This window comes from Dipodomys spectabilis, unplaced genomic scaffold (assembly GCF_019054845.1).
Source record: "Dipodomys spectabilis isolate Male_0828 unplaced genomic scaffold, ASM1905484v1 ptg000265l, whole genome shotgun sequence".
In the NCBI taxonomy this organism is placed as follows: Eukaryota; Metazoa; Chordata; class Mammalia; order Rodentia; family Heteromyidae; genus Dipodomys; species Dipodomys spectabilis.
In genome coordinates this window covers 615675-687763 of record NW_024870942.1, presented here as the reverse complement: position 1 = coordinate 687763, position 72089 = coordinate 615675, and the positions used below count along the sequence as shown (strand labels likewise).

The 72089-nt window shown below is 38.6% G+C and overlaps 1 pseudogene and 5 gene segments (V, D, J or C); all 6 read right to left on the bottom strand.

Moving 5' to 3' along the window:
- Positions 1-11961: 11961 nt before the first annotated feature.
- On the bottom strand, positions 11962-20550 carry LOC122125450. The segment is given in 2 exon segments: positions 11962-12320; positions 20499-20550. Coding segments are annotated over 2 exon segments (411 nt in total).
- Positions 20551-25842: 5292 nt separating this feature from the next.
- LOC122125449 lies at positions 25843-26432 on the bottom strand. The segment is given in 2 exon segments: positions 25843-26183; positions 26340-26432. Coding segments are annotated over 2 exon segments (390 nt in total).
- A 16925-nt stretch (positions 26433-43357) lies between these two features.
- On the bottom strand, positions 43358-44249 carry LOC122125447. The segment is given in 2 exon segments: positions 43358-43941; positions 44086-44249. Coding segments are annotated over 2 exon segments (636 nt in total).
- Positions 44250-47649: 3400 nt separating this feature from the next.
- LOC122125446 lies at positions 47650-48080 on the bottom strand (annotated as a pseudogene).
- Positions 48081-56199: 8119 nt separating this feature from the next.
- On the bottom strand, positions 56200-56868 carry LOC122125445. The segment is given in 2 exon segments: positions 56200-56546; positions 56761-56868. Coding segments are annotated over 2 exon segments (396 nt in total).
- A 492-nt stretch (positions 56869-57360) lies between these two features.
- LOC122125444 lies at positions 57361-69337 on the bottom strand. The segment is given in 3 exon segments: positions 57361-57380; positions 68627-69076; positions 69239-69337. Coding segments are annotated over 3 exon segments (522 nt in total).
- Between the last annotated feature and the right edge of the window lie 2752 nt (positions 69338-72089).

The following is a 72089-nucleotide window of genomic DNA, read 5'->3' as shown; positions in this document are numbered from 1 at the left end:
TAGAAGGAAAAGAAATAAAAAACAAAGTAAAAAGAATTGACAGTAGGTTAGACCATGGAGAAAATCGAATCTTGGGGATTGAAGACAGTCTAGATAATATAGAAAAAGAGCATCCAAGTGTCCAAGACAAATCCAAGAAATATGATAGATCTGTTCAACATTTGGAAGACACCACCAGAAGGACTAATCTGAGGATAATGGGTGTAGAGGAGCACCTAGAGACAGAAGTTAATGGTCTAGGAAATTTGTTTAACAGGATCCTAGCAGAGAACTGCCAAACATACAAAAAGATAGGCCTATTCAGATACAAGAAGATTTCAGAACCCCAAATAGACCAGACCGTAACAGGACATCCCACTGTTACATTATAATTATAATTAATTCAGACCAAGGAAAGGATCCTTAAAGCTGTCTTCACATAATTCAAATTTACCAATACTAGGACATTCCTGATCCAAATGAAGCTGTCAGAAATAAGGTAAATGATGAAAGTTGTATGCTGGTGGTAGAGCCAGAGAGATGGAAATGCTACAGTAATATTTGATGAAATAGAGTTTAAATGAACAATGAAAAATAAGAAGGGCTATTTTTAATGATAAAAAGCTAATCAATTATAAAAATATAATGCTTATAAATGTATAAGTTTGTAACAACGGACCTACAAAACCAAGTAAAAACTGAGAATTGTAGGGAGAAACAGACATTTCAACAATAGTTTGGAATATAGTATTTTGCTTTCCATAAACAGTAGAGAAATTGGACAGATTAACAACAAGACTATATAGAAAGTAGTGCTGAGACACCTCCATGTAATATTACAATACACATCCATTTCATGCAAGCAGGGAACTCTATAGGCTATAGAGTTCAAAACCACAAATGGGAATTAGATGAGTGGAACAAACATTTGGACCTTTTCCTCACCATGTACTCACCATGCATGAGCATATTTCTATTTCTGCTTCACTGGAATTGTGGGCACATGGTAAGAGGCCAGAATGTGTTTGACATGCCTCATTAAACTGTATCAATGTCAACAGTTTCTTTATCTAAATGACTATTTCTTTTTTTATATTGCCTTTACTCTTTAGCTGTCTAGAATCCAGCACACAGTAGTTAATTTATTTTGATGTCATTTTCTATCAGCCACTGGGCTAGCTCCAAGTTACATATTTGTAGTGCTGGATGAGATATGGACTGAAAAGGGAAGACCAAGACCAAAGTTTCAAATCTATGAGGCCAAAACAATTGTGTGTGAAACTCTACCAATGTAGGAAAGAGATGTGAACAGAAATGCAATGATAAGAAAAATATGTTGGGCTCTCCACAGTGTAATATGTCTAAATTTCAGACCTTCTGATAGGCTAAGTGCAAGGCCAGTGGGAGGGGTATCTCAGTGTGCACAAAACACACAGTGGAATCAGCCTGTACTTACTGGGCTGTTCTGCATCTGCAGAGCCATGAACACCTGAAGAAAAGAATGTTTGTGGTCAAGATGAGGCTAAAGGCAGAAAACACCAAACATTACATATTACCAGACTTCTAAGAGGTACATTAGTCCCAAACAATAGGTCTTTCCTCTTTCATCTTCTTCACCTGTCAGGTTGTATGGCCTCCTGAATTCAATACAGCCCTGTAATAACTGTCCAATCACATCAAATTATTTGAGGCATACTATAGTTTACTGTGAGCATAACACAGCACATTCTGAAAAAAATTTCCTGATATATTCAAGAATAGATGGTCTGTATATCTCATTGTTGCAATAGGACCACCTATATCCCTATTTAAACAATTTGTTTTTTCTTCCCCTCCCCAAATTATACCAACATCCAATATAGTGAAAACAGGGGTTATACTGTGGGAGAGGGACATACAAAGTGACAAAACAATCACCTTATAAATATGTTAGAAACAATAGCAAGAAAGAAAAAAAAACCCACTTGTGTCCTTACCTTGGGGATCATTTCACCTAACATCATGTTATCTGACCTTTTCAGCTCATCCCAGACAAAATGCTATCTTGAAAAGCAAACTTTCCAACTTTGGCGGGTGGGAGGGCACAGAATGTAGTCGTGGAGAAGGGAGGGCAGGGGTGGTAGGGGAAAAAACAAAGGAGGAGGCAACAATGCTTGATAAGAAATGTAGTATCACCTTGCTCATGTAATTGTAACCCCTCTGAATGGTATTTTTACAATAAAAATTATTTTAAAAAGAACTAAGTAATACAAATCAGTTGTCAGTTGAAAAATTGCTCTTGATTTTGTATTTTAGGCTTACCTCACAGATGATAACTGTTAAGTTAAAGGGCATTTGAACTGCACATAATAAAATATGAATGCCAGAGTTAGAAAAAAAAGAATAGATGGTCTGGAACCAGGGGATAATCTCTCTGCTTAGATTCTCCATTCTCTGAGGTGACTTGTGCTTGGATAACTCCCAGTTACTAGTAGGCACCCACCTCCTGATAAGAGAACTTGGAGACCTCTTCTCTCAGTGTCACTTCTTCTCCAAATACACATGTGTGTGCATCTGTCCCCCTTCTTATAACATCCTGTAAGAATTTTGTGTGTTGTTTCTCAAGCTGTGATTGGTGTACCTGAATTCACGAACTTACTCTTTCTAGTATCAGCAGTCCATTGCCACAAATATTCAAGCCGCTATCATAAACATTGTTCAAAATACCTGACTAATGACACTAAAATAGTGACTGATGTGTCGAGTGAGTGAAATTGCTTTGTCACAAGGGACACTGAGGTGAGAGACATGCTCAGGCTCTAGGGTGACTGGTCACTGCCAGAAAAGCTACTGTTCACACTTAGGTAACAGGTGAATCATCACAACAAAAGTAACAAAGGTGTAGATCCTCCTGTAAGGAATCCTGAAATTGACCATTTTAAAAATTGTGTACTCTTCATTTTCAACGTGAAAGGCTGGAGCAAAATCTACCAAGCAAACGGCCCCCATAAACAGGCAGGAGTTGCAATCCTAATATCAGATAAAATAGACTTCAAATTAAAATTTGTGAGAAGAGATAAAGAAGGTCGCTACATACTAATTAAGGGATCTCTCCTTCAGGAGGATATTACAATTCTAAATACTCGCCAAACAATGGAGCACCCAAATTTATCCAAGAAACACTACTTTCCCTCAAATCCAATATAACTCCAAAGACATTAATTGTGGGGATTTTAACACACTACTCTCCCCACTAGATAGATCAACTCGGCAAAAACTCAACAGAAAAACTGCAGATCTAAACAGCTGCATAGATCAACTAGATTTAACAGATATCTAGCGAACATTTAACCCAGTAGCACCAGAATACACATTTTTCTCAGCAGCACATGGAACATTTTCTAAAATAGACCACATTTTAGGCCACAAAGCAAACTTGTCCAAATTCAGAAACATTGAAGTTATACATTGCATTCTCTCTGACCACAAGGGAATCAAATTAGAACTCAACACCAAAAGCCACCAAAGAAAGTCTGGTATCACATGGAGGCTGAACAACACACTGCCGAATCACGAGTGGGTCATGGAAGAGATTAGAAAGGAAATTCAAAATGTTCATGCTATTCAACAAAAATGAGCACACAAATTACCAGCTCCTCTGGGACACAGCAAAAGCAGTACTCAGAGGCAAGATTACAGCACTGAGCTCCTACATCAACAAATTGGAGAGATCTGAAACCAACAATTTAATGACACATCTAAACCTCCTTGAAAAAGAGCAGCAAGATAAACCCCAATCCCGTAGACAAGAAAGAAATAATTAAAATCAATTCAGAATTAAATGAATCAGAATCCAAAAAACTATAGAAAAATCAACAAAACAAAGAGTTGGTTCTTCGAAAAGATTAACAAAATTGACAGACCCTTAGCAAATCTTATCAGAAAAAGAAGAGAACACACCCAAATAAATAAACTCAGAGACCAGAATGGAAACATCACCACGGAAACAACCAAGATTCAAAACATTATAAGGGAATACTTCTCAAAACTTTATGCTAATAAGTTTGAGAACTTGACAGAAATGGACCTTTTCCCAGCAAATATTGACATGCCAAAACTAAACCAAAATGAGCTTATCAGGCCCATATCAAGAGGTGAAATAGAAACAGCAATAAGAGATATTCCAGCTAAGAAAAGTCCAGGGCCAGATGGTTTTACAGTGGAATTCTACAAGGCCTTCAAAGCAGAGCTCACACCAATACTCCTGCAACTCTTCAATGAAATTGAAAGAGAAAGTTCACTACCGAACACATTCAATGAAGCCACCATAACCCTCATCCCAAAACCAGGCAGGGACTCATCAAAGAAAGAGAAATATAGACCCATTTCTTTGATGAACATTGATGCAAAAATTCTCAACAAAATATTGGCCAACCGACTGCAACAATTCATCCAAAAAATCATACACTATGATCAAACAGGATTCATTTCAGGGATGCAAAGCTGGTTCAATATATGCAAGTCAATTAATATTATTCATCACATCAACAGGAGCAAGAATAAGAACCACATGGTTATCTCAATAGATGCAGAAAAAGCATTCAACAAGATCCAACACCCCTTTATGATCAAGGTTCTGGAAAAATTAGGAATCCATGGAACATTCCTCAATACAATAAAGGCTGTATATGACAAACCTACAGCCAGCATTATACCTAACGGTGAAAAATTACAGCCATTTCCTCTTAACTCAGGAACAAAACAAGGATGTCCACTCTCTCCACTTCTCTTCAATCTAGTATTAGAATGCCTAGCTACAGCAATAAGACAAGATGCAGACATAAAGGGGATCCAAATAGGGAAAGAAGAAATAAAACTCTCCCTCTTTGCAGATGACATGTTCTTGTATTTAAAGAATCCCATAGACTCCACTCCCAAATTACTCAAGCTGATTCAAAACTTTGGCAAAGTAGCAGGGTATAAAATTAACCCCCCAAAATCAATAGCTTTTCTGTATGCCAACAATGAGAAAAGTGTGCCTGAAATTAGGAAAGCAACTCCATTTGTAATAGCCCCACAAAAAATAAAATACCTAGGAGTTAACCAAAGAAGTGAAGGACCTCTATGATGAAAACTTTAAAATCTAGAAAGAGAAAAAAAAATAAATAAAATCTTGAAAGAGGAAATCAACACAGAAATTTTAAAATGGCAAAACCTCCCATGCTCCAGGATTGGAAAGATTAGCATCGTGAAAATGGCAATGCTTCCCATGGCTATCTACAAATTCAACGCGATACTTATCAAAATTCCAAGCTCATTCTTCAAGGAAATAGCAGAGGCAATCCAAAAATTCATATGAAACAATAAAAGACCCCAAATAGCAAAAACGCTCCTCAACGGAAAGAACACTGCTGGAGGAATATCAATACCAAATTTCAAACTCCACTATAAAGCCATAATAATCAAAACAGCTTGGCACTGGCATAAGAACAGACCTCAGGAAATGGAATAGAATTGAAAACCCAGAAATGAACCTACAGACCTATAGCCATCTAATCTTCGATAAGGGAGCTAAAACAATACAATGGAACAAAGACAGCCTCTTCAGTAAATGTTGCTAGCAGAATTGGTTAACTACTTGTAGAAAACTAAAGCTAGATCCTTATATATCACCCTGCACCAGAATCAACTCCAAATGGATCAAAGACCTCGAAGTCAAAGCAGACACTCTGAAAACATTACAGGATGGAATAGGAGAAACCCTAGGTCTCGTTGGCTCAGGCCAAAATTTTCTGAATAGAGACCCGGAAACACAGCAAATCAAAGAAGGGTTGGACAAATGGGATTGCATGAAGTTGCAGAGCTTCTGCATGGCAAAGGACATAGCTAGCAAGATCAATAGAAAGCCCACGGATTGGGAGAAAATCTTTACTAGCCATACAATGGACAAGGGTCTCATATCTAAAATATACTTGCAACTCAAAAAATTAAATCCCCCAACAACAAATCCTCAAAGAAACAACTGCCCAATACACAAGTGGGCGAAAGACTTAAAGAGAAACTTCTCTGAAGAAGAAAGGATAGCCAATAGACACATGAAGAAATGCTCAACATCCCTAGCCATAAAAGAAATGCAGATCAAAACAACATTGAGATACCACCTCACTCCAGTTAGAATGGCAAAAATCAAGAACTCCAACAAAAACAGATGCTGGTTGGGATGTGGACAGAAGGGAACCTTACTTCATTGTTGGTGGGAATGTAAACTTGTTCAACCACTTTGGAAAGCAGTATGTTGGTTCCTCAAAAGACTCCACATAGAACTCCCCTATGACCCAGCAATCCCACTTTTGGGCATTTACCCAAATGTTTACAAACAAGACCACACTTAAGCTACCAGCACAACTATGTTTATTGCAGCATTATTTACCATAGCTAAGATCTGGAACCAACCCAGATGCCCCTCAGTAGATGAATGGATCAAGAAAACGTGGTATATATACACAATGGAATTCTATGCCTCCATCAGAAAGAATGACATTGCCTCATTTGTTAGGAAATGGAAAGACTTGGAAAAAATTATATTAAGTGAAGTAAGCCAGGCCCAAAGAAACATAAGCCCCATGGTTTCCCTTAATTGCAATATCTAGTATATGTATGAGTCAAGCGGAAAAGGTCAGATAATGTGATGTTAGGAAAATGAACCCTTAGATATGTATTTTAACGTTTTTTTCTTTCATGCATGTGTTTCTAACGCATTTATAAGATTATTTCTTTGTTGCTTTGTATGTCCCTCCCCCACAGTATAACCCTTGCTTTCACTATATTTGATGTCAGTATAACTTGTGGAGGAGATGGGGAAAAACAAGTCGTTTAAGGATACAGGTGGACCTGTTGCAACAATGAGAAGTACAAGTTGTCATGTCCAAAACGAGCTTTACAACGTCGGTGCGGGGGGAGGGGGGTGGGGGGGGCGGGAAGGTTTGGGACTGGGGGGAGAGGGGGTTGACTGGGAAGGGATGTGAAGGGTAAACAAAGGAGGAGGAGGCTGCAATGCTTGGGAAGAAATGTACGCATTATCCTGCCCATGTAATTGTAACCCCTCTGTACAGTATGTTCACAAATAAAATAAAAGAAAAAAAAAAGAAAAACTACTCATAAAAAAAAAATTAAGCCTTAATTGAAGGAATGGGCAATGAATACTTAACATACCTATATGTATGCTATAAAGACTCTTACCATGGAGGAATATTCTGCATGCTGGGTAGAGTTAAAGGCAGGAAAATTGTGGGAGGACCATCACAGCTGCTTTAGGCAGAAGGATCACCACAATTGAAAGGATTTCTCCAAAGAAGAGATACTTCAGCTGAGACCTAAAGGGTAATTTCCCTTATTTGAAATAACTCGCATATGTCTGAGTAAGCAGAAAAGGTCAGATAAGTTGATGTTAGGAGAATGAACCCCTAGATAAGTACTCAAGTGTTTTTTTTTTCTTTCATGCAGTTGTTTCTAACATATTTATAAGATGATTTCTAAGTTGCTTTGTATATCCCTTCCCCATGATATAACCCTTGCTTTCATTGTATTTGATGTTGGTATAATTTGTGGAGGGGAAGGGCAAAAACAAATCCTTTAACTAGGGATACAGGTGGACCCATTGCATCAATGAGATGTACAAGTCATTATGTTGAAAATGAACTTTACAACTTTGGTGGGGGAGGGGGGAAGGAGAATTGGGTGGGGGGGAGAGGCGAAAGAGGACTGGGTGGCCAGGCGGGGGTAGGATGGGAAGAGATGGGAAGGAGAAACAAAGGAGGAGGCTACAATGCTTGATAAGAAATGTACTCATTATCTTGCCCATGTAATTGTAACCCCTCTGTACAGTATTTTCACAAATAAAAAAACTTCTATAAGCAAAAAAAAAGAAGAAAAAGAAAAATGAACTTCACAACTTTGGCATGGAGGGGAGTATGGGAAGAGAGGGGAAGGGGAAACAAAGAGGAGGCAACAATGCTTGATAAAAGTGTACTCATTATCTTGCCCATGCAATTGTAACTCCTCTGTATGGTATTCTCACAATAAAAGGAAATTAATTAATTTTTTAAAAATCTCAAAAAAAAAATGAGTCAGACTTGCCAAGACTGAGGAAGAACATTTCAGATAGATGAGAGAGTAAGACTAAATGTGGGATAGTCAGACCTAAAAGAAGTCCATGGATGTTGCTGCCCAGAGTGAAATTAGGATACTGGATCTAAGTAATATGCCTTGTCCTCATAGTCTTCCGGGAGCCTAGGTTGGTGATGGGGACTTTTTACCCAGTTTCAAGAGCCTAGAGATGAGACAAGCCATTCTTTGAATTGCAGATGCTTACCTCCAGGAAAGTTATTAGAACTCTGCTGGAGAGGATATGCAAATAGCATGCTGTTCAGCCATAGGGGAAGTTTTGCATGTCCTTGAGACATGCTTTGTTTAACACTTTTGGTCTCCACTACAACATGTGGTTTTTGTCTTTAAAAGCTTTGTGTATGGAGTGGGGGAGCTGGCTCAGTGGTAGAGTGATTCCCTTGCATGCATGAGGCCCTGGGTTCCATTCCTCAGCACTACATCAGCAGAAAAAAGCCTGAAAGTGGCACTATGGCTCAAGTGGTAGTGCACAAGCCTTGAGCTGAAGAGCTGAGGGACAGTGCCCAGGCCCAGAGTGCAGGCCCCATGACCGACAAAACAAACAAACAAAGCTGTGTGCTACCTCAATTCTGGGCTGCAGGTCATTGAGATTGGAGTCTACCAGGAGTCACTGGCTTTTGAATAAAGACCCCCAATCTCAAATTGTGGCTTCTCTGTTTCTCACAAATGAATTCCCATAAAACAAGAGAACCCATGAAGGAGAGATAATGAATTAAGACTGAGGATCACACCATGTTTAAAATATAGAATCTTATATATCACTGTCTGAAATCTGCCTTTCAGTTTTGGAGCAATAGAAAGCCATTGAAACTCTTGAGGAAAGCACAGGGAGCTCTCAATTTACACTTTATAAAGCCATTTAGATAAATCATATTGGTGGTTTTCCAACTATAATTGGTTTTTTGGGGGACTTGGTAACACACAACTCTAGCTCAGTGGCTCAGAGAGAACCTGAGATTTTTGTACAGGTTCCAATACTCACTATGAGGAGAAAAGACATGGACAGTAGATGTCTGGATGGATAAAGGGCCAGTGAGAAGGTAATTTAGCACAAAACAGTGCTTTGCAATTTTTATAAAAGCTATCTCAGTTTATTGTTTAAGTATGACTTAAGTATGTTCATGAAATCTCAGTCTATAATAATAGGTGAAGGATGGACTCCCACTTTGTTTTCCCAGGTACATACAGATACCAGGCAACCCACCAAAGATAAGTGCATACTGCCTAACTCCAGCAGGACAAATTATCTTAGCCTGGCTGTAAACATTCCATTAGGGCCAAACCAAAAAGCCCCACCCCCCCATCTCCCTTGACTTAGTGACTCTTTCATTAACCTCTGCCTCCTTACCTTATAAAAACCCAGCTTTTGTCCCAGCTCTTACACACTGTCTCCAAGCTCTTGGGAAGGCTGTGTCCCATGCTGCTCTATCTCAATAAACAGTCCTCACCTGTGGAAGATTGAGTCCAGCCTGTTTCCTTCTTACCACCTCCATTTTCATAACAATAGGTAATTAGAAACATTAAAAATGTGATTATTTAAAAATACATATCTATACAAATAAAAATACAATCATTGAAAATTTTGCTCTTAACATGTTTTGGCTTGTATGAATATATATTCAAAAATAATACATAATATATATGAATATGCATTCATATTATATATGATATTTATTATAGTCATATGAATATATATTCATATATTATATATACATAAGAGAAACAAGCATGTTCATATATACCAGATACTTGTAAGCTTTTGCCAGGGTATACTGGTGAAACTTGTATACTGGACTCAGAGGTCTCCCCATAGAGAGGAAGAGCAGTTGTTATCAGTAACAAGTCCAGGAGTAGAGCTATATGCACTATGAAATTAATTAGTTGCAAAAGGAAATTTAATGCAACTTAAATTTAAGTTCTTCACCTATCAAGATGATGTGTTATCTTGTAGGATTTTAATGTGTGATTATAAAGGAAATTTTCTTCATAAATACAAAAGACTTGTCACTTTTACCCAAAAGGACAGGATAAGAATGGCAGAGATGAGACTTAGCCTTGGGTGTGTTTGAGGAACACTGAAACACAATGCACAGAAGAAGCAGAATGAATCTGCATGTTAGGAGGCTGGGATGTCCAAGACTTTTCCAACTTATTTATTTATTTATGTATTTATTTATTTATTATTTATTTTGTGTGTGTGTGCTTGTGTGTGTGTGTGTGTGTGTGTGTGTGTGTGCGCGCCCGTGCGCATGCTGGGCTTGGGGCTTGAACTCAGGGCTTGGGCATTGTACCTGACCTTTTTTTGCTCAAGGCTAGTACTCTATCTCTGCAGGCACAGCTCCACTTCCAGCTTTTTTGTGCTTTATTGAAAATAAAGACAGACTTTCCTGCTTGAGCTGTTTGAACGGAAATCCTCAGACCTCATCTTCCTTAGTAACAAGTATTATGCGCATAAGCCACCGTCACCCAGATATATTTGCTTTTTGCCTTCTATTTGCTAGCCACAAACTAAGGCCAAAGGTAGAATTGTTTTCAAGGTGTTGCAGGAAATGATAGAAGTGTTTCTCTCTTGAGAAATGCTGTTGATAATGGTAGGTGTTCTCTACTGGATCCTCATGAATGAAGGCTCTCCTGCAGACAGCTGGCTCACGTCATTATAATGAAGACTATTACAGAGGAGATCCATTAGTATGCCTACTTTTATACATATGTAAATTTATATTTTTGAATGAATTAGTAATTATGCAAATCTGCTGAGGAAAGTAAAAATCAAAACCTGTAGATGCCAGCTTTCTAATAGAGTCTCAATATAATGTGTCAAGAGGAGGCTTCTCTGTTTTCTCACAACTGGATTTGCAACTGAGATTTACCTTACAACAATCTGTGCGTACAGTCAAAATGAATTAAATGATATCCTAGAATATGTAGCCACATTTAAGTTTATTTCTATTTCTATGACTTGCAGTTAGATGCAGTCCTTCAAATTTTTTTAAGATAATGGTTTTGTTTTTAAGTGACCTTTCTTTGGACTGAAATAGAATCTGTGAAATAAATGATAAGCTTAACAAATCACATTCCCACCACTTAGAGATGATCATTTTTAATGCATGTTTCATTTTTTTGTTAGGCTGTGTCTACCTTTCACCTAAACACCTGATTTTTGAATCATATTTAAATGTTGTAATTATTCCTAAAAAGAACCTTATAGCTAGTTTTTGCAAACCAGTATTACAATTGTGTGTTGGCTGCCTATCTCACAAGTGATTTTTTTAGACTGGTAGCTGAAGAGCTCAGGACAGCCTTGTGCTGCCTTTAGAAAGCTGCACCTACCAGTGTCACACTGCCAAGTTGTCTGAGCATAAAGATCTCCTCTGGAACAGTTACAGAATATGACAGAAGAGTGTTCAAGACCTTTACACGGACTAAATTGGTGGAACATGTCTCTCTTTCTACAATGTGCTTGCTGAGAATCTCAATAGCCAGGAGATAAAGCCCGAGTAAATAGTCAGAGGAAATATTCATCAAGACATTGCATTCAGCTGCCTGAACTTTCCACTTTCTGTTTGTAGTTGGAATTCAGACTGAGTTTTTTTCCCTCCCATCCTACCTAAATAACTGTCTATTTCAGCAGCAATAATGAAGCATGACAATCTTACAGGAACAGTCAGAATCACTGGTTAACTTTACATGCTGACTGAGGATATTTTAGACTAGGTAGACTTCCAGGTTCACCCTCAAACTCTATGAAAGAAGCTGCTATTACTTTCAGCCGTAATAAAAACAATAAACAGCATAAAATGCAATGCCCCTGCTCCAGCTCTAAGCCTCCTTGACAGCCTCCAAGGGCAGGTTTGGGTACTGGTTGCAGGTGTCTGGGGAGCATGGTGTGCCCACCACACAGATGTAAGAAGCAGTGTCGCTGAGCTGGGAGGCTGTGATGTGCAGGTAGCTGTGCTTGGACTCTGAATCCAAAGTTGCTGAGTACCTTCCATTTGACTTTTTACTCTCTGTATAATTCATTCTTATCAGGGAAACAGGGCCTTTCTCTGTGTCCTGTTTGTACCACCTTAAGTTGTTAAAAGGGCTCACAGTATAATTGCACTGAATAGTGCAGTTCTCTCCCTCCAGAACTTTCTGGAGCCATGGACTCTGTTCCACCTGGGTTCTGCCACTCACTCCTATTCAGAAAGCAACATGAGATTCAAGAGATAAGTTGTCTGATCATCTTAATATTTTCTAATTGACATACTTTCTTTACAGCCCACAGTGAATCCCTAGTAAATAATGTTGCTACTTCCTAGTAAGTAATGTTGCTTACTTCCACCACAGTGTACTATGCCTTTAATCTAGATCTTAAGAAATATTCATCCAACCTGGCAACCACTGCTCATTAACTTACCACAAAAACAAAGCCAGAAAACTACCAATGAGGTCTTCAGGTATTTCTCCATTCTGGTTCTGCTTCTCCTTTCTGTAAGGTCAAACAGAAGGATTTGCAAAGTGGCCAGCCACAGTCTAGACCCAATACGCATTAGCCCAGAAATCATAGAAACAGTGCCATCTAGGGGTTAACGTTATGGCTGCTTAAGCTTTCTGATTAAGATTTTGGCTTAATGTAATATTTTTTTTTTAATCTATAAATAGTTTTCCATAGTGTTTTCAATTCAATATGTCAGTTTATGAGTACAAATTATCATTCTTGGAAATTCTATATTAAAACTTGCTTGAAACTAACCAGAGCTTTGCTTAGAAATTAGCAAAGTGATGCTAATTCATATAAGACTGAGAGAAATGAGTCTCAGTGCTCAGGGAGAAAGATCCATTAATGTTATAATATGAAATAACAGGTATTTTATATTTAGTAATGTCTCCTATTTGATAATTGGATAGTATTAAAATATAGAAGAACAAAACAAGGCTTATTTAATTGAAGTACAAAATATTATGTATATTATACATAATATGTTATAGTTAATACGATAATGTACTTTTTTTGGAAAGTAGGAAAAAATATGACATCACAGCAAGGTATTTCATTTTATGTATTTTTTGAGCATCCATAACTCTGAGACAAAACAGATAAAAGATAGGAAGGCATTATTTCAATATTTGACACACTTTTCCAATGTCCTATTTTTATGTGGCAATATTGAAACCTAAGGTACAAAGGCACCCTGGTGATTATCTTCATATATCTGTTTATCTGCATATATCAGTTGAGCACCCAAAATTCTCCAGGAGATTCAGATGGCATAATGAGAAGGGACCAGAGCAATGCAAGCATGGACAAAAATGCTTGTTGATATAGATTTAGAAGTCTGATGAGGTCTTTGGTGGCACCTAAATCACTAATTAGGTCTGATGTGCTCCAGTGGTAGTAGTTTCCTAATTTAGATGCTGGTTATCATTGTACTCTATTTATTTGCTTAAATTCTATGGTCTTATGAGCTATTATTCTGACTCAATGGTTTAACTACATTTGTTTTACTGTATTTATTTATTTATTTTGGAGGGGGTTCAGTCGTGGGGCCTGAACTCTGGGCCTCGGTGCTGTCCCTCAGCTCTTCAGCTCAAGGCTAGCACTCTACCACTTGAGCCACAGTGCCATTTCCGGCTTTTTTCTTTTTGCTTATGTGGTGCTGGGAAATTGAACCCAGGGCCTCATTCATGCAAGGCAAGCGCTCTATCACTGAGCCACCTTCCCAGTCCTTACTGTTCTATTTAAATAGCTTTTCACTTGTGAGACTTACCTTCAATGAAGCACACACACACACACACACACACACACACGAAAAATAACCTAGAAGTGGAGCTGTGGCTCAAGTAGCAGAGTCCTAGCTTGAACACAAAAGCTCAAGAGCAATGCCCAGGCCATGAGTTCAAGCCACAGATATGGGGTAGCAGCCACTAGTTGAAAGAGAAGGTTAAGGGGCCAGTGCTTGAATGGCTCAAACCTACAATTTTAACTACCTGAGATCTAAGTATTCAGATTTGAAGCCAGCCCAGACAGACAAATCTGAGACATATCTCTAAATAACCATCCTGGGTTCAATTCCCTCAACTGACAAAAACAAAAACAAAACAAAAATTTCTGGGGAAGGTTTAGGAAGATGGCTTTTCTGAAACTACCAAAGAGGTGGAAAACATGGATTCTCTTCTATCCTCTCCTGTTACCCTTCTTTGTTGTTCTTTTTTCTTCTTTCTCTCCTCTGCTCTCTTTCTGTTCCAACAAATTCTACCCAGACACATATTTGGATTTTTAGGTAAGCCGATTCTCTTTACTTTTGAAAACTTCCATTTTCCTCATATTTAAAACCTTGTACCTTTCTAGCTCCACAAGTCCAGACTTCACACATTTACACTGCTCAAGAATAAATAATGACATACATCTTTCTGATGAGGGCAGGGAGTATCTTCAAAACCACAGATCAAAGCATATCACTCTTCTACTTAGAAACCTACCATCATTTCCCATTAAATTCCACATTAAGCTGGACACTGCCTATTATCCTAGCTACTCAGGAGGCTGAGATTTTGGGATCATGGTTTGAAAGGAGATTGGGCAGGAATATCAGTGAGATTTGCCTCAAATTACACACACACACACACACACACACACACACACACACACACACACACATATACACACATACGGTGGAAATGGAGCTATGGCTCCAGTGGAAGACAGGTAGCCTTCAGCACAAAAGCTCAGGGACAGAGAATGTGCCCTGAGTTCACCCCAGTGCTGACACACACTGATATACACACACAGACACACACACAGAAAAACAATTCTTTATCACTTTTCATAAGCCTGACAAGGCATGGTGTCCAAGTCACTGACCTCATCTAATTTATCTTTTTTGCCCTCCTCTTTTTGTTATGTTTCTTTAAGGATGTTTTTTCTACTTCGTGTGTGTGTGTGTGTGTGTGTGTGTGTGTGTGTGTGTGTGTGTGTGTGTGTGTGTGTGTGTGTGTGTGTGTGTGTTGGCCCTGCAGTTTGAACTCAGGGCCTTGGTGCTGTCCCTGAAACTTTTTGGTCAAGTCTAACACTCTACCACTTGAGCCACAGCTCTGCTTCTGTGGTGAAGATTACTTCTACTTTTTTTGGTGGTTAATTGGAATGATAAATCTGATTGGGCTAGACTATCTTGCCTGGCCTGTCTTCAAATTGTGATCTTCAGATCTCAGCCTACTGAGTAAGTAGGGTTACTGGCATCCAGCTAGCTAGCCTCCTTGCTTGTGCTCTCTCTCTGTCTCTCTGTCTCTGTCTTTGTCTCTGTCTATCTCTCTTTTCTAATGTCTGTGTTCTGGCACTGGGGCTAGAACTCAGGGCTTAACAGTCTACCTTGCCCCCTTTCTCCCAAAGCTGGTAATTGACCCATGCCTCCTGTTTTTGATAGTTAAATAAATGGTGTAAGAGCCTCACAAACTTTTCTGGCCTGTCTGACCTTCCATTGTGATCTTTAGATCTTGGCTCCCTGAGTAGCTAGGAAGAGGTATGATATATATATATATATATATATATATATATATATATATATAGAGAGAGAGAGAGAGAGAGAGAGAGAGAGAGAGAGAGAGAGAGAAAGAGACAGAGACAGAGACAGAGAGAGAGAGAGAGAGAGAGAGAGAGAGAGAGAGAGAGAGAGAGCTCAGATTCATACTTAATTTTTTAACTGTTACTATAAAGATAGGGCTTACAGTTACATAAGTCAGGTATAGAGTACATTTCTTTCCTTCTTTCTTTTTTCTTTTTTATTATTTTATACATTTTTTATTGTGAAAATACCATACAGAGGAGCACATTTCTTTTGGAACAATATCACCCCTCCTTCTTCCTGTTAGGCTTATTTAGAGTGAGTCTAGTGTAGCCTTCACTCTTAAGGGCTAGTTTATCTTTACTGCTGAGTCTTGATTCTTCTGAATTCACTCTTAGTCCTTAGGTGTTCAATGAAGTCTGTTCACTTTGGTTGTCTGGAAAACAGATGTTTCAGCCTAGCTTGAGCTCTGGGGATTGTGTTGCTAACTACTCATGTAGTTCCTCTCCCAGCTGTGTGGCATTACCTAGTGCTTGAACAGGGTATTATTCAGATGAAGACACAAGGGCACATTTGTAGGTTCTTGGAACATTTTACTTATATAGCTTCATCCTCTCAAGTTTTCTGACTTTCAATTGGTAGCTGCTTCAGCCTTCCCTGACTCCAGATTTTATTCCTGACTTATATTGCCTGCTAGTGTTCTGTTCTCTTTAGGTTCTCTTCTGTGTGTTGGGGTTTGGAACTTTTCTTTAGGCAGAAAGCCCAGTTTTATGGTAGACTTTGTTTTGCTTTTTCTCCTGGATAAAAATCTTGTTCTCTCTTTTGTCCAGGGTCTGAAAATAGTTCTTTCTTCTATTTTGTCTGGTTTTCTAGTTGCTATATAGGAATGCAAGTGTAATATCAGCTTATTTATAGTACAGAAAGCAAAAGTTTTCTCCATAAAAGTGTTTGATATAATATAGTTAAATTACTCAATGTACTAGTTGATATAGTATATTATTTTTTATTGTGAAAATACCGTACAGAGGGGTTACAATTACATGAGCAAGGTAATGAGTACATTTCTTTTTTTTTTTTTTTAATTTTTTTTTTGGTCCGGTCGTGGGCCCTGAACTCTGGGCCTAGACACTGTCCCTCAGCTCTTCAGCTCAAGGCTAGTGCGCTACCACTTGAGCCACAGCGCCACTGCCGGCTTTTTTCTTTTTGCTTATATGGTGCTGAGGAATCGAACCCAGGGTCTCAGGCATGCAAGGCAAGGGCTCTTCCACTGAGCCACCTTCCCAGCCCATGAGTACATTTCCTATTAAGCATTGTTGCCTCCTCCTTTGTTTCCCCTTACCATCCATTCACATCTCCCCACCCACACCCCTCCTTCATCCACCTGTGCAAAAGTTGTAAATTCATTTTTCAACATAACGTCTTGTACATCTCATTGTAGCAATAAGTCCACCTGTATCCCTGTTTAAACAATTTGTTTATTTCCTTCTCCTCCACAAATTATAACAACATCAAATACAGTGAAAACAGGGATTATACCATGGGGGAGGTACATACAAATCATCTGTTGGAATTAACAGCAAGAAAGAAAAACCACTTGAGTCCTTATCTTGGGGTTCATTTCACCTAACATCAACTTATCTGACCATTTCTGTTTGTCTAAGACATATAGTAGTTATTGAAAATAAGGGAAACCATGGGACCTATGTTTCTTTGGGCCTGGATTACTTCACTTAATGTAATTTTTTCCAAGTCTTTCCATTTCCTAACAAATGGAGCAATGCCATTCTTTCTGATGGAGGCACAGAATTCCATTGTGCATATATACCACATTTTTTTGTTCCATTCATCTACTGAGGGGCATCTGGGTTGGTTCCATATCTTAGCTATGGTAAATAATGCTGCAATAAACATAGTAGTGCTGGCAGCTTTAGTATAGTCTTGTTTGTGATCATTCAGGTAAATGCCTAAAAGTGGGATTTCTGGGTCATAGGGGAGCTCTATGTGGAGTCTTTTGAGGACCCTCCATACAACTTTCCAAAGTGGTTGAAGAAGTTTACACTCCCACCAACAATGCAGTAGGGTTCCCTTATCTCCACATCCCCACCAGCATCTGTTGTTATTAGAGTTCTTGATTATAGCCATTCTATCTGCAGATTCAATGTGATACCTATCAATTTTCCAAGCTCATTCTTCAAGGAAATAGAAGAGGAAATCCAAAAATTCATATGCAACAGTAAAAGACCCCAAATAGCAAAAAATGATCCTTAACAGAAACAACAATGCTGGAGGAATATCAATACCAAATTTCAAACTCTACTACAAAGCCACAGTAATCAAAACAGCTTGGTACTGGCACAAGAACAAATCTGAGGACCAATGGAATAGAACTGAAGTCCCAGAAATGAACCCACAGACCTATAGCCACCTAATCTTCAAGAAGGTAGCTAAAAATTAGAATGGAAGACAGCCTCTTCAGTAAATGGTCCTGGCAAAAATGGTTAATCACCTGTAGAAAACTAAAGCTAGATCCCTATATATTACCCTGCACTAGAATCAACTCCAAATGTATCAAAGACTTTGGAGTCTAAGCAGATACCCTGAAAACATTATAGGAAGGAATGGGAGAAATTCTATGGCTCCTTGGCACAGGCCAAAATTTTCTTAATAAAGACCCAGAAACACAACAAATCTAAGAAAGGTTGGACAAATGGGATGGCATGTAGCTTCAGAGCTTCTGCATGGCAAAGAATATAGCTAGCAAGATCAATAGAAAGCCCACTGATTGGAAGTGGCGCTGTGGCTCAAGTGGTAGAGCACTCCCCTTGAGCTGAAGCACACAGGGACAGCGCCCAAGCCCAGAGTTCAAGCCCCATGACTGACCAAAAATAAAAAAATAAAAAAATAAATAAAAGAAAGCCCATGGATTGGGAGAAGATCTTCACTAGTCATACAACCGATAAGGGTCTCATATCAAAAATATACTTGGAACTCAGAAATTAAATCTCCTAATAACAAATCCTCAAAGAAACAACTGCCTGATAAAAAAGTGGGCTAAAGACTTAAAGAGAAACTTCTCTGAAGAGGAAAGAAGGATGGCCAATAGACACATGAAGAAATGCTCAACCTCCCTAGCCATAAAAGAAATGCAAATCAAAACAACATTGAGATACCACCTCACCCCAGTTAGAATGGCAAAAATCAAGAACTCTAATAACAACAGATGCTGGAGGGGATGTGGACAGAAGGGAAACATACTGCATTGTTGGTGGGAGTGTAAACTTGTTCAACCACTTTGGAAAGCAGTATGGAGGTTCCTCAAAAGACTCCACATAGAGCTCCCCTGTGACCCAGCAATCCCATTTTTGGGCATTTACCCAAATGATCACAAACAAGACAACACTAAGGCTACTAGCACAACTAAGTTTATTACAGCATTATTTACCATAGCTAAGTTACGGAACCAACCCAGATGCCCCTCAGTAGATGAATGGATCAAGAAAATGTGGTATATATACACAATGGAATTCTATGCCTCCATCAGAAAGAATCACATTGCTCCATTTGTTAGGAAATGGAAAGACTTGGAAAAAATTATATTAAGTGAAGTAAGCCAGGCCCAAAGAAACATAGGTCCCATAGTTTCCCTTATTTGCAAAATCTAGTATATGTGTAGGACAAGTAGAATAGGTCACAAGCTATGTACATATAACCAGATAAGATGATGTTGAGTGGAATGAACCCCAAGATAAGGACACAAATATTTTTTTTCTTTCTTGCTATTGTTTCTAATATATTTATAATGTGATTTTTTTTGTTTCTTTGTATGTTCCTCCCCCACTGTATAACCTCTGTTTTCACTGCATTTGATGTTGGTGCCCTGCATCTTGTATATACAATTCTCTAATTCAGGGAGGGGAAGAGAAAAAACAAAATGCTGAAATAGGGATACAGGTGGACCCATTACAACAATCATATGTACAAGACACTATGTTGAAAATGAACTTTACAACTTTGGCAGAGGGGGGTGGTGTAGTTGTGGAGGTGGGAGGGAAGGGATGGTAGGGAAAAACAAAGGAGGATGCAACAATGCTTGATAGGATATGTCCTCATTACCTTGCTTATGTAATTAACCCCTCTGTACAATATTTTTACAATAAAAATCTTACAAAAATAATTATGCTGGTAGAAAATCTGGGTGTCTCCTGAGAACTGGAGGGCCACTGAGAATTGAGAGGCTCCCAATGGACTCTTGTGCTTCCTTCCCATGCGTGACCACCCCCCCTTTTGTTGGTGTTTGTGTGTCTGTCTGTGTGCTTATGTGCCTGTGTATATGTGTGTCAGTGGCAGTATTACGGTTTGAATTCAAGGCCCTGCCCATTGTCACTGGTTGCTCAAGACTGGTACTTTACTATTTGAATCATAGCTCCCCTTCAACTTTTTCCAGTGGTTATTTGGAAGTAAGATCTCATGGGCTTTCCTGCTAGGAACCACCACTCTCAGACCATAGCCTCCCAAGTCACTAGGATTACAGGTGTGAGCCACCAGTGTGCCTGGCCTGTTTGTTTTGTGATGGTATTTGGGCTTGAATTTAAGAACCAGGGCTTTGAGTTTGTTGAACTTGTTTGCTCAAAACCAGCACTTTGCCCCTTGAGCCACATCTCCACTTCAAGATAAGTGTCTCACAGGTATTCTTGCCCAGGATGGCTCTTTGCACCAGGATGGTCAGACCTCAACCTCATGACTAGCTAGGAATACAGGTATGAGACACTGGCACACACTTTGTATATTTCTTAAGTCAAATCATGTCACTCTTACTCCCAACCTTTAAGAGCTTCTTTTTCAGAGTAAAAGCCAAAGTCTCCACCATAACCTAAGTGGCCTCATCTTGGCTAGTGCTTCTTAAACACATCTAGAGGGCTTGTTTGAAGCAGGAACCACTGGGCCCTAGCCCCTGACTCAACAGGCCTGGGCTGGACCTGCTAATGTGTATTTCTAAGTTTCCCGATGACATCACTGCTGTTGGGTGGACACCACACTTGTAACTCATTGTTCTGCACAAGCTGCCCACTGCCTCTCCTACAGCAAGCATCTCCTCCACTACCCACGCTGACTGTGATGCAGCCACACTGGTCTACTGCCTCTAAGACAGGCCAGACACCCTCACACTTTGAGTTCATGACCCTACCTGATTCTGTGGCCTAGATGTCTTGCCTTGATCTCTCCTAAGTAACTTTACCATATGAGGCTTTTCTAAATTCATACTTCACTGCAAATTGCTAACACTCCTCCCTGGCACATCCCTCAATCTATTTTTTCATCATATATTTAAACAGATATGTATGTATATACATTCTCTACCCTCCCCCACTCCCACACACTAAGGCATAGATCTTAAAAACAAAGCCTTTCTTTTTCTCTTTGATATGTCCTCAGTGTCTAGAATCTAATAAACTTAATAGATATGGTGGCTCACACCTAGAATCCTAGCTATTCAGGAAACTGAGATCTAGAATCACTGTTTTTCCTTTTATATCCCATTTTGATTGAAAAGTAACCATTAAAGAAACTTTTTAAGAGAACCAAGGGCTTCCGTTTTTCTGGAGGTTTCCTTCAGTCCCTTTTACCTAGTCCATCTCAAATGTGTCCCCCTGGGAGCTTTGGCACCCCAGAAAATCTGCAGGTTCCCCGACCCTGGTTAAATTCAGAAAGAATATAGCACTGCCTTTAGTCATATGGTGGGCAGAGCAGAAGGCACCCACCATGTGGGCCACCCAACACTTCTCATCTACACCAGTGCCACCTCCACACTCCCAGCCACATGAGGAGTATTGTGTGACCATCACTTGCACTGGCTTAGGCATGGGCTTCCATAATCATCAGGACAGATGTCCTGAGAGCTATTTCACCTGCACAAGGTGACATTTCCCAAGGCCAGATACATTGCTGATCTGGGAAATCACTGGCATTGGAGCAAGCCAGTGCTGCTGCAACTGCACTGCAGGATGCATCTCTCTGGAGAGGAAGCTGGGGCCTTTCCTTCCCAAACACAATGGAAATCCTGGAAGAGTCCCTACTTGTCTCTGGATAAGTCCTTAAACAATTCCTGCAGCCCTCATCTGTTAGAAATGAATAGAAAAAGGATACAGAATTGTTCAAGGCATTTTCCTTCTTCACAGAAGGGTGCACTATCATCCTGTCCGCCCTCCCTCCCCCAGAGCGAGGCAGCACACCAAGTGGGGAATTGGCTTGGTTTTCATCCAAATCCAGGAATGATCCCTTCTCCTGTTGCTAAGGAGTCAGGATCACATCTTTAGAAACAATAAGTTACGAGGCTGATACAGTCATAGAAGGAAGACAGAAGGCATTCTAACTGTCAGTGGACTGCCCCTAGTCAGAAGGCAGTGTACTTTGGGAAGCCATTGCTCTAAAACATTCTCATCACCTGCTAATGAAACTGTAACTCCACTGCACCTCATCTTTTTTATTACAATAACAAAACAAGAAAAAGAAAAAGAAAAGGGTGTCTTGTACTTTATTGCCAGGACTGGCTTCAAACCATAATCCTCAGATTTCAGCCTCCTGAGTAGTGCCAGGCTTTTCCATGAGACAATTTTCTCAAATTAACTAAGAAAGAAGCAAAAAGATATAGAGAAAAGTCCAGAACTTGAGCTGAGATTCAGCTGGAAGATTCTGGACAACATCCACACCTTGATTTCAAGCCTATGACCAGCAAATAATAACAACAACAATAGTAATAATAATAATCATAATAATAATGTGAATACAAAGAATTCAAGAGCCCATTAAATAGAGTAAAATTGAGTGAGCCAGGTATTTTTTGGTGCCTGATGTGTAATCCCAGTTAGGAGAATGAAATCTTAGGATGGTGTTTAAAAATCCCACCGGGGCCTGAAATTCCATGAGGCTCTAATCTACAACTAACCAGCAAAAAGCCAGAAGTAGAGCTGTGGCTCAACTGTAAAGCAACACCCTTGAGCAAAAAAGCAAAATAACAGTGACCAGGCCCAGATACATAAATCTAGGACAACTAATAATTAAATACAAACCTATAAATAAAAATCAGAGTGGAAGAAGGACACAGAGAGCCAATTACAGTTGTTCAATTTTATTTCCCTGTCATTTTTCTTCCTCTTCCAGGGAAACACTGCCTCTAAGAACTTGATAGCAGCTAGATTTAGACAATTAAACCTAAATCGCAGAGTTTCTGCAGACCTGGGAAATTTTTCAGGGCCCTGTGCACCTGATGCACTTTAGCCTTTATTTTTCTTCTCGTATTAATTCTAGGAGCCTTTTATTTCCCTTAGGACTCATGCATAATTTTGCCTGCTTTTAGATGGAATTAATAGAAGGATGAACTCATTTCAATGAAGATTTATTATTTCACATAATAAGAACCATGGCACACTCAGGAGTCACATCTTGCCCATAAAAACAAACACATTTTCAATGTGAAAGGCTGGAACAAAATCTACCAAGCAAATGGCCCCCCAAAACAGGCGGGAGTTGCAATCCTAAAATCAGATAAAATAGACTTCAAATTAAAATTTGTGAGAAGAGATAAAGAAGGTCGCTACATATGAATTTAGGGATCTCTCCTTCAGGAGGATATTACAATTCTAAATATCTATTCACCAAACAATGGAGCACCAAAATTTATCCAAGAAACACTACTTTCCCTCAAATCCCACATAGATCCAAAGGCATTAATTGTTGGGGATTTTAATACACCACTTTCCCCACTAGATAGACCAACTCGGCAAAAACTCAACAGAGAAACCGCAGATCTAAACAACTGCTTAGATCAACTAGATTTCACAGACATCTACCAAATATTTCACCCAGCAGCAGCAGAATACACGTTTTTCTCAGCAGCACAAGGAATGTTTTCTAAAATAGACCACATTTTATGCCACAAAGCAAACTTGTCCAAATTCAAAAACATTGAACTTATACCTTGCATTCTCTCAGACCACAAAGGAATCAAATTAGAACTCAACACCAAAAGCCACCAAAGAAAGTCCTGTAACACATGAAGGCTGAACAATACACTGCTGAATCACGAGTGGGTCATTGAAGAGATTAGAAAGGAAATTCAAATGTTCATGATATTCAACAAAAAGGAATACACAAATTAGCAGCTCCTCTAGGACACATCAAAGGCAGTAATCAGAGGCAAATTTATAGCTCTGACTTCCTACATCAACAAATTAAAGAGATCTGAACCAACATTTTAATGACACATCTGAACCTCCTTGAATAAGAGCAGCAAGATAAACCCCAATCCAGTAGACGGGAAGAAATAATTAAAATTAAATCAGAATTAAATGAATTAGAATCCAAAAAAAACTATAGAAAGAATCAACAAAACAAAGAGTAGGTTCTTCGAAAAAATTAACAAAATTGACAGATCCTTAGCAACTCTTATCAGAAAAAGAAGAGAACACACCCAAATAAATAAACTCAGAGATGAGAATGGAAACATCACCACAGAAACAACCAAGTTCAGAACATTATAAGGGAATACTTCTCAAAACTTTATGCTAATAAGTTTGAGAACTTGGAAGAAATGGACCTTTTCCTAGCAAAAATTGACATGCCAAAACGAAACCAAGATGAGTTAAACCATCTTAACAGGCCCATATCAGGCTAAGAGACCTCCCATCTAAGAAAAGTCCAGGACCAGATGGTTTTACAGCGGAATTCTACAAGGCCTTCAAAGCAGAGCTCACACCAATACTTCTCCAAAATTTTGACGAAATTACCTAAGAGAAAGAATTCACATCTATAGCAAAACATAATGAATGTGTATGGTTGCTTCTCTCATGATGGCACTGAAGTAAATAATCTAATACCCAAATGCCTAGTTCAAGAGGGAATGTATTAATAACTGATTGAATACTTATTCAGAGAAACTCTACACAACAATTTTTAAAAAACCAAGAAAGATCCAGGCACATCAGCTCAAAAATGCAATACAACTACTTGATAGGCAAACATTGAGACATGGTGGTTCAAGGTCACCAAGGGTATGAAAGTTTGAGACTTCATCTCACTCAAATAGTAGCAAGGTTATTGTTTCAGCTTCAGAGAAAGCATGATGTCTGGATGTAGTGGTGTGGACCTGTCATTCCTAGCAGCAGAGGAACAGAGAAAAAGAAGTAAGAGGATTGCATCCCAGGTATAGAGCAATATACACGTTCCCCCAAAGCCTAAGGCCCTGGATTCAATCCCCTGTAGCATGTAACAAGTCCAGGATGACTCTGTGTGATTCCAAGTTATGTACTTCAGTAGTAAAGGGCTGTTGAATTGGAAGGAGTCATGGAAACATTAGAGAATAATAGAAAATTTCAATGAGAAGATAGTAAAGAATTAAGTAGATAGAAACAAGTGTAAAATATCACTGAGCTGTGCTTAAGTTTTGTGAATTTTATTATGTGTGTTGTACCTCTTTCTAAAATGACAGAATCAAAGAAAACTATTGATGTAACTTTCAGAACCCTCACCTGACTATTAAAAGCAGTTCCATCATTAGGGAGAGCCCACTGCAGTGTGTGTAGGCCTTGGATCCAAACAACATTGCTCATTGATGTTGTAAATACATACGCATTTAAAAATAAAAATAGAACTTGTTTTTCATAGGGAAGGAGTAAAGACTACTGACAGTCACAGATGGGATTGACAATGATTCACTGGTGTTTCAGTGAGATTCCCTTGGAAGGATGCTGAGAGAGGCCTGATTCAAGTGGGGCTGGAGAACTGCACTTGAGGAAGTAAAAGGTAGGGCTATAGATGATCCTTTGCATTACTTGGTCATGATTTAGAGATGGTGTCCATGTTGGCCTCTATAAGACATTATATAATAGCATAAGACTTCCTTAGGATCATGTAGGCCCAGTATTGTAAGGGAAGTGTGTGCACTTGTACATTTCCTTACAAATGAGCCTTACAAACCCTGACCCTCCACACACCAGTTGTCACCTTCTGAGAAGAAAGTATGTGTCCATTGTGAAGAGCAGACTGACTATGACCATGGACAGAGAGCAACCTAGGACTTGGATGGAATAAATTATAACATTTTTGGGTGCTAAATAAATACCCCTTTTAGGAGGAAAGCAGCAGAGATAGCTCTGTCTGTGTTTCAGAGTCCTGCTGCAGGGTTTTGGTGCAGCCAGCAGATGCCTGGGGAGCACTGTGCATACACAGCACATAGGTAAGTGGCTGAGTCTTCAGGGTTAGCAGTGGTGATATGCAAAACACTTCCCTTTTTTGATAATGTAGCTCTTAGTCTGTCTTTCTGCTTTGCATCCCCAGCTGAATACAGGATGAAGAGGAATGTGGGGCCTCTCCCAGCATCTTGCCTGTACCACAGGAGTCCTCCAAAATTGCTGGTGGTGTAGCTGCAGTTGAGGCTGCCACTGCCTCCCTCCTGGAGGCTCAGGCTCTCAGGACTCTGCTCCACCTCATCTTTCCCATGCAGCCCTGTTCAGGAGAACATCAGAAGGGACAGAATGTATTTAGTTCAGCATTTTGAAGTATTTCAAGAGATCTGGGAGGGGTTGGGACTAAATATCTCCCTCTCCTCCTCTTGTTGGATGAACCCTCCCTGGGGTTCTTATCTCTAAACCTCTCACTTACAGCCAAATTGAAGCAAGACCAGGAATATGCACTGTAACACGTTCTCCATCGTGATCTCTCAGTCCTTGAGACAAATTGTAATGATTCCAGATCTTCTCAAGGTTGCTATTTTCACTGCCTTCTTAGGTCTTAAGACCTAAGGATAGACAGCTCAATAGACAGCTCAGCCAATCAGATGCACCTCCTCTAGTAAGTCATGCTGTTGAAACCCAATGCATTTGAGGAAGAAGGAAAATGGAACTACTGACCCCTGGTGGCCTCAGAGTGAACCTCACAGTGTTCATTTCATCACTGAGAAACAGGGTGAGGGTGTAGGGTGTGGGGGGGTCAGGGGTGGAAGGGGAATCTTCATTATTGGTGGGCATAGAGCATAAGAGGTGTAAAATAGCAATGGGAAAAATATTGTCATATTTGTACTTTTAATCCTCGCACTGACATTTGAGTGGGCTTTAAAGCTGCCACCACAGGTTATTAAAGAGTTCATCACTAATGGTAGGAAACTTTGAAATATTGAGTTAAGAGGTCAAAATAGTTTTAGGAATGTGTAGAAACTTTCTGATGTAATCTAGAGTCTAGAGGCTTTGGGAACATTAGTTAGGAAATCGATTTTTTTTTTATCTATTGTTTTTCCTCCCATGGCTACAGCAACTGTACCATGATGATCTAAACCTGGGAACACACATTTGACAGACCTTAGGAGAGATGAACATAGGAGCTCTTCATTTCTGGATCATAGTGAGAGTCACTGTGTGGTTGTGTGCAGGGGTGGTATCATACATGCATTTTGTATATTACACTATATAAATACACAGAAAAAGCAAGTCTCTCTTCTCATATACCTTCTGAACCACAGTTCTCACCCTAGAAACACTTGTTCTCATTAAACACACACACACACACACACACCAATCAAATTTTAATATATGCATTCCATTCTGTGCCTTGCTGTTTATCCACACAGAATGGTCACAGAGTTTCACATTAACTGGACTATTTGTAGGTAATCTGCTTTAGATTTAGCATTATTTCAGAAATATAAAACTATGACAGAAGACATGTGCATTTCTCATGGAACAAATCTGCCAATGTCCTTTCCCCCACACCCTAGTCAACATATTACATTACCAATTTTGTAAAATTTTTTCTTAATACATAAATATGGTAACTCAGGGTACCATAAGTTTAATTTCACTAAAATAGTGGAAACCAGGATTTTAACAGTTTATTTTAAAATAGATCAGCATGTCTGTCACTGAAGTATGTTCTTTCTGTATAGATGTTAGTTTGAGAGGCAAGATCAGACTCCAGCTCTATGGTGTGCTTTCATGTTATATATAAGTTGATACCACCTCACCCCAGTTAGAATGCCTATAATCAAGAAATCTAATAACAACAGATGCTTGAGGGGATGTGGACAGAAGGGAACCTTACTGCATTGTTGGTAGGAGTGTAAACTTGTTCAACCACTTTGGAAAGCAGTATGGAGGTTCCTCAAAAGACTCCACATAGAGCTCCCTTAGGACGCAGCAATCCCACTTTTAGGCATTCACTCAAATGATCACAAACAAGACCACACTAAAGCTACCAGCACGACTATGTTTATTGCAGCCTTATTTACCATAGCTAAGATATGGAACCAACCCAGATGCCCCTCAGTAGATGAATGGATCAAGAAAATGTGGTATATATACACAACAGAATTCTGTGCCTCTATCAGAAAGAATGACATTGCCCCATTTGTTAGGAAATGGAAAGGCTTGGAAAAAATTCTATTAAGTGAGGTAAGCAAGGCCCAAAGAAACAGAGGTCCCATGGTTTCACTCATTTGCAATAACTAGTATATGTCTGAGTCAAGCAGAAAAGGTCATGTTAGGGGAATGAACCCCAAGATAAGTATTCAAAATTTTTTTGTTTTTTTTTCCTTTCATGCAATTGTTTCTAACATATTTATAAGATGATTTCTTCATTGCTTTATATGTCCCTCCCCCACGGTATAACCCATGCTTTCACTGTATTTGATGTTGGTATAATTTGTGGAGGGGAAGGGAAAAAACAAATTGTTTAACTAGGGATACAGGTGGACCCATTGCAACAATGAGATGTACCAGTCGTAGTGTGGAAAAATGAACTTTACAACTTTGGTGGGGTGTGGGGAGAGGTTTGGGTGAGGGGAGGGGGAAGTATGGGAAGGGATGGGAAGGGGAAACAAAGAGGAGGCAACAATGCTTGATAACAAATGTACTTGTTATCTTGCCTATGTAATTGTAACTTCTCTGTACCGTATTCTCACAATAAAAAAAAAGAAAAAATATGTTGATATAATGCAGAATAATGGCCAGAACATAGTAAAGCACACAATTTATACTAGCACTTATGTTAATAGTTGAATTTTCTTTAGAAAGTTAATTTAATTGTCATATGAAAACCCTTACATATTAAAGTTCTACTTCTGTCAATTTTTGCAACTTTTTGGCAATTGATTTTTCACTTTCTAATGGCATTTTTATGTAAAACTGTTTATTGTCATGTCCTCTTCTGTATGTTTGTTCAAATGTGTTCATCTGAACTTTAGGATCTGCTCCCAAAGTCTGATAAACTTCAAGTTTACTAAAAAATCTTGTACTGTGCTTAGCATTTTGTCTTTAAGTATGCCATTTTTACTTAATGTAAGAAGTCAATTTTTCAAGTGTCTTTTCAGTTGGTCTAGCAATATCAACTTAATATCTAGCAATATCAACTCTTTCCCACCTTGTTATTGTGACCTTGTGGTACATGTGATTTGTTTTATGTCTGACATATCTTCTCAATCAGCTATCAAGTGGCCTGGTTATATTTCTGCTAGTTTTAACTACTTTCATGTCATTTACCTTATTTAATATAGAAAAGTGCTTTTTTCCCTCATGATTTTTTGAAACATGTAGACTTCATTTGAATTTTGTAATTACCATAACTAGTTTCAAAGAAATAAATAAACATTTAAAGTTAGTATCGTTTAAAGACAACATCTCCTTATATCAAGGGAATTACTGACTTGAGAGAAGGGGTATCATATAAAAATTATCCTAATATTCTGGCTTGGATAGCAAGTTATTTCTCAAAAAATATGGAAGTTTAGCAACACTAGATTGAAAATATTATGGAAAAAGAACTGGAATAAATTTCTGTAGCCACTAATTTCTCAGATACAAATGCTTAGATAATGAGCATTAAGAACTACAAAAGGGATTAAGTCCTCCTATGATGCTAGTGACTAGGAACTGCCCAATTAAAATCTCAGCACTTTACAGAAAAGAAAACAAAAGATGAGAAAAGTAAGCAACTTATTTAAGATCACACCAGCTATTTAAAACTTGCTTAGTGTTCTATTTGCTGACATTCCATACCGATGCATCATAGCCCACCAGCATGACACCTGTAAAGGCAAGAATAAAGTCATAGTGTCTTGGAATTAATAAACAAACTACACTTAGGTTTCCCAAACTGGGGTATGCATCAAGGCATATGAAATCATAGGGAGGCACAGGTCTATGTTAATTTTGATTTGTTTTTCCAGTGAGATGCTTTGTATCTCACAACTAAAATTTAACATGTCACATATAAATCAATTCATATTGTGAACATCAGTAAGCTTTATCTTTGAAAAACACGAGTACACAGAGATGCCATTACATGTTCAAATACAGGTTTGACCTCTCTTCGAAGTATCCAGTGTTCCATTTTTATATGTAAGCTAGAAATTTGTTTGTTTTTTTTTAGTGCAATTCCTAATTTTGAATGGTGATAAATAACTCAAGAGGTTTTAACAAATTTGTGGGGCAAAAGAGTATTAAAAATCTGCATTTCTGAGCATCTGTTGTAACAGCCAAGGAATGAATGCAGAGCTTAACAGGAAGTAGACCTTGGAGAATGTCTGGACTTGGTTGCTGAGACAGCATTCACCGTGGTCCTCAACCCTTTTCACTTTGAAAGGAGACAGAACCAGAAGTTTAGGGTGAAAAAGAGACAAACCCAGCTGGACATTCTATAAACACTTTTCTCAGAGGCAGTATTCAAATCAGAGAGACTTGTCTAGACAGCTCTTAAAAATCACAAAACAGGTAAGTTGAGGAATACTTCATATGGCTTCTGTTTGTACACTGTTTGATTATGGAAAGAGATCTTAATTAAAATAATTTATTCTACATAATTGAATAAGAACTCTACATTTTCTAAGACAAATCAATGGAATGTCTTTGTATGAAAAGGAGATAAAAACACCTGTGTAATAAGTGCATAAATATATGGATGTATCTGAAAATACCATAATTCATAAATAGAATTACCCATGTAATCCTAATAAAATGATACAAGTATAAATAAGAGGCTTTGTTCAAGAGCATTTTGCAAATGATTTTTCATGGGCTTTATATTTTATCTCAATGTATTATGAAGGACAGAGGAGACACACATGTCTAATAGGTGGTGAGTCTAGACATTGTATGTGAATTGTCCTACAGTTTTTCTGTAAGTCCCACTTGTGCCCCTTGCCCACTTGTGTCTCTTGCTCTGGCTGAAGTTTATGAAGGCACCTGAAGGCTCCTCTCTCACTCTGGCCTCTCTGAGTGCGCAGAAATACACAGCTGAGTCCTCCAGCTGTGTGGCTATGATGGTGAGGTTGATGGATCTGGATGGCTTCTGGAAGTTCAGGAAATAATGACCCTATATTGCATTTTGCTTATCATTAGAGTTCTGACGAATAAGCAAAACCAGTTCCCTGCTAGGGGGCTGTTTGTACCAGACGATGAAATAAAAACTATCCTGAGTCTCCTACAAACAGTCTAGGGTCACAGCCTCTTTCTCCACCACCAAAATTGCAGGCTGAGCTTGGGTTACCTTCTGGGCCATATGGTTCCTGAATGCAAGAGGACAGAGTCAGACTGATCTTTTCTTTATAATCAAGGTGTTAGAGAGATGAAGGAGCTTAGGACTCAGAATCCCTCCTGTTGAGCCTCAGAGAACAAAGCTCCAAGACCATCACTCTCATATCTGAGAAGAGTTTTAGCCCAGTGTTTGTGGACATCCATACCAAGACAGATAGAAGTGACAGCTGCTCCCAGCAGGCTAGAGATCAGCATAGTGGCAACTCTTCCCCTGATTGAGATGATGTTATGCCTCCAATCCAGATGTTAATCTGTGCCCTGTGCTCACAGGATCAACAAAGATAATGTGCTCTATGATACATCACCCAACAGGAAACACAGCTAGCAGATATGGGGCAGGTTTGTCTGTGTCTGTGTTCCATCACAGGCTTCCCACACAGGGGCAGATGCTGTCCTGAGCACCTGTTGTGTCTCATAACTTCCTGTCCTGGAAGAACAAATCATGCTTAGTTCATTCTTGGCACATGGACAATGAAGGACTTACTATTTATTAACGACTCTATGAAGAGATGAAGTTGTATTATGCAACTCTTTTGGACTGATGGTACTGGGATTTGAATTCAGTGATTTGTACCTGCTAGAAATTGAATTCTACCTCCAGCTCTTTTTGCTTTTAGTTATTGTTTAGAGGGGGGGTCTAATGTTTTGTTTGCCTAGTCCAGCCTCACATTATGATTGTCCTTCTATGCTTCCCACATAATCTGTGAGACTGTACTGCCACACCTAGATTTGTTTACTGAGGTTGGTACTCATTAGTGTTTTGTCCATGCTGGCTTCACACCACAATCCCCTGATCTCTACTGGTATAAGCCATAGCACCAGGCTTTCAGGGACCTTTTGATACTAAGTCTGCCTCATATTCTCTAGATAATACCAAATTGAATGATCACCACAGAATCTTACAGAGAGATTTATTTTCAATCTTTGTTACTACCTCAGCATTCATAGGGTTCAGCAAAGGTTATATGAAAAATATTGTTAATGATCATGCCTCCTGAACTCTAAAATCTGTAATTTGTGTGCCATATTTGGTAACAGCACAGAAGAAAACACCATGTATGTGCTTGAGCATGACATGTGTATGTTGGAGTTCAGAAACTTTTACATAGTTCTTAGATCCAGGTACCTCAGTTATAACTCAACCCATGTTTTCCTGGAAGCCCTCCTTCTCCTTCAAACCATGCCCACTAACTACAGTGAATGTTAGGAGAATGAAAAGACCAAATGAGAGAACTTGCAATCAGAGCACTATCGAAGGAAATAGAAGCCTTATGAAAATACCATTATGTAGGCCAAGCTAGGAAATAAAAATCAAGACCAGTAGAATTCAAGCTCTGTTGGCATTTGTCTCTAGTACTACAATCAGTAAATGTTTGTAGTCTTCAATTAAAAATAACTTGTTTCATCCCATATGTGTATGTTTGCAAGAGATCATATATATATATATATATATATATATATATATATATATATATATATCACAAAGACAAAGTTCATCAAATTTTTGAATTATTGTACCTCGTACATCAGTATTTTCAGATAACAAACAAATATGTCACTATTTTTTCTATTGAATTTATATTTTAGAGCAATTTTAGGTTCACATCAAAAGTAAGCAATTAATCAGAAGATACAGTTTTTCCTCCAACTCCCTGCCCCTACTTGCACAGCCTCCCTCATTATCAACATCTTGTACCAGAGATGTATTTGTGATAACTGGTGGACCCACATGGACATGAAATTGTCACCTGGGGCCCATAGGTCACATTAAGATTCACTCTTGGTGCTGTTGCTTTATAGGTGTAGACATAGCTCTAAGAGGAGCATACACCATTACAGTATCATACAAACTAGTTATATAGTCCTGATGTTCTGGAAGTAGGAAAGAATGACAGTGGGACATTTCCCCAAGTATTTTTATTTTGTGCTGGTTCTAGGGCTTACTTGAACTCATGGCCTTGGGCACTGTCCCTGAGCTTTTTTGGCTCAAGGTTAGTGCTCTACCACCTGAGCCATAGCTCCACTTCTGGCTTTTTAAAAATTTTTTGAAAGTTTATTGTAGATAATGATCTCATGGACTTGGCTTTAAACTGCAATTCTCAAATCTCAGCCTCCTGAGTAGCTAGGATTAAAAATTACTTTTAAAAGTATCTTTTAAAATAAAATTTAGCTGGATGCTGGTGGCTCATGCCTGTAATCCTAGCAACTGGGACCTGAGATATGAGGATCATGGTTCAAAGCCAGCCTGGGAAGCAAAGTTCGTGAGACTCTTATCTCCAATATACCACCAAAAAACCCAGAAGTAGGGCTGTGGCTCAAGTGGTAGAGCACTAACCTCGAGTGAAGAGCTGAGCGACAGCACCAGGCCCAGAGTTCAAACCCCACGACTGACCAAAAAAAAAAAAAAAGAATTTTAATTATACATTAATTGTATCTTTATAAAACCATTAGTTTAAATTGAAAGTGATTAAGATACTCTTAGAAATGCTAAAGTAACTTGCAGTGGCTAGGGGAAGTACAGTGTAGGAAACCACTATCAGTAAAAACTGGGGCTAGTCCTAGACACTGTTACCATGAAGTACACCAAGCTTTTATTTCAGAGTCTCATGAAATCCCAGGCTTAGAAAATTTTCTTCTTTTTTTCTGAGTAAAACTTCAAACATTAAAGCAGTTTCACACTTTCAAAACCTGCCTTAGCATATGGAAAGCCCAGAATTACACACAGCTAAGAAAGCATGGAGACTCCCAGACCTCCACAAGGTGGGGAGATTTCCAGGTGAGCTGCACCCCTGGGAGATCAGGGAGAACTGACCTTTCTCAGTTGAGAAAAACAGCAGGATTTTAACCAAATGGGGCTAGTAAACTGGAGTCTGAGGACCATTTCCTCTCACATCTGAGTTATTCTTTTGCTGGATTTGACATACTGCAGGAGCGTCATGGGCTTAACTATAATAAGAAGAATATGTCAGATTCCACAGCTCTAATATGTTCAGAACTTAGGTCTCTCACAGCTGGGATCCTCAGGTCCCCAGTGAATTGAGTTATTCTTTAGCATTACAGTAATGATCTGCCAGGCTGAGAGTAGTGGGAGTGAGAGTCAGTACGTGTGAGCTAGATACGCTGCAGTTGCAGATGGCACTGACTGGGCTGCTCTGCCCCCGCAGTGGCCTGGGACATGTCTCCTCCCTATTGTCCTCAGAGATTTTAGTCAGGCAGTGGCATTTCTAAAGCAGTGGCATTTCTAGGGAGGAGAACTCAAAGGAAGAACAAATAAATGCTTACTTTCTTAAAATCTGCAGCACTCAACAGTGCTGGCGCTGACTGTATAAGACACAAACTAGATTTAAGGTTACATTCTAGACCATGAATGTTTTCCCTGTGCACATTAACAGTTTGGGCTCAACCAAACTGTGTGTCATATGGCAGTTATTGTCACTGTCACCTAGAGAAGAAAAGAGACACCTGGGTTGTAAACAGAGCAAAGCCTGGGAAGTAGAGCAGGCTCCTCTCTTCCCTAACACCTCTCCTGATAGCAATCCAGAAACTCCAGGGCCTTTCCAAATCTTACAACTGGAGGAGGCCTCCAGCTCAGAATCCTGGAGAGAGGAAGCAGCCCCTCCCAGGCCCAAACACACCCCTCTGGATCCAGGCTCAGCCCCTTCTCATTAAGAACAGTGAGAACAGTGGTTCACAGCTGAATCTGAGGTTGGTTCTTCAGGTGGAAGGTGCTGTTTCTCTTAGCGTGACTGGCCTGGGCCATTCTGATGCCAGTCCTGGTTTGATGAACTCCTCAGAAGCAGCTCAGGCTTTTTTATTTGACAGCAGAATTATCTGCAAAGAAAAGACAGCTGGTTCAATGACTGCAATTAGAGCTAGTGCAGCCTGCCTAGAGAAGGTAACCTGCCTTTGGTCTGTGTCTCCAAGTACAGTACTCACGAGACCCTCCTGGAAACAGTAAAGGCTTTGCCAAACTGGCAGTGTCAGAGTAGTCTGCAGTTCGACACATACACAAGGACAAAACATCTCTAACATTTTCAGTAATGGAAATCAACAAGATTGCCAGCTCTGACCAGGAAGCAGAGTGGCTGGTTCAGATTCACAAGGTTGTGCTTAGGATACAGAGAAGCTGGGATGGTTCTTTCAGTTGCTGGATTTGTTACTGGAGTCTTTTACACATTCTGCTCATGTATTGAGACAAAGTCATGCTGCCACTGGCTGAAAACAGCTAAAGCTGTGCTCAATCACTAAGGTGAATTTGTTTTGCTGTTCAGACAGCAACTTGGAGGGAACATGCCCTCTTCTGTTTGCAGCCTGCTCTGCATCTTTTCATGTCGACTTTACCCTGGTGCTTGAGTTGTATGCAGAGCAAGAAGAGGGCTATCTGGGGGTCCAAAGGAAATACTAAACATTTCTCAAAATCTTTTCCTGGTATATATGAGTGGGTGCTCTGGAACCAGTGCACCACCCCTCTGCTTAGAGAGTCTCCATTCTCTCCCTTGCCCCTTAACTTGTAGTCACTCTACTCAACACTGTGTACCCCACCTCCTGATAAGAGCACTCACTGGTCTCTTATCTGAGTGCTGCATCTTATCCCAGCACATACGTTTGTGCATCTGTCCACGTTCTTTCCATGCCATATTAAAATTATGTGTGCCCTGATTTTCAAGCTATGCTTGCTGCTCCTGAGACTGAGAAATTAATATCCTAGTTCATTTCCCAAGTATTCAGGTCCTTATCTCATAATCATTGCTAAAATATCTGAAAAGCCAGGTGCCAATAGTTCATGCCTCTACTACTAGTTACTCAGGAGGCTGAGATCTAAGGTTTGTGATTCAAGGTCAGGTGATACAGTTTAGTCCATGACACTCTTATTTCCAAGTAACCTCCAGAAAGCTGAAAGTGTAACTATGGCTCAACTGGTAAGGAACAATGCTCAATCCCTGAGTTCAAGGTCCAGTATTAACACACACACACACACACACAACCTTGATAAATGAGAGAATAAACTAATTAGTGGATGTGAAATTATGTTGTCAAGTACAGTCTTTGTGAAATTATGTTGTCAAGTACAGTCTATGTGAAATTATTGCATAGGCCTAAGGGTGATTGTGGCTTCTGGCATAGGCTCAGGGTCTGTGTAATAGGTTACATAAGTGTCTTATACAGGTATCAGTATGTTTTTAACACAGACAAAAATAAGAAAATGCATGAGCTTTTTATACTTGTAGGCTTCCCAAAATTTACTAAAAAGGCAAAAACTAAATAAATAAGGGATATTTTATGAAATTAGATATTCAGAGAACATTTACTAGGAGAGGGCTATGGATGTTGAATGACTGGAGTTTGTTTGATATACTATTTCTCATATTGTGATAAGTGATTACGCATTTTTGTACTTTTTTAATTCATTGAAAGCAGACTTATATAGTGTACAATTTTGTATCTAATGAGGCAATAAAGATTCTTCCTTGTGAAGCACTCATTGTATATTTATTACCCTCAAAAATAGTGAATTATATGTTGCTATATACTGACAGTGATTGTGAATAGTTTCTGGTCTTTCAGTGGTAGTGCAGTGTTTAGAATTCCTTCTGTTTGTGGGAGATAGCCAAAATAATAGCCAGTTCTTCTAAGAAAATGTATCCTTTTAAGCAACCACAAAAACTTGATTTTTAAAAGGATATTATTTCATTTGTCATTAATTTGCTGAAAACATTGAAATCAAGGGGAAATGTTCTGCTCTAATTTAGTCATCTAGATGATGAGAAATGTGTTTTACATAAGAATTGAAAATAGAATTGCATTTAGGTTAAAAGCTTCTGTAGAGAATACAAGAATTAGAGGAGGAACCCCATTGGCACAGCTCCCAAGAAGGCAAATAACATGGCAGAAACTAAAAAATACCTGTCAGTCCTAACTCTCAATATTAGTGGACTTAACAAAGTGACATAGACTGTCTAGTTGGATCACAGGCAGGATCCTTCTCTCTGCTGCCTTCAAGAGACACACCTTGCCCATAAAAACAAACATTCTGAAAGTAAAAGGGTGGAATAAAATCTACCAAGCAAATGGCCCTCATAAACAGGTGTGAGTTGCAATCCTAATATCAGATAAAATAGACTTCAAATTAAAACTAGCGAGAAGAGATAAAGAAGATCATTACATACTAATTAGGGCATCTCTCCTTCAGGAGGATATTACAATTCTAAATATCTATTCACCAAACAATGGCGCACCCAAATTTATTCAAGAGACACTAGTTTCCCTTGAATCTCACATAGATCCAAAGATATTAATTGTTGGGGACTTTAACATACCACCATCCCCACTGGATAGATCAAGCTGGCAAAAACTCAACAGAGAAACTGCAGGTTTAAACAACTGCATAGATAAACTAGACTTAATGAGATCTACCGAATATTGCATCCAAAAGTATCAGAATACACATTCTGCTCAGCAGCACATGGAACATTCTCCAAAATAGACCACATTTTAGGTCACAAGGCAATTTTGCACAATTTCAGAAACATTAAAATTATGCCTTGCATTCTCACTAGCCACAGGGAATAAAATTAGAATTCAACACCAAAAGCCACCAAAGAAATACCTGTAATATATGGAGGCTAAACAACACACTGTTGAACCACCAGTGGGTCATGAAAGAGATTAGGAAGGACATTCAAATGTTCATGATATTTAACAAAAATCAACACACAAATTACCAGTTCCTCTGGGACACAGCAAAGCAGTACTCAGAGACAAGTTTATAGCTCTGAGTAGGTCCTATATCAACAAGTTGGAGAGATCTGAAACCAGTAATTTAATGGGACAACTGAAGCTCCTTTGAAAAGAGCAGCAAGCTAAACCCCAATCCGACAGATGGAAACAAATAATTAAAATTAAATGAAATAATTAAAATCAAAATGAAATGAATTAGAATCCATAGAAAGAATCAACAAAACAAACAGTTGGTTTTTTGAAAAAATTAACAAGATTGACAGACCCTTACCAAATCTTATATAAAAAAGAGAGAACACACACAAATAAACAAACAGAGATGAGAACGGAAATATCACCACAGGGTAGGGGTGGGGGGAATAAGATGCAAAACATTATAAGGGAATACTTCTCAAAGCTTTGTCCTAATAAGTTTGAGAATCTGAAAGAAATGGATGATTTTCTAGCAAATATTGACATGCCAAAACTAAACCAAGATGATTTAAACCAATTTAACATACCCATGTCAAGCATAAAAATAGAAACATCAATAAGAGACCTCTCACCCAAGAAAAGCCCAGGGCCAGATGGATTTACAGCTGAATTCTACAAGGCCTTCAAAGCAGAACTCACACCAATACTCTTCCAAATCTTCAATGAAATTGAAAGTGAAAGTTCACTACCAAACTCTTTCTAAGAAGCCATTATAACCCTCATCCCCAAACCAGGTAGGGATTCATCAAAGAGAACTATAGATGAACATTGATGCAAAACTTCTCAACAAAATTTTGGCCAATCGACTTCAACAACTCATCAAAAAAGTTATACACCACGATCAAATAGGATTCATTTCAGAGATGCACAGCTGGTTCAATATATGCATATGAATTAATATAATTAATCACATCAGCAAGAGCAAGGATAGAAACTACATGCTTATCTCAATAGATGCAGAAAAGGCATTGACAAGATCCAATACTCTCTTATGATGAAGGCTCTGGAAAAACTAGGGAGCCATAGAACATTCTTCAATATAATAAAGGCTGTGTATGACAAACCTACAGCCAGCGTTATACTTAATGGTGAAAAACTAAAGCCATTTCCTCTGAATTCAGGAATGAGACAAGGATGTCCATTCTCTCTGCTTCTCTTCAATTGAGTATTAGAATGCCTAGCTACAGCAATAAGACAAAATGCAAACATAAAGGGAATCCAAATAGGGAAAGATGAAGTAAAACTCTCCCTCTTTGCAGATGACATGATCTTGTATTTAAAGAATCCCATGGGCTCCACTCCCAAATTACTCAAGCTGATTCAAAACTTTGGCAAAGTAGCAGGGTATAAAATTAATGCTCAAAAATTAATGGCTTTTCTGTATGCCAACAATGAAAAGAGTATGGCTGAGATCAGGAAAGCAACTCCTTTTGTAATAGCTCCACAAAAAATAAATGATCTAGGAGTTAACTAAAGTAGTGAAGGACCTCTATGATGAAAACTTTAAAAACCTGAAAAAGGAAATTAAGTGGAAAAGCCTCCCATGTTCCTGTATTGGGAGGATTAACACTGTGAAAATGGCAATACTGCCAAAGGCTATCTACAAATTCAATGCAATATCTATCAATATCCTAACCCCATTCTTCAAGGAAATAGAAGCCACCCCAAAATTCATATGGAACAATAAAAGACCCTGAATAGCAAAAACAATCCTTAGCAGAAAGAACAGTGCTGGAGGAATATCAATACCAAATTTCAAACTCTACTATAAAGCCAAAATAATCAAAACAGGATGGTACTGGAACAAGAACAGACCTGAGGACCAATGGAATAGAACTGAAGACCCAGAAATGAACCCACAGACCTATAGCCACCTAATCTTTAATAAGGGAGGTAAACAAATAGAATGGAAGAAAGACAGCCTCTTCAGTAATTTTCTTAATAGAGACCCACAAACACAATATATGAAAGAAAGTTTGGACAAATGGGATTTCACGAAATTGCAGAGCTTCTGCATGGCAAAGGATATAGCCAGCAAGATCAATAGAAAACCCACGAATTGGGAGAAGATCTTTACTAGCCATACAATGGACAAGGGTCTCACATCTAAAATATACTTAGAACTCAAAAAACTAAATCCCCATCAACAAATCCTCAAAGAAACAAATGCCTGATAAATAAAGGGGCTAAAAACGTAGAGAAACTTCTCTGAAGAGGAAGTAAGAATGGCCAATATACACAGGAAGAAATGCTCAACCTCCCTAGCCATAAAAGAAATGCTAATCAAAACAACATTGAGATACAACCTCACCCCAGTTAGAATGGCTATACCCAAGAACTCTACTAACAACAGATGCTGGAGGGGATGTGGACAGAAGGGAAACTTACTGCATTGTTGGTGGGAGTGTAAACTTGTTCAACCACTTTGGAAAGCAGTATGGAGGTTCCTCAAAAGACTCCACATAGAGCTCCCTTATGACCCAGCAATCCCACTTTTGGGCATTTACCCAAATGTTCACAAACAAGACCACACTAAAGCTACCAGCACGACTATTTTTATTGGAGCATTATTTACCATAGCTAAGATATGGAACCAACCCAGATGCCCCTCAAGAAAATGTGGTATATATACACAATGGAATTCTATGCCTCCATCAGAAAGAATGACATTGCCCATTTGTTAGGAAATGGAAAGACTTGGAAAAAATTATATTAAGTGAAGTAAGCCAAGCCCAAAGAAACATAGGTCCCATGGTTTTCGTTATTTGCCATAACTAGAATATGTCTGAGTCAAGCAGAAAAGGTCAGGTAAGTTCATGTTAGGGAAATGAGCCCTAAGATATGTATTCAAATGTTTTTTCTTTCATGTGATTGTTTCTAATACATTTATAAGATTATTTCTTTGTTGCTTTGTATGTCCCTCCCCCACATATAACTCCTGCTTTCACTATATTTGATGTCAGTATAATTTGTGGAGGGGAAGGGAAAAAACAAATCGTTTAACTTGGGATACAGGTGGACCCATTGCAACAATGAGATGTACAAGTCGTTATGTCGAAAAGAAACTTTACAACTTTGGTGGGGAGGGGGAGGATGGGAAGGTATGGGAAGGGGAAACAAAGGAGGAGGCTACAATGCTTGATACGAAATGATTGGGTGGGGGCTTGGTGGGAAGGCTGGGAAGGGATGTGAAGGGTAAACAAAGGAGGAGGCTGCAATGCTTGATAAGAAATGTATGCATTATCCTGCCCATGTAATTGTAACCCCTCTGTACAGTATGTTCACAAAAAAAAGAAAAGAAAAGAAAAGAAAAAGAAAAAAAAAAGAGAGAAAAAAAAAGAAATGTACTCATTTTCTTGCCCATGTAATTGTAACCCCTCTGTACAGTATTTTCACAATAAAAAAAGAAATCTAATAACAACAGATGCTGGAGGGGAAATGACCAAAAAAGGAACCCTACTGAATTGTTGGTGGTAGTGTAGACTTATTCAAACACTTTGCTGTGACCCAGCAATCCCACTTTAGGACATTTACCCAAACAATCACAAACAAGGGTATACTAAAGCTACCAGCACAACTGTGTTTATTGCAGCATTATTTACCATAGCTAAGATATGTAACCAACCCAGATGCCCCTTAGTAGATGAATGGATAAAGAAAAATGTGATGTGATGTGATGTGATGTGTGTGTGTGTGTGTGTGTGTGTGTGTGTGTGTGTGTGTGTGTGTGTGTGTATTGTAATGGAATTCTATGCTTTCTTCAGAAAGAATGACATCACCCCATTAGTTGGGAAATGGAAAGACTTGGAAAAATTAAGTGAATTAAGAAAAGCTCAAAGAAAGCCCTTATTTACAATATCTAGTATATGTCTAGGACAAGCAGAAAAGGTCAGTGGCTATGTACATATGACCATATAATATGATGTTAAGTGAAATGAACACCAAGATAGGGACACAACTTGTTTTTTCTTTCTTGCTATTGTTTTTAATGCATCTAAAATGTACTATGTGATTTTTCTGGTTTAATTTGTATGTTCTTTCCCCCGTTATAACCCGTTTTCTCTGTATTTGACGTGGGTGTCCTGCATCTTATATATACATTTTTCTAATTTGGGGAGGGGAAGGGAAACAACAAAATGCTGAAACAAGGATACAGGTTGACTAATTGTAACAATGAGATGTACAAGACAGTATGTTGAAAGCAAACTTTACAACTTTGAGGGGGGGGAGTTGAGGAGGTGGGGAGGGAAGGGATGGTAGGGGAAATACAAAGGAGGAGGTAGCAATGTACTCATTACCTTACTCATGTAATTGTAACCATCTGTACACTAATTTTACAAGAAAATATAAAACAGCTTCTGTAGAAAAATTTTAATGAAGAGGAAAGCTACAGAATAGGAGAAAGGGCTTGCTAACCATTTGCCTGTCAGAGTTAATCATCAAAATACATTAGGATGACAGAAAATCATGACAATAAAAAACAGGTATTGAAATTATATGCTAGCAAATGAGCTGAAATAGAGGAGTAAGTCAGCATGGAGTTGAATATCCCAGACCTTCCCTGGGGCTCTGGGCACCTCTGACACAGGAAAGACTGGTGGGGCAGGGCTTGGCTATTGTTCAGAACTCTGCCCCGAACCTCACTACCCTTACCCGCCTGCTCACTCCTCACCAACATGAGCACAAATTCAAAGGCCCCAACTTTCTCCACACATACTTTCAGTGGTGTCAAAATTGTGAACAAAACTATAATCAGTGTACATGCATCATATAGGACCAAGATGAAAGGATAAAAATGGATAGTTTGAACTTTGAAGAACCTGCTTTCAAAACAGAGCATTTAATTTTTTCTGAAGTTTACTTTTATGAATTTATTTTAAAATTATTTTATTATCTTTATTTTTTAACTTTCATTATAAAGGGATTTTTTTACTGTCAGTATAAAGGGATTTCAATTCAATATGTTAATTTTAAGTAAGATCTAGTAATTAAGAAGATAACATTTATACATAGAGGAGAAAATTATGAATTGCTTATACTTTTCCATTTTCCTAATGAAAAATATGAGGCTTTTAAAAACATACATTCAGGATCAGAGTCAGATCTTGGGCTCTATTATTCCAAGATTCAGCTCTCTGCCTCTCAAACACTGTCACTCTTCATTGTAAAGTGGAAGACATGGCTGTGTGTGTCCTGAGATCTATCTCACTTCCCAGAACTGCAGGTAGGTAAGAGTGACCTCAGCATCTCGCAGACCTGCCTTGGCCCTGAGGCTCTACATAGTTAGAGGGCATCTCCCAGTCTTGAGCAGTCCTTGCTCATGCTCACCAAGTACCCAGGACTTCACTTTCCTAATTAGCTAGAGCATAAACAGAGAATAGTTGGTACTTAGGGATCCTTGCCCTTCACAACAAGTGAGGACTTAGAAAGCCACTGCATTGAAGATGAGCTCGAGATCAGCTGGCAGGAGGGCCAGATCTGAGCCTGACATTTCATTTTACCACTCCAAATTCTAGCCCTTGAAAAAGTGTCAGGTATTTCCAAGAAATCATCAGTGGGAGAGGATTCCACTTTCCTGATCTCATAGACGATCCCCCATAGACATAACACAGCTCTCCCAGTGCTGGGACCTCTAGGTAGCAGCTCTGTTGAGGTTAGAGTCAGGCTGCAGGTGCACACTGAACACTGTGCATCTGTGGCACAGAAGTAAGCAGCAGTGTCTTCAGTCTGGGAAGTCAAGATGGACAGGGAACTGCTTCTGGCAGAGGTGTCCAGGGTGATTCTTAGCTGTCCACTGCTTCTTTCTCTCTCATTTGACCTTATTAAAATTAGCATGGTGGGTCCTCTGCCAGAATCCTGTCTGTACAACTGCAGGGTGATTATGTCAGATTTGTAACTGCAGTTCACGGTGGCATTTTCACCCTGTTGGATACTCAAGGTCTGAGTTTTCTCTTCTTGTTGGTTGTTCACCCCTAGAAAGAAACACAAGCCAGAGACCAGGGAGTCAGTTAATTGTTCCCAGAGTACATTCTAAATTCAACAAGAAGATTCAACTCTAAGCCATGTGGCCTCTGAAATTCAATGTCCCTGTTCCCATACTAGCAGTCACAACTTACTGGCCACATGAAGCCACAGAGTTATCAAGAACACTTCAAGTAATTTTTTCATCCTTCTTGCTTTTGAGGATCACAGGAGATGCAGCTGTGGACCCTAAAATGGAGTCTGGCTCCTCAAGCACAAGTGTGGGTTCCTCTTGTTCCTGAGAAGGTATCTAGTTCTTCTGCTTCACAGAGTACTAGAGTTTTTTTGCCATCCAGTCAGAGTCAAGCTTCTTTATTTGGTGTTATTTTATATTCAACTCTCTCTCTCTCTCTCACACTCTCTCTCTCTCTCTCCCCTCCCCCCCCTCTCTCTCTGATGCTTGAAACCCAAGAGCTTCTGAGGAGATGGAGGCCCTGCCCTGTGGTAATGGCCGCAGCACTCCGCTAGGAGAATGTGATCTGAAAAGAGGAAGAATGCAGAGCTGATGCAGAAGTTTGCATTTCCTGCCATTATGAACTCTGATTCCAGATCAGAGTAAGAATGTATACAGTTTAAGTCAGGCTAGAGATCAATGAAGGAACAGTGCTGGAGACAGAACAGCTTTGAGAAATACTGTTAGGATCTGTATAATAACTCTAATCTTTAAGAAAATATCTGTTGTCAAAGGCATTGGCTTGCACGACTCCATCTGAGGACTTAGGTCCTGTGAGGGTGCATATGTTGGCATGCACAACCCCTGGGGAAGGAGAAAACTCCTTCCAAGTCTGGGCAAAACTCCAGACATCCAGGGGCTGGGAAGGTGGCTCAGTGGTAGAGTGCTTGCCTTGCATGCATGAGGCCCTGGGTTCGATTCCTCAGCACCACATAAGCAAAAAGAAAAAAGCCTAAGCCTCAGGTGAAGGCATGCAGAATGTGCTCTTCATGCTCCTCTGAGTAATCTCATAAACAATGCCTCCATATTCCCTTTGTGTGCCTAAAGAAACCCACCTGCACTTTGCTTACTCTTTATAACCGTTGATCCCATAGAACTGCTTCACATTTGTTGAGGCTTAACTCTTCCTGCTCACTGACCAAAGTTTAACTTTCATTGTCTGCATTACTGTAAAACTGTTTATGATGAACTTTCTGCCCCTCTGACTGAAGATTGACTTTCTATGCCTATATGCTGTATATAAGCATGTGATATTTCCAATAAACTTTATCTCTACCCGCAGGGTGTGGTCTACTTTCTGCCTACCAGACACCGTGTTCCCAGGTCTCACTGTGTGAACAGTGACAATCTGTGATCTCCTTCTGTGAAAATAAAAAAGTTTTTTTTTTTTTTTGCCTAATGCTAAAATTATGAGTAACTCAGAGTTTCTATGGATGGGCAAGAGACATGGACTCTAATTGGATTAAGTAGAAAAGAACTGGGTTTGTCTCAGAATCTCCAACAGTTCAGGCAATTGGATGCAAATAATATGCAGACAGAATAGGACAGAAAGTGCAAAGCTCTGCACATAGAGTAGTGTTTGGCAGGTGAGGGTTAAGAGCTGCCCTTCTTCTCTTTGGGTGGGGATAGAAATTTTGCCCTTGTGTTTCTGGTACTAATAGGATGGCTAGGGAATGGCTGAGTTTTGAAGAGTCTGGCTCTGAAGCTGATTTTCAAGATTTGGGATGACCAGCTGCTGGAAGTTACAGTTCAAAGCAGTGTTTCTAGAGCCAACTACTATTTGCTTTGATGATAAAAGAAGAATAAAAAAGGATTAATTTTCTAGGGCCATTTTAAAACAAATGAATATAACCAAAATCACATATGAGGGGTCACACCAGCTTAAATTCCCCACATATGGAAAAAACGAGGGTACTTCTCATTCCTAATTGTAGACCAGCTCTTCAACTCCAGACACTCAGTCATCACATTTTTCCAAGGTAGTGGAATGCCTTGAAAAGTGTCTAACCATCTTTCTACCTTTCCCCACGCTACATGAAGTATGGCCTCTGTTGCCAGACAACCTGGAGACCTTCAATCTTTCCTGACTAGCCCAAGGGGGCTTGATCAACTACCTGAGGACTTTATATCCCCATCCTATAGCACAATTAATCCCTCCTAGGCTCCCTCAATGGTTATTAGAAAATTATATTCAATTCTGGTCATTGTAGGTAGAAGAAAAATGGTCCTTCTGATCATCCCTGTCTGTTGGAAGGGTACCTCTGAACTTGTCCTATTTTAATATTGGGTTGTTATTTTTTCTTGTATAACAGTTGAAGGCCAATTACACCCTTGACGATTTTTGAGATTATTAATCAAGAGGTTAAAGTAGCTGTGACAGAATTCACTTCTGCTATGGTAGAGTGAATTTGAAGAGAACTCTGGTTTTTACTGGGGAAAGCCATGGCTAGTGCCTGAAGTTCCTCAAACTGCTTTGGACAATAAATTTTCTGCTGCTGATATCTGAAAAAAAAGAAGGAAAGAAAACGTCATGGCTATTTGTGTACAGAGGTGCATAATAAGATGGGTGCCCAAGGGATGTGGCGTACCAGTTATCAGTTTAGTGACTCTCAGCTGCAAATCCACCCTGTACACATTTCTCCTTGGCCTCCTGGCATGCTACGAAGTTTTATCAGTAGGCAAGGCTGGAAGGACACTTTCAGGAGGATAAGGTTTTCCTGTATAGTGCTGGGTCCCTGCAATTCTTGGTGAACTTGGCACACCTGGAGACATGGCAGACATGTGCATTGACAGCCACACAAGTGGTTACTTGGACTTATAAGCAGCTTTGCTTTGCCAAGAGATTAGTAAAGCACAACTTGAGATGTGACGAATGGGGAAATACAAGGTGTCCCAAAATAGGTGGCACAAGGCACAATCCTGTAGCTCAGGCTTTTTCTTTGCTTTTCTCTCTTTCCCCTCCCCCTTCTCCTCTCTCACCTTCTTTCCTAGCTACTATGATGTAAGCAACTCTGCTCTGTGAAACTCTCCCTCGCATGATGGACTGAAACCTATAACACTGTGTGCAAAAAATAAATTATCCCCTCTTTAAATTGTTTTCTTAGGTATTTTGATCATAGTGACACAAAAGTAGTAAAGACAGTAGCTGATTCCCTGTTGTAATGATCAATGTTCATTGTAAAGTTGCCTTCTTCAAATCACTTCATTTATTCCTCAGGATGGCCCTTGACTGCAGGAGGAATCTGTGAAGTGCCTGAGAGCAAAGGACTTTGTTGCAGAGGTCAACATTCACAGTGGAGTCTACGGAGCTTGGGAGAAACTGCTGGGATGTAAGGAACACAGGTGGGTGGCTGGAGGGACAAAGCAGGTAGAAAGGTGGTTGGCCCTTCTTAACTCTGCCTGGTCACCTAGAAAATAATGATTATTCTGCTCTGCTATATAGTTATTATTGCAAAAGTGCTTTTCTGGGTACTTCTAAAACTATAATTATTTAAAAAATTAAGTTAACAAGAGATGCTAATGAGAATCTTTGTGGACAAATAGTTGAGCTCAATCTGAAGCTAAAGGACCACTGATGACATTCATTTTAAGAGGTAATTCAGTTTGGCTCCCTGGAAATGCAAGCCCCACAGTGGCCACAGACAGCTGACAGGAAGTAGTTTGTGTAAGTCTGAGGGTTTGTGCTCTGCTTCCTTTGCCAGAGCAGCTACTGTGGGCTCAGGGCACAGTAGTACATGGCTGAGTCATCCTCCTGAGTCATGGCCTTCTGCAGGTGGAAGGACTTCTCACTCTTATTTAGAGTGGCCGTGAAACCTTTGGCACTGCCTCCAGAGATGTGTTTCAGGAGCAGCTGGAGGCCTTGTCCTGGATGTTGGATGTACCAGAAGAGCTCAGGACTCCCAGAATAGGAATAGTTGCACTTCACCTGCACAGGGGCTCCTTCGAAGACAGAGATGTGGTCCTCAGGCTGAGCCACTGCCTAGGCTGTAATTCCTCCTGAAACATCAGTTCTAGATCAGAGAAACTGCAGAAGACAAAATGATTCCATGTCAAAACCCACAGAAAGGCTTGAATGAGAAGCGACTACTCACTCAATGCCATCATGATCAGGAGTGCTGCCATGAGGTTAGGCTTCATGTCCCAGATGTGAGGTGATGAAGAATTTTCTGGAACCTGTTCAGCTACAGAGAATCTGACAGAGCAGAGTCATCTCTGAGTTTAACTCTTCCTTCCATCTGTACAGCAAGATGCTCTTCCTGGAAAGGTTTGCTGGCTGCTTGGCTTCTAGCTTAGTTCAAGTTACGCAGCAACCCTCTCTAGAGGCCAAAATTGACACTGCAGAGAAGGTCAGGTTGCAGGTCAATCAGCATCGGGACAGAAAGAGGAATGTATGCTACAGGAAAAAAAATTGTCATTAGGGAAGTCTATAAATAGACTTTAATGGACTAGAACAAAAGTCTAAGAGCACCAAAGCCTGTGTGTGCAAAATTAGCTAAAAATGTATCAAATATGGAACATTTGCTAAAATGTGCTATCTTGAATGAAAAATCACTAGAAAATTAATCAATAAATTTGGATATATCTTTCTTTTTTGGTCGTGGGTCTTAAACTCTGGGCCTGTGTGCTGTCCCTGAGATCTTCAGCTCGAAGCTAGCATTCTACTTCTTGAGCTACAGTGTCACTTCCAGTTTTCTGGTGGTTAACTGGAGATAAGAGTCACATGAATTTGCCTGGGCTGGCTTTGAACTGCAATCCTCAGATTCCAGCCTCCTGAGTAGCTAGGATTATAGGCATGCTAAGTGCCTGGCTGGGTATATTCTTAATAACCATTACAAAGTAAATTTTTAGCGGATATAATAGTTATATTTTAGATGGAAAAAAATTGAGAGACCCAATTTATTAACGTATAGTATTAGAGTAGATTTCTATGCATGATAGAAAGAATACAGGAAAAGGTTAATAGACCATACTTTATAGAAATTTAAGCTTTTGTGCACGTTTATTAATGAAGTCTTTATATATATTATTGTAAAAATAGAGTACAGAGGGTTTATAGCTACACGAGTAAGGTAATGAGTACATTTCCTATCAAGCATTGTTACCTCTTCCTTTGTGTTTCCCCTACCATCCCTTCTGTCCCCAACTACAGGTGTTTAACCAATTTTGCCAGCACCATTTACTGAAGAGGCTGTCTTGTTTCCATTCTATTTGTTTAGCTCCCTTATCGAAGATTATGTGGCTATAGATCTGTGGGTTCATTTCTGGATCTTCAGTTCTATTCCATTGTTCCTCAGGTCTGTTCTTGTGCCAGTACCATGCTGTTTTGATTACTTTGGCTTTGTAGTAGAGTTTGAAATTTGGTATTGATATTCCTCCAGTACTGTTCTTTCTGCTAAGGACTCTTTTTGCTATTCAGGGTCTTTTATTGTTCCATATAAATTTTTGGATTGCTTCTTCTATTTGCCTGAAGAATGGGGTTGAGATATTGACAGGTATTGCATTGAATTTGTAGATAGCCTTTGGCAGTATTGCCATTTTCAAGGTGTTAATCCTCCCAATACAGGAACCTGGGAGGCTTTTCTACTTCCTTAGTTCTGCTTTAATTTCCCCTTTCAAGTTTTTAAAGTTTTCATCACAGGGGTCCTTCACTTTTTTAGTTAACTCCTAGGTCTTTTATTTTTGTGGGTCTCTGACAAAAGGAATTGCTTTCTTGATTTCAGCCACACTCTTCTCATTGTTGGCATGCAGAAAATCATTAATTTTTGAGGGCTAATTTTATACAGTGCTACTTTGCCAAAGTTTTAGATGAGCTCTTGTAATTTAGGAATGGTGTCCACAGGTTGCTTTAACTACAAGATCATGTCATCTGCCAAGAGGGAGAGTTTTACTTCATCTTTCCCTATTTGGATCCCCTTTATGTTTGCATTTTGTCATAATGCTGTAGGTAGGCATTCTAATACTCAATTGAAGAGAAGTGGAGAGAGTGGACTTCCTTGTCTCACTCCTGAGTTTAGAGGAAATGGCTTTAGCTTTTTGCCATTAAGTATAATGCTGGCTGTAGGTTTGTCATATACATCCTTTATTATATTGAGGAATGTGCTATGGATTCCTGGTTTTTCCAGAGCTTTCTTCATAAAGAGGTGTTGGATCTTGTCGAAATGTTTTTTCTGTATATATTGAGATAATCGTGTGGTTCTTACCCTTGCTCTTGTTGATGTGATGAGTTATATTAATTGATTTGTGTATATTGAACCAGCTTTGCATCCCTGAAATGAGTCCTGTTTGATCGTGGGTTATGGTTTCTGTTTTTTTGATGAGTTGTTGAAATTTTGTTGAGAAGTTTTGCATGGATGTGCATCAAAGAAATGCGTCTGTAGTTCTCTTTCTTTTATGAGTCCCTGCCTGGTTTTGGGATGAGGGTTATAATGGCTTCATAGAAAGAGTTTGGTAGTGAACTTTACTTTCAATTTCATTGAGGATTTGGAGGAGTATTGGTGTGAGTTCTGCTTTGAAGGCCTTGCAGAATTCAGCTGTAAATCCATCCAGGCTTTTTTTTTTGGGTGGGAGGTCTCATTGATGTTTCTATTTTGATGCTTGATATGGGTCTGTTAAGTTGGTTTAAACAATCTTTGGTTACTTTGAGCATGTCATTATTTGCTAAAATTCGACTATTTCTTCCAGATTGTCAAACTTATTAGCATAAAACTTTGAGAAGTATTCCTTTATCATGTCTGAACCTTGTTTTTTTTCTGTGATGATAGTTCCATTCTCATCTCTGAGTTTATTTGGGTGTATTCTCTTCTTTTTTTGATAACATTTGCTAAAGGTCTGTCAATTTTGTTAATTTTTTTGAGGAACCAACTCTGTTGATTTTTTCTACTTTTTTTGTATTCTAATTCATTTAATTCTGATTTAAATTTAATTGTTTCCTTCTACTGGATTTGGCTTGTTGCTTTTATTTCAAGGAGCTTCAGGTGCCTTGTTAAATGGTTGGTTTCAGATCTCTCCAATTTGTTGATACAGGAACTCAGAGCTATAAACTTGCCTCTGAGTACTGCCTTTGCTGTGTCCCAGAGGAGCTGGTAATTTGTGTGTTCATTTTTGTTAAATATCATGAACATTTGAGTTTTCTTTCTAATCTCTTCTATGACCCACTGGTGGTTCAAGAGTGTGTTGTTTAGCCTCCATGTGTTATAGGTTTTTCTTTGGTGGCTTTTGGTGTTGAATTCTAATTTTATTCCTTTGTAGACTGAGAGAATGCAGGGCATAATTTCAATGTTTCTGAATTTAGACAAATTTGCTTTGTGACCTAAAATGCCGTCTATTTTGGAGAATGTTCCATGTGCTGCTGAGAAGAATGTGTATTCTGATGCTGCTGGGTGAAATATTCGGTAGATGTCTGTTAAGTCTTGCTGATCTCTGTGGTTGTTTAGATCTGAGTTTTCTCTGTTGAGTTTTTGCTGGGTTGACCTATTCAGTGGGGATAGTGGTATGTTAAAATCTCCCAAAATTAATGTCTTTGAATGTATGTGAGATTTTTATGGAAAGTAGTGTTTGTAGACTACTCATCATTATTTGGTGAATAGATATTTAGAATTGCTGCATCCTCCTCAGGGAGAAATGCCTTAACATTCTTTATCTCTTCTCATAAATTCTAATTTGAAGACTATTTTATCTATTAAGATTGCATGTCCCGCCTGTTTATGGGTGCTATGTGCTTGGTAGATTTTATTGCAGCCTTTCACTTTCAGAATATGTTTGTTTTTATGGGCAAGGTGTGTTTCTTGAAGGCAGCAGATAGAAGGGTCTTGCTTTTTGATCCAAGTTGACAATCTATGCCACTTAATTGGAGAGTTAATGGAGTCTTAAAGCAATATCATGTCCATAAAATTTCCACTTGCCATCACTGGTTTTGACCTTCTCATACAGAATATGCTCCTCAGAATTTTGGTTACAAGATAAAAAGCAATGGGCCATAAACAAAGAAACATTCATTCCATAAAGAGTGAAGATTGGAAAAGTCTCTGATCTTCATTTGCCAAAGGGCACCTTTGGCTACCAGCCAGACTTAACTCTGTTACTCTGCTTTGGAGTTAGACATATGTTTGGTGTGAAGAAGCTGGGAGCCTAGAATGAAACACAGGAAAATACAACTCATGGAGTGCTTGTGCTGAAGAGATCACTTGACCTCTAGAAAGGAAACTAATTCTCTTAGGAACATGTCTTCTCTTGCCTCCACCAAGTTGAGACAAAAATAACAAATAGGTTGAGTCCCTCTGTCCTTAAAGAGTATAAAGCTTCCAGGGAACAAAGATTGGCTTCAAGTTTTTGGCTGGGATCTCTCAGAACCACTGACTGCAGTATTCTGCTGATTTTGCAGTTGCTGACCACAGACAGAACATCTAGCCACCCACCCACCCCCTCTTCCCTCCAGGGATGCCTATGTGATCAGACACCTCAGGAGGGAAGGGAAGAAAGGGAAAAGATCATTCAGATATACATTGGAGACAATGAATAGTATCAGAAAGCCAACTTTTTTAGTCACAAAATCAGAACATGCAAATTACAAAACAACAATTTATTTACAAGAAAGATTTTACTAAGGAAGAATATCACTGGCTACTTTATAGAATTCTAAGCACAATTAAATGAAATTAGGAGATTACTGTAAACCTGTAACTTGACCATCATGAACATGAAAATATGTTTAGTGAGACTGGTTTTTAGAGAATAGAACAGGTATAGGTTGGCAACTTCATTTCCATCTCCTTCCTTTTGTACCAGATAAACCCATAGCTGGGATTATTCTGAAATCTCCACAATGAAGTAGGAAATGATGAATAAAGAAGGACAGCCTTTCTGTCTGAAGTCCTTTTGATGCTATTTTTAAGGAGCAGGTTTTGTTATCCTATCATGTGAGTCAAATCACAAACAATTTGGAATTACATACCCACTACAATATGGATGTATAATATATAATTGTACATGTGAAATTTATTGTTATTATAAAGGTGATGTAAAGAGGGCTTACAGTTACATAACTCAGGTAAAGAGTACATTTCTTTTTGGAAAATATCCCCTCTCTTGCTCTCCCACTTTCTCTTTGCATCCCCACCCACAAATTACATAGTTTATTTTCAACATATAGTTGAAACTAACAAATGCAGTTTTTCTTCATTTGTTCACCATTTGTCCTTCCATTTCTGTGCCCTCGTTCCCCTCCTAAAGACATGAATGAATGAGTACACAAGATAAAATGAAAAACAAAAATAGCAAAAAAGAAAAAACCCTTTATTTCCATTTCCTAGGTTAATTTTGATAAATATTATTTTGTATGATCTGATGCACATAGGCATTGTACATATAGAATTTTGTAAACTTGTCAGATGAAATTATACTATTTCCTGGTCTTGAATATGATAATAGGAAAGTAAAGCTTGATTCTGTGAATTTTTGTAGCAAAGATCTACTTTCTCACTACTTTGCTATTGTGTTTTGAAAGACTAAAAATGTGGTGTGACCTCATGTCATGCATGAATTAGTGTGACTTAAAGTGAAATCCCAAAGAAATTTTCCCTACCTCCTCCTGTATTTTGGCTGATATCTTATCTTAGATTAATTGTAAGGATTTTATGAGGAAATCACTGGAATAATTTACTTTTAAAAAGGTTAAAACTTAATGAATTTTAGATTTTTCATATATTATTAAGAACTATACTCAAACCAGGTTCTGGTAGCTCACACCTGCAATCCTAGCTACTCAGAAGGCTGATAACAGAACATCAGGATTTGAAGCCATCTTGGGATGACAAATCCAAGATACTCTTGCTTTCATAACTATCAATAAATCCAAAATTGAAAGTATAGCTCAAATAGTAATGCAAACAGCTTGGTACTGGCACAAGAGGAGAGCTGAGGACCAATGGAATAGAACTGAAGACCCAGAAATGAACACACAGACATATAGCCACCTAATCTTCAATAAGGGAGCTAAACAAATAGAATGGAAGGAAGACAGCCTCTTCAGTAAATGGTGCTGGCAAAATTGGTTAAACACCTGTAGAAAACTAAAGCTAAATCCTCATATATCACTCTGCACCAGAATCAAGTCCAAATGGACCAAAGACTTCAAAGTCAAAGCAGACACCCTGAAAATATTATAGGAAGGAATAAGAGAAACTCTAGGGTTCCTTGGCACAGGCCGAAATTTTCTTAATAGAGACCCAGAAATACAACAAATCAAAAAAAGGTTGGACAAATGGGATTGGATGAAACCGCAGAGATTCTGCATGGCAAAAGACATAGCTAGCAAAATCAATAGAAAGCCCATGGACTGGGAGAAGATCTTCACTAACCATACAATGGACAAGGGTCTCATATCTAAAATATACTTAGAACTCAGAAAACTAAATCCCCCAACAACAAATCTTCCAAGAAACAACTGCCAAAAAATAAGTGGGCTAAAGACTTAAAGAGAAACTTCTCTGAAGAGGAATTAAGAATGGCCAATACACACATGAAGAAATGCTCTACTTCTCTAGCCGTAAAAGAAATGCAAATCAAAACAACATTGAGATTCTACCTCACCCCAATCAGAATGGCTAAAATCAAAAAATTTAATAACAACAGATGCTGGAGGGGAAGTGACCAAAAAGGAAGTCTACTGAATTGTTGGTGGGAATGTAAACTTGTTCAACCACTCTGGAAAGCAGTGTGGAGGTTCCACAAAAGACTCCACAGGGCTCCCTTATGACCCAGCAATCCCACTTTTGGGCATTTACCCAAACAATCACAAACAAGGGTATACTAAAACTACCAGAACCACTATGTTTATTGCAGCATTATTTACCATAGCTAAGATCTGGAACCAACCCAACCAGATGCCCCTCAGTAGATGAATGGATAAAGAAAATTACACACACACACACACACACACACACACACACACACACACATACATACATACAGTGGAATTGTATGCTTCCATCAGAAATAATGACACTGCCCATTTATTAGGAAATGGAAAGACTTGGAAAAAACTATAAATGAATTAAGCCAAGCACAAAGAAACATAGTTCCCTTGGTTTCCCTTATTTCTAATAAGTAGTATGTCTAGGACAAACAGAAAAGGTCAAAAGCTATATACATAGGACCATATAAAATGATGTTAAGCTAAATAAACACCGAGACAGGGACACAAGAGTTTTTTTTCTTTCTTGCTATAATTTTTAACATACTTATAATGTACTATGTGATTTTTTTGTTTCTTTGGTATGTTCCTCCCCCATGGTATAACCCCTGTTTTCACTGTATTTGATTCCGGTACCCTGCATCTTGTATATATACTTTTCTAATTTGGGGAGGGAAAAAACAAAATGATTAAATAGGGATACACAATGTCCCATTGTAGCAATGAGATGAACAAGACACTCTGTTGAAAATGAACTTTACCTTTTCAGTTAGGGGGAGGGGACACGAGTAGTTAGGGAGGTGGGAATAAGTGGATGGTAGGGTTAAAACAAAGGAGGAGGCAAAAATGCTTGATAGGAAATATACTCATTACTTTATTCATGTAACTGTAACCCCTGTACTCTTAAAAAAAAGTGTGGCTCAAATGGTAGAGCACCAGCCTTGACGGAAAAATCTAAGAATGTGAAACCTGGCAAGAAAGGAAAAAGTAAAGCAAACCTATACTGAATTATTCATTGGATTTATGTATTGTGTTCATCTTCTGTTCCATCAAATTACTTCTGATAAAGGTAAGAGCCAAGATTAGAAGACTAGATGTTTTGTATCATTTAATTTAACATGTCAGAATAATATAGTGGGATATTCTGCATGTGATAGCTGTGATATAAAACTAGATTAGACAATAACATTAATATTAATCAATATTGATCTGACTACATTAATATACTTCAATAATAAGATAGAGGAAGGACACTTTCTGGGACAATGTTTATGTTTGCAGCATTATTTATGTGACAGTTGTTTGGGTATTATATTTAAATTTCTCAAAAAAATTTAGACATTATATGGAACCTTTTGGGTATTCCTTAATGAAAAATTTTAAATTGGAATGTTAAGAGAAAACTGGAAAATATTTCAACCATATCAATAAGTTAAAAATTAATATTTTAAAATTCTCTTAGAGGAAAAATATTCACTCAAACCCTCCCTGCTATTGCTCTTCACACCCATCGCATCCAGATCCCAGCATATTTGCTGTGCGCTGGGTTCTACTGCAGCTCAGGCCTTACTGGGGCCCCTGTAGGTTTGGATGCAGGCTGCAGGTGTTGGGGGAGCATTGTGTACTCATTGCACAGAGATAGGTTGCTGGGTCACTGAGCTGGGAGTTTCTGATGTGCAGGGAAAGATAGAGGCTGGCTTTGTTGAGGTGCACTGTGAATTTTCCTTCATCTTTATCACCGTTGGAATATGTAGATGCCAGAAGCTTAGGGCCTTTCCCAGAATACTGTCTGTACCACATGAAGTACTGATAAGCACTATTCTTATAAGTGCAGTTGAGAGAGGCAGTGGCTCCCTCTGGAACACTGAGGGACTCAGGATGCTGCTCCACCTCCTTCTGTTGGCTGTTTACCCCTGTGCAGAAAGACAAATGTCATCTAAAGGAACAATACAATACAAAGTGGATGCTTTCTCTTATGGAATGTAAATTACTTTTTTCCATGGGCCTTCCACCCTCCCTTGCCTAAAAACTAAGAACTTTCTGGTTTTTCCTCACATACCTGACACAGACACACAGACAACAACTCCCATCACTGAACTTCATGTTCCCATAGAAATGCCAACTCACAGCTCAAGCGATGCCACAGGATCACTAATAAGACACTCAACGATCTCATCCTTTCCCACTGAGGGCGAAGATTACAAACTGCACAAGAAAGTAAATCTCAGTATTGTGCTTTAGAAAACATAACAGGAACTGTCCTTCAAGTAGAAAAAGAGGATCTTTTCCCCAAGCCTCCTGCACCAACCAACTCCTCCCTTCCTTTCTCACTTAAGAGAACTTGAAAGGTTTCTTTTTGGTCCCTGAATGCACACTGCCCTCTTGTGGTCGCTACTGATCAAATACTTAAAATGCAAATCAAATATTCAAACAAATACTCAAAATGCAAACCCTTCTTACATGAAATGTTAAAACGTAAAAATAGATATCTAGTTAGAGATTTTGGCAATTTGCTCAGAGTAAATATGGGGACGTGATGTTCATGTGTGCATTTTATATTACTTTTTTTTGGAGTAAAGCAGTGATTCTCAAAACCCTGTTTCATGCACTAAAAATATTATATTTTTACTGTGGAAATCTGGGTGTTGTTTTCAGGACCAAGCAGCATTTCACATAGTAGAGATCTTCTTCATATCAATCTAGGCACCTTCAAGTCATTCCTCATCTTTAATTTTCAATGAAATTTCCTGAAATTTAAAAGAAAACTTTATAACACAGATTGGTTCAACATCTACTTAATGGAATGTTTCTTGTTCACAGCCTGGGAAATATTTATTTTCATTTTACAGTGTATATTAGTTTTGCAAAATAATGGGTTTATTGTGATTTTCATACATGATATAATGTACTTTGGTTATTATCACTCCAACATTCCTTCCTCCTTCCCCTTTACCTCCTTCTTCCTAATAGTTCAGCTTCTATTTAGAATGCCTTACGTTTCTCTAGTTTACACATATTAGAGAAAACATTTGTCTTTCTGAATCTGGATTATTTCATTCAATATGATGATCTCTAGATCCACACATGATCCTTTCATGAATATGTTTCATTTTTGTCTTCAAATACTACATTTTCTTCATCTATTAGTTCTTTGCTGAACTGATTCCACAGCTTAGCCATTGTGAACAGTGTCACATTATGCATGAGTTGTGCTAGTGTCTCTACTGTATATTGACTTTGATTCCTTTAGGTATATACCTGAGAGTGTTAAAGCAGTATCTTCTGATATATATATCTATATATATATATTCAAGAAGCTCCATTCAGAAAGCTTTGTAGTTATTTCAGTATATATTTTCAGGAAATGCTATAGTGATTTTGATAGAAGCTGTATTAATTGTCATGCCTACTGGCAGCACATAAGAGTTCCAACAGAGCATTTGGAAATGAGCACACTTATATTGATTAAATAGAAATAATTGGCCCCATATCTAAACTTTAAATAAAAGGAGACATATCCATTATTTTGTTTAAATTTTCTAATCCTTTCATCTTTCTTGAATAAAGCCATAAAAATCTAGGAGTTGATGTCAACCTTAGAAAGTTATAAATCTTACTCTCTCTATTTTTTTCTCCCTTCCAAAGATGGGCTGATCAGAACCTCAGAACTTTTCTTTCCTCACTGAATGCTGCAAAGGAAGTAGATTGGGGAGAAAGAAAATATTGAAATCATTTTCTCTAAAGATTGGTTGTACTTGATTAAATTACAGTTATTTCCTGGTAGCTTCAAAAACCAAAGAACAGAAAAAAAAGAGCATATTAAGAGCCTTGACAAAAGTTTGAAGATGAAGCATAAAGTCTTAAATACAGAACATAGGCTGAAGCACTGTCTTTGTAGGAAACACACAAAATAATGAATGAATTAATATATCTACTGTTTTGACAAACCCAAGAGGCATATAAGTGCTCAAAATGACTGAAGTCATTTATCATCAAATTGTCCTGCAGAACCTTTCTGCCTGATGATGTCAAAGTAGAAGCAACTCCTTTTGATGAATGGCTATGGAAACCACAGCTGTATCCCAATGATGTTAAGTATCAAGTGGTCTACATTATCCACATTAATAAATTCATAGATGTATCTGATAAATAACAGAGTACTGAAGAGCAAGTTCTATTCAAAGGCAATTTATTTCAAAGTAAATGCTACTCTATATGGTACAATTCAATTCAATCCATTGGACTATGTAAATTGTTTTACTTAAATAAGAATATGTTTGTGTACATGTGGAAAATACATTTTTTCCTTTTCTGTTCACTTCTATACCTCATATGTTGGCATTTTAAATGATATAATAAAACAAATAAAGTCATAAATGTAAAATACCAGATTTTTAATTATCTATGTGACAATGATCTGTTTTTCCCACTTTTTATGACTCCAACTTAGTGTTCAGCTTCATTTGATGTCACCTATAACCTCATAGAATTTCTTGTAGGGAAGATCTCCAATGATTAATATCCTAAGCCTTGTTTAAGTCTTCAAATGTCTCAATTTCTCTTTTATTTGTGAAAAAATTAGTTCCAATGTATAGAATCACTGGCTGAGTGTTTTTTTAATACATTTTTATTTTTGGTGGCAGTGATGGTTTTGTTTTTTGTTTTTTTGCTTTTCTTTTTAGCAGTTTAGAAAATCATTCCACTATTCTGATTTCCATGATTTTTGATGATTGAATGATGGTTGGTAATAAAGAATCCTTTGTAGCTGGTGGGTAAGACCTGTAATCCTCATGTATTGCTCAGGATGATAAGATCTGAGGATCATGGTGTGAAGCCAGCCATGGCAGGAAAGTCCATGAGACTCTTATCTCCAATACACCATCAGAATACCAGAAGTGGTGCTGTGGCTCAAGTGATAGAGCTCTAGCCTTGAGCAAAAGGAGACAGTGCCCAGAGACAGTGCCCAGGCCCAGAATTCAAGTCCCAGGATTGACAAAAAAAAGAAAGAAGAAGAAAAAAGAATCCCTTCCATGTGGTTTCTCTCTCACTGCTTCCAAGATTTTACTTTGTTCCTATCTTCAACAGTTTACAATATGACACAATCTAGATTTGTTTGGCTTTGTTTTCTTGGTACATATTGAGATTTATGGACGTGTATATTCATATGTTGTACCAAGTTTGGTCACTGTTTCTTTATTTCTTCTATTTTACCTCACCTTGCTTCCTCCCCTCTTCTAGAATTGCTACTGCATGTTTGACAGTGACACAAAGGTCTTAGGCTCTATTCATTTCTTTCTCTCTTTTTCTCCCCAAACTGAGTAATGTCAATTCACTTACCCCACATTTGAAGATTCTTTCTCATGAGTGTTCAAACACGCTGTGGAACCACTCTAGTAAAATCATTTGAGATAAGCGACTTTATGTAGCCATTTCTCTGCCCTGGTGGAATTCTGGCTCATGTCCTTTGCATTTGTCCTCCAAGGAAATCCTGACAGGTATGAGCCAAACACTGTGCTTTGAGTTCAAGACTACTCTTTACATGGGCAGCAGAAACCCATAGTGTGAATGTGTGCTACTATTATTTATTTATTTTATATTGTAAACCTTTTTTTAATTGTGAAAATACCATACAGAGGAATTACAATTACATGGGAAAAATAGTGAGTACACTTCTTAACAAGCATTGTTGCCTCCTCCTTTGTTTCCTCTTCCCATCCCTTCCCCTCTCCACCACCCCTCCCGCTATCCCCACCCCCCCCAAAGATGTAAAGTTCGTTTTTCGACATAACGACTTGTACATCTCATTGTTTTAATGGGTCCACCTGTAACCCTATTTAAACAGTTTGTTTTTCCCTTCCCCTCCACAAATTATATCAACATCAAATACAGTGAAAGCAGAGCTTATACCCTGGGGAGATACATGCAAAGCATCAAAGAAATCATCTCATAAATATGTTAGAAACAATCACAAGAGAGAAAAAGAAAACATTTGAATCCTTACCTTGGGGTTCATTTCGCCTAACATCAACTTGTCTGACAGTTTCTGTTTGTCACAGACATATACTAGTTATTGCAAATAAGGGAAACCATGGGACCTATATTTCTTTCGGCCTGGCTTACTTAACTTTATATAATTTTTTCCAAGTCTTTCCATTTCCTAACAAATGGGGCAATGTCATTCTTTCTGATGGAGGCATAGAATTCCATTGTGTATATATACCACAATTTTCTTGATCCATTCAACTACTGAGGCGCATCTGGGTTGGTTCCATATCTTAGCTATGGTAAATAATACTGCAAGAAACATAGATGTGCTGGTATATTTAGTTTGGTCCTGCTTGTGATCATTTGGTTAAATGCCCAAAAGCGGGATTGCTGGGTCATAAGGGAGCTCTACGTGGAGTCTTTTGAGGAACCTCCATACTACTTTCCAAAGTGGTTGAACAAGTTTACACTCCCACCAACAGTGCAGTAAGGTTCCCTTCTGTCCACTTCCCCTCCAGCATCTGTTGTTATTAGAGTTCTTGATTATAGCCATTCTAACTGGGGAGAGGTGGTATCTCAATGTTATTTTGATTTGCATTTCTTTTATGGCTAGAGAGGTTGAGCATTTCTTCATGTGTATATTGGCCATCCTTTCCTCTTCAGATAGGTTTCTCTGTAACTCTTTGGCCCACTTATTTATTGGGCAGTAGTTTCTTTGAGGATTTGTTGTAGGGGGATTTAATTTTTTGAGTTCCAGGTATATTTTAGATATGAGACCCTTGTGTGTTGTATGGCTAGTGAAGATCTTCCCCCAATCCGTTGGCTTTATATTGATCTTGCTAGCTATCTCCTTTGCCATGCAGAAGTTCTGCAACTTGATGCAATCCCATTTGTCCAATCTTTCTTTGATTTGTTGTGTTTCTGGGTCTCTATTAAGAAAATTTCGGCCTGTGCCAAGGAGACCTAGGATTTCTCCTATTCCGTCCTGCAATGTTTTCAGAGTGTTTGCTTTGACTCCGAGGTCGTTGGTCCATTTGGCGTTGATGTAGCTTTAGTTTTCTACAGGTGATTAAACAATTTTGCCAGCACCATTTACTGAAGAGGCTTTCTTCCTTCCATCCTATTTTTTTTTTTTTTTTAGCTCTCTTATCTAAGATTAGATGGCTATAGGTCTGTAGATTCATTTCTGGGTTTTCAATTCTATTCCATTGGTCCTGAGGTCTGTTATTGTGCCAGTACCAAGCTGCTTTTATTACTATGGCTTTGTAGTAGAGTTTGAAATTTGGTATTGATATTCCTCCAGGAATGATCTTTCTGTTACAGATCATTTTTGCTATTTTGGGTCTTTTATTGTTCCATATGAATTTTTGGATTGCCTCTTCTATTTCCTTGAAGAATGAGGTAGGAATATTGACAGGTATCACACTGAATGTGTAGATAGCCTTGGGAAGTATTGCCATTTTCACGATGTTGATGCTTCCAATCCAGGAGCATGGGAGGTTTTGCCACTTTCTAAGTTCTGTTTTTATTTCCTTCTTCAGGTTTTTAAAGGTTTCATCATAGGAGTCCTTCACTTTTTTGGTTACTTAATTCCTAGGTATTTTATTTTATTTATTTTATTTTATTTTTTTGTGAACATACTGTACAGAGTGATTACAATTACATGGGCAAGATAATGAGTACATTTCTTATCAAGCATTGCAGCCTCCTCCTTTGTTTACACTTCACATTCCTTCCCAGCCTTCCCCCCACCCCCTCACACAATCCCCACCCCCCCCCCCCCCCCCGCACCAAAGTTGTAAAGTTCATTTTCGACATGACAACTTGTAGGTATTTTATTTTTTGTGGGGCTATTATGAATGGAGTTGCTTTCCTGATTTCAGCTAGGCTTTTCTCATTGTTGGCATACAGAAAAGCCATTGATTTTGGAGGGCTAATTTTATAATTTGCCAAAGTTTTGAATCAGCTTGAGTAATTTGGGAGTGGAGTCCGTAGGATTCTTTAAATACAAGATCATGTCATCATCAAAGAGGGAGAGTTTTAGTTCATTTTTCCCTATTTGGATCTCTTTTATGTTTGCATCTTGTCTTATTGCTGTAGCTAGGCATTCTAATACTAGATTGAAGAGCAGTGGAGAGAGTGGAAATCCTTCTCTCATTCCTGAGTTAAGAAGAAACGGCTTTAGTTTTTCACCATAAAGTATAATGCTGGCTGTTGGGTTGTTATATACAGTCTTTATTGTATTGAGGAATGTTCCATGGATTCCTAATTTTTCCAGAACCTTCATCCTAAAGGGGTGTTGGATCTTTTCAAGTGCTTTTTCTGCATCTATTGAGATAACCACGTGATTCTTATCCTTGCTCCTGTTGATGTGATGAATAATATTAATAGATTTGCGTATATTGAACCAGCTTTTCATCCCTGAAATGAATCCTGTTTGATCGTGGTGTATGATTTTTTGGATGAATTGTTGAAGTCGATTGGCCAAAATTTTGTTGAGAAGTTTTTCATTGATGTTCATCAAAGAAATGGGTCTATAGTTCTCTTTCCTTGATAAGTCCCTGCCTGGTTTTGGGGTGAGGGTTATGATGGCTTCATAGAATGAGTTTGGTAGTAAACTTTCTCTTTCAATATCATTGTTGAGTTGGAGGAATATTGGTGTGAGCTGTACTTTGAAGGCCTTGTAGAAATCTGCTGTAAAACCATCTGGTCCTGGGCTTTTCTTAGACGGGTGGTCTCTTATTGCTGTTTCTATTTCAATGCTTGATATGAGCCTGTTAAGATGGTTTAACTCATCTTGGTTTAGTTTTGGCATGTCAATACTTGCTAAGAAAAGGTCCATTTCTGCCAAGTTCTCAAACTGATTAGCATAAATGTTTGAGAAGTATTCCCTTACAATGTTCTGAATCTTGGTTGTTTCTGTGGTGATGTTTCCATTCTCATCTCTGAGTTTATTTATTTGGGTGTGTTCTCTTCTTTTTCTGATAATATTTGTTAAGGGTCTCTCTATTTTGTTAATTTATTTGAAGACCCAACTCTTTGTTTTGTTGATTTTTTTCTATGTTTTTTTTTTTTTTTTGGATTCTAAATCGTTTAATTCTGATTTACTTTTAATTATTTCTTTCCATCTACTGTCTCGGCATTTATATTGATGCTCTTTTTCAAAGAGGTTCAGATGTCTCATTAAATTGTTGGTTTCAGATCTCTCTAATTTGTTGATGTAGGAACTTAGAGCTATAAACTTTCCTCTGAGTAATGCCTTTGCTGTGTCCCAGAAGAACTGGTAATTTGTGTGTTCATTTTTGTTGAATATTTGAATTTTGTTTCTAATCTCTTCCATGACCCACTGGTGATTCAACAGTATGTTGTTCAACTTCCATGTGTTACAGGACTTTCTTTGATAGCTTTTGGTGTTGAGTTCTAATTTTATTCCCTTGTGGTCAGAGAGAATGCAAGGTATAACTTCAATGTTTCTGAATTTGGACGTTTGCTTTGTGACCTAAAATGTGGTCTATTTTGGAAAATGCTCCTTGTGCTGCTGAGAAAAATGTGTATTCTGATGCTGCTGGGTAAAATATTTGGTAGATGTCTCTTAAATCTAATTGTTCTATGTAGTTGTTCAGATCTGTGGTTTTTCTGTTGAGTTTTTGCTGAGTTGATCTATGTAGTTGGGATAGTGGTATGTTAAAGCCCCCATCAATTAATGATTTTTTTATCTATGTGAGATTTGAGGGAAAGTAGTGTTTCTTGGATAAATTTGGGTGCTCCCTTGTTTGGCAAACAGATATTCAGAATTGTAATATACTCCTGAAGGAGAGATCCCCTAATTAGTATGTAGCAACCTTCTTTATCTCTTATCACGAATTTTAATATGAATTCTATTTTATCTGATATTAGGATTGCAACTCCCACCTGTTTATGGGGGCCATTTGCTTCGTAGATTTTGTTCCAGCCTTTGACTTTCAAAATATGTTTGTTTTTATGGGCAAGGTGTGACTCCTAAAGGCAGTAGATATAAGATAGTGCTTTTTAATCCAACTAGACAGTCTATGTCACTTAATTGGAGAGTTAAGTTTGTTTATGTTGAGAGTTATGACTGAGAGGTGTTTGGGAGTTCCTGCCATGTTATCCATTTTCCTGGGGCTGTGGCAACTGGGTTCTTCCTTTGGTTCTTGGATTCTCAGTTTGGGTGTGGTTTCTTGGCCTTTATTGTGCTCTTGTTGGTTTTCTATGTGTAGGACATCTTTAAGTATCTTTTGTAGGGCTGGTTTGGTGGAGATATATTGGTTATGAAGGATAGTTTAGCTGGGTACAGTATTCTTGGTTGATAGTTGTTTGTCTTTAGGGCATGGCATACATCATTCCAGGCTCTTCTTGCTTTGATTGTCTCTGCTGAGAAATCTGAGGTGATTCTAATTGGTTTTCCTTTATAGGTGATTGATCTTTTCTCCTTGACAGCGTTAAGGATCCTTTCCTTAGTTTGAATTGTTCCTGTGCAGATTATAATGTGACAGTGGGATGTCCTATTCTGGTCTGGTCTATTTTGGGTTCTAAAAGCTTTTTGTATCTGAATAGGCCTATCTTTTTGTATGTTTGGGAAGTTCTCTGCTAGGAATCTGTTAAACAAATTTCCTAGACATTAACTTCCCTCTCTACCTGCTCCTCTACACCCATTATCTTCTGATTAGGCCTTCTGATGGTGTCTTCCAAATGTTGAATAGATCTGTCATATTTCTTGGATTTGTCTTGGATAGTTGTATGTTCTTTCTCTATAATATCTAGGCTGTCTTCAATCCCCGAGATTCGATCTTCTGCATAGTCTAACCTACTGTCAAGACTTTCTACTTTGTTTTTTATTTCTTTTCCTACTAATTGGTTGGCTTTGATGGCTTCTAATTCTTTGTTGGAACTTTGTTTTAGATCTTGTATGAACTTCTTTACTTCCTTAATTGGGTGTTCAGTGTTTATTCTCAATTCACTTATTTGATTGGTTATGGTTTCCTTGGACTCCCTTGCCTTCTGTCAGGCTCCATTCAGCATTCCCTTTGTGGTCTCCCTGACTTTTTTATTTATTTATTTTTTTTTTATTGTGAAAAAACTGTACAGAGGGGTTACAATTACATGGGCAAGATAATGAGAACATTTCTTATCAAGCATTGTAGCCTCCTCCTTTGTTTCCCCTTCCCATCCCTTCCAAGCCTCCCCCCACCCAATCCTCCCCCCACCCCCCCACCAAAGCTGTAAAGTTTGTTTTTGACATGACAACTTGTACTTCTCATTGTTGCAACAGGCCCACCTGTATCTTTATTTAAACAACTTGTTTTTCACCATCCCCTCCACAAATTATACCGACTTCAAATACAGTGAAAGCACTGGTTATAGTGTGGGGGAGGGACATACAAAGCAACAAAGAAATAATCATATAAATGCGTTAGAAACAAATGCAAGAAAGAAAAAAAACATTTAAATACATATCTTAGGGTTCATTTTCCTAACATCACCTTATCTGACCTTTTCTGCTTGACTCATACATATACTAACTATTGAAAATGAGGGAAACCATGGGACCTATGTTTCTTTGGGCTTGGCTTACTTCACTTAATATAATTTTTTCCAAGTCTTTCCATTTCCTAACAAACGTCTCCCTGACTTCTTTCAGCTGTCCGTTTATGGATTCCATGAATGCCTTTAGTGATCTTTGTCTATTCTCATTTGCTCTCGCAATCCTGTATTACTCCTTGATTAGCTTCCTCACATTCACGCAATTCCTGTAGTTCTCTTTGACTGTTCTCAACCTGCTCACGCAATTCCCGTATCAATCTTTGAGCAGCTTTCTCACACTTACGAGATTCCTGTATTGATCTTTGGTTTGCCTCCTGTCTCTCCCTTTCATGCTCACACTGAGTCCTTTGCAGGTTTTCAATATTTTCATTCACTATGTTTACCAATAGTGTTTGTAGAGCTTTTTGGGAACCCCCCTCTGGATTATTTATTAACTGTTCTGTCACCTGATTATCAGGAGTGGGAGTTGAGATACCAGGACTTGCCATTTTTCTTATGTTTTTCTGGCTTGTTTTGCCCATTTGGTATGAAAGGAAAACCTATTTTGTGCTAGAACACTATTTTAAGGCAAGCATCAACCAAAGTCCTGTAGTTGCAAAGTCAAAAGGCTGCACATACAATCTAGTTCAACAGATACAATCTACTCACTATCAAACAACTATGGATTAATGGGCTAAGAACAGCAAGAAAGAATTTGGCAAAGCAGAAATTATTAGGTTTAGGGAGAAATGTGGGAAAAATAGGATTAGTGGGATGTGTAGAGTAAAAGGAGTGTGAATTTAACTAAGTCCTAATCTCAGAGAGGGAAATGGATTGGATAGAATGGTAGGAGAGAGATTAAAAAAAAAAACAAGAAAAAATGGAAAAACAAAAATTTAAATTTAAAAAGTGAAACTTAAAAATTATCTATGTTTAAAGATGATATTGAGAGAAAGAAAGGATAGGATTAGAGGAGGGGAGGGATAGAAGAGACATGAAAAACTAAGAAATAAAAATTCTTTAAAAATTATATAGGTATAAAGAGATAATGCTGCTATTAAAGAATTTAAGCCTAAGAGGTTGTGAATTGTGTAGTAAATGTCTTGATTAAATTTGTAGACAATGGGGGATAAGGTCTAATAATCGAGGACAGGTATATATCTGAGGATCAGCAATAATTCACGCATAAAAGTAAGAAAAAAATAAAAAGAATGAAGAAAGAAGGAAAGAAAAAGGACCAAAAGGTCAATACAGATTAAAAAAAGCACGTACACACACACACATATACACCTAAAAAACAAATTATTAGAGGAAAAAAAAGATTAATAGAAAACATTTTAAAAAAAAATTAAAAATAAAATAAAGGTACAAAAAAGAGTTCTTTGATTTTTTTGGGGGGGAGGATGGGATGGGAAGATCCTGTATCCCCTTGTGTTCGTAACCAGTCTCCTGGTGGACTCTCTGGTCTGCTTGTGGTGTTTGGTTTTCCTGTGGCTTGATTAGTTTCTTAAGTTAGTTTCTTTGAGCAGGCAGAAAAATGCTCTGCTTTACCCAGATTCTCCACCCAAGCTAGTTCAATGGGCAGGAGATCTGCTTTGAGTATCACAAAAGAGGGAGATGACTGTTTCCTTTAGTTTGGAAATGCTGTTATGAGGCTAGGTTCTGGGTGGGGTTGAGGCCTTTCAGCAAACAGTAGCTATTTCCTGAGGGGCTCTCTCCAGAGACACTCACAGAGCCCAGCCTAGAGCCATTCTCAGGGTTTATGTTTACTGAATTTCAATTGATTGTCTAGGCTGAGGTAGGGAGGGGCAGCCTCTGGCTCTGTTTACCCAGTGAAGAAAGCCACTTCTCTGGGGGCAGGGTTTTCTCTGCCTGGGCCAGGTGACTTTCTCCTGGGTGGAGTTGAGCCTGGCAGGTCCGGTCAGGTTCCTATGACCTGCTAAATGACTCGGCATGCGCGCGCGCGCGCGCGCGCGCACACACACACACACACACACACACACACACACACACACACACACAAAATCATACCCAGAACTGATGTCTTATGTCTGTAATCCTAGCTACTTAGGAGGCAGAGATATGATGATCATGATTTGAATGTAGCCTGAGCAGGAATGTCTGTGAGACCACTTATCTCCAGTTAACCACTAGAAAATTTGAAGTGAAGCTGCATCTCAAAGTGGTAGAGCACTAGCCTTGAGCACAAAGCTCAAGTCCCACAACTGACCAAAAATAAGAACCATTATTTATTACTTTTCTAAGAAGTCATTAAGTGCAGGTTTAAGATTGCTGAAGCTGACGACACACCTGGATTTGGCATATCTTGAGAAGAAGAGGAAGGAAGCCCTGTGTCCCATCCCAAAATATAGCCCTATGCATTTTTTACCTCATAGTATGTATTCTACTAATAAATAAAATAGGAAAATAATCTCTTCAGTAACAATCACTCTATTTTTGTTTTCACCTGTCAGGGTCTCCTTAGACCTAAATGTTTGTGTGTTAGCTGCTACTTGCAAACAATTGGCAAATGCTGTGCAAGAAGGTCTGTGGCAAAGTATGGGCTGGAGCTCCAGTCTTGGTGGCAAGTTTGAAGACAGGCTGCAGGTGCCTGAGGAGCAATGTGTTCTTGCTGCACAGAAGTAGACTGCCGAGTCCCCAGGCTGTGCATCTTTGATGTGCAGGGAGAAGTGTTTGTTCTTCTTTTTCAAAAACACAAGGAATTTGTCATTTTCAATTTTGTCTCTATTTGAAAGAATGTTTATAATGAGCTGAAGACCCTGTCCTGGTTCTTGCTTGTACCAAAGAAAGTAGTCTGAAGCACTGTCTGAATAAGTACAGTTGATGACACAGCTGTCTCCCTCCTGCATGCTCAGGATAGACGGACCCTGCTCCAGCTTCTCTCCTTCACTCACCCCTATGTGGAGAAAAAAAAACAAACAGAAAGGAGACAGTTGTCAGCTCAGTACTCTGCAGGACTGCCTTTTTCTACAGTAAGTACAGACAGCCTAGATAAAGTGATCTCCTGGATGTCTAAACATCAAGTATTAATGTACTCTGGTTTCCCAAATCAACTTACAGTTCAGCTGCAGCCACAAGAGCAAGCATATACCATGAATCAATCTCTTCATATTTCTTCCCAATTACAATCACTTGAAGACTTATAATCTATAGTAAGGACAACCACTTCTGTCATCAAATTGTTTCCTTTTCTCTCTTTCAATTATAGTGCTTTCTTGAATTGTCTACACAGCCAATAAGAAGACTTTATTTTTACCCTTAACCTACTCCTTTAGAATCCACTGAAATAACCCCCTGCCTATTGGGCATCAGCTGAAATTTACTGCCACCTCGTGGTCACATCGTTTACTAGTAACTGTAGTTCACTTTTGAGGACTTATAGGGGCACAAATATATATTTTTCTGTCTTGCTATTGTTTCTAACGTATTTTTTATTATTTCTTTTTTTATTGTGAGAATACCATACAGAGTAGTTACAATTACATGGGTAAGATAACGAGTACATTTCTTACCAAGCATTGTTGCCTCTTCTTTGTTTCCCCTTCCCATCCCTTTCCATATTCCACCCACCTCCCCCCACACGATCCCTCTCTCTCACCAAAGTTGTAAAGTTCGTTTTTTGACATAACGACTTGTATATGTCATTGTTGCAATAGGTCCACCTGTATCCCTATTTAAACAATTTGTTTTTTCCCTTCCCTTCCACAAATTATACCGACATCAAATACAATGAGAGCAGGGGTTATACCATGGGGGAGGGACATACAAAGCATCATAGAAATCATCTTATAAATATGTAAGAAACAATTGTATGACAAAAACATTTAAATACTTATCTTGGGGTTCATTTCCCTAACATCAACCTATCTGACCTTTTCTCCTTGACTCAGACATATACTAGTTGTTGCAAAACTGTATTTATAATGTACCATGTGGTTTTTTTGAGAATTTAAAATTTATTGTATGCATTATTATAAAAACTGTTAAGGTAGAATTGTAGAATTCATAGCTTTGATTTGATTTTTAGTAGCCTATAAGGAACTCTTGCAAGGTGCTATAGTTGCCAGAATTGGTTACTTTTTAAGATTATTATTTCCTTTTTTTAATTGTGAAAATACCATACAGAGAGGTTACAATTACATGGGCAAGGTAATGAGTACATTTCTTAACAAGCATTGTTGGCTCTTCCTTTATTTCCCCTTCCCATCCCTTACCTAACCTTTCCCCCACCCCACATCCAAAGTTGTAAAGCTCGTTTTTTTGACATAACATCTTGTAAAGCTCCTTTTTGCAATGGGTCCACCTGTATCCCTAGTTAAACAATTTGTTTTTTCCCTTCCCCTCCCCAAATTATTCCAATATCAAATAGAGTGAAAACAGGGGTTATACTGTGGGGGGAGGGACATACAAAGCAACAAAGAAATCATCTTATAAATAGAAACAACTGCAAGAAAGAAAAAAAACATTTGAGTCTTTATCTTGGGGTTCATTTCGCCTAACATCAACTTATCTGACCATTTCTGCTTGCTCAGACATATACTAGTTACTGCAAATAAGGGAAACCATGGGACCTATGTTTCTTTGGGCCTGGCTTACTTCACTTAATGTAACTTTTTCCAAGTCTCTCAATTTCCTAACAAATGGGGCAATGTCATTCTTTCTGATAGAGGCATAGAATTACATTGTGTATTTATACCACATTTTCTTGATCCATTCATCTACTGAGGGACATTTGAGTTGGTTTCATATCTTAGCTATGGTAAGTAAATCTAAAATAAACGTAGTTGTGCTGGTATATTTAGTATGGTCCTGTTTGTGATCATTTTGGTAAATACCCAAAACTGGGATTGCTGGGTCATAGGAGAGCTCTTTGTGGAGTCTTTTGAGAACCTCCATACTACGGTCCAAAGTGGGTGAACAAGTTTACACTCCCACCAACAATGCAGTAGGGTTCCCTTCTGTCCACATCCCCTCCAGCATCTGTTGTTATTAGAGTTCTTGCCCAGTCATTTTAATTGGGGTGAGGTAGTATCTCAAAGTTGTTTTGATTTGCATTTTTTTATGGCTAGCGAGTTTGAGCATTTCTTTCTATTTTTTGCAGGTAGAAAACTTGTTTATTAACAGAGAGCAGCCCTTGAGCAATTTCTGCATGTACATCCTTCTTTCCTCTTCAGAGAAGTTTCTCTGTAAGTCTTTAGCCCACTTATTTATTGAGTTGTTCTTTGAGGATTTGTTGTTGTGGGATTTAGTTTTTTGAGTTCCAGGTATATTTTAGATATGAGACCCTTGTCCATTGTTGGCCAGTGAATATCTTCTCCCAATTCGTGTTTTTTTTTTTTTTTTTTTTTTTTGATCTTGCTAGCTATGTCTTTTGCTATGCAGAAGCTCTGCAATTTCATACAACCCAACCTTTCTTAGATTTGTTGTGCTTCTGGGTCTCTATTAAGAAAATTTCGGCCTGTGCCAAGGAGGCCTAGGGTTTCTCCTATTATGTCCTGTAATGTTTTTAGAGTATCTGCTTTGACTCTGAGGTCTTTGATTCATTTGGAGTTGATTCTGGTGCAGTGATATATAAGGATCTAGGTTTGGTTTTCTACAAGTTATTAACCAGTTTTACCTGAATCATTTACTGAAGAGGCTGTCTTTCTTCCATTCTATTTTTTTGGCTCCCTTATCAATGATTAGATAGCTATAGGTTTGTGAGTTCATTTCTGGGTTTTCAATTCTATTCCATTGGTCCTCAGGTATGTTCTTGTGGCAGTACCAAGCTGTTTAGGTTACTATGACTTTTTAGTAGAGTTTGAAATTTGGTATTGATATTCCTCCACCACTGTTCTTTCTGTGAAGAAGCGTTTTTCTATTCAGGGTCTTTTATTGTTCCATATGAATTTTTGGATTGCCTCTTTTAT